We start from the raw sequence: 72089 nt of genomic DNA on the forward strand, positions 1-72089 counted from the left end.
TTGGGCTAGATGACCTTCAGACTTGCTTCCAACACTAAGATTCTATTATTTTATTTATTTATTTTTGTAGGTGTTTTATTTATTTTTATACTAACCCCTCTGGTTACAAATATCTGTTCTTAGTCAGGGCTCTGATTTACTTCTTTTTCCATGGTGCCATTTGTCAAGAAGTTTGTCATTTATATATGCATAATTTAGAACTATTTTTATTTATTGTTGTGGACTTTTAAGCTTTCTTTACAAAATTCTTCTTTACCATGATATAAATTATTTTCTAACATTTAGTTATAGCAGTTTTTCAGCTCTGCATTTTACATGTACTTTAAAATCTTTTGCAATTTACTCTTGTGTCTACGGTGACATAGAGATCTATTTTTTTAAATATTGCTAACCAATTGTCCCTTTGATTTTTCCCCACGATATTATTTAATATTCCATTATTTCCCCATTATTTCGACTGTCAGTTTTGTCATATAGTAAGCTCCCATTATATGGAGCTTCTGAGATTTCTATTCTGTTTATCTATTTCTGATATTTCATTCCATACTACAGTATTTAAAAATAGCTGCATAGAAGATCTTAGTATTATACACAATGTGCCCTCCCTACTCTCTCCTCCTTGTCCTCTTCCACCTTAGCACCATTTTTTCTCCATTTTGCCCCCATATTTGGTTACATTAGCCTTAGTCTTGAACAATTTCATATTCAGAATTATATTGTCAGTGTTCATGAAACACCTTGTAATGTTTATTGCTATTGCAATTAATTTATAGGTTTGTTTGGAAAGGGATGTCATTTTTTTATCATATAAACACTTCCTAATTAGACAGAATATGGGGGCAGTGATGGTTCAGTGGTGGATTCTCACCTTCCATGTGGGAGACTCAGATTTGATTCCCAGCCAAAGCACTTCATGAGGTAGCTACTACCTGCCTGTCAGTGGAGGCTGGCGTGTTGCTATGATGCCGAACAGGTTTCAGCAGAGCTTCCAGACTAAGACAGACCAGGAGGAAAGGCCTGGTGATCTACTTTAGAAAATCTGCCAGTGAAAACTATGGATCACAACGATCTGATCAGCAACTGATTGTGGGGATGGTGCAGGACTCAGAACTGAAACCATTCCCAAAGCCCACTTTTCAAAGATTAGACCGGCCTATAAAACCAAAAATAACACAGTGAGGAACATGCTTTCTAGTTCAATCAAATATACAAGACCGGATGGGCAGCTCCTGTCCTAAAGCAGGAAGAGAAGGCAGGCAGGGACAGGAGCTGGAAGAATGGACACAAAGAACCCGGGGTGGAAAGGGGGAGCATGCTGTCACACTGTGGGGATTGCAACCAATGGCACAAAAAATATGTGTATAAATTTTTGAATGAGAAATTAACTTGAGCTATAAACTTTCACCTAAAGCACAATAAAAAGAAAAAGAAACAATTAGAAAATACAAATTTAAATTGATAGCATTGACAAAAACAAAATTATCAGGCACCTAGGAATGAACTAGCCAAAAATGTATATGATTTTCAAGGAAAATTATTAAAGTTCATTAAAAGACATAATTAAGAAAGCCTTAATAAGTGGAGCTATGTATTTTGTTGCTGCTGTTGTTAGCTTCTGTCCAGTTGCCTGACTCATGGTGACCCCATGGTTTTTTTTTTTTTTTAATTTGTGCTTTAAGTGAAAGTTTACAAATCAAGTTAGTCTTTCACACAAAAACTTACATACACCTTGCTACATACTCCCAACTGCTCTCCCCATAATGAGACAATCCGCTCCCTCCCTCCGCTGTCTCTTTTGGCTTCTAACCCCCTCTACCCTCTCATCTCCCCTCCAGGGAGGAGATGCCAACATAGTCTCAAGTGTCCACCTGATCCAAGAAGCTCACTCCTCACCAGCATCCCTCTCCAACCCATTGTCCAGTCTAATCCCTGTCTGAAGAGTTGGCTTTGGGAATGGTTCCTGTCCTGGGCCAACAGAAGGTCTGGGGGCCATGACCACCGGGGTCCTCCTAGTCTCAGTCAGACCATTAAGTCTGGTCTTTTTATGAGAATTTGGGGTCTGCATCCCACTGCTCTCCTGCTCCCTCAGGTGTTCCCTGTTACGTTCCTTGTCAGGGCAGTCATCGGTTGTAGCCGGCACCATCTAGCTCTTCTGGTCTCAGGCTGATGTAGTCTCTGGTTTATGTGGCCCTTTCTGTCTCTTGGACTCATCATTGCCTTGTGTCCTTGGTGTTCTTCATTCTCCTTTGCTCCAGGTGGGTTGAGACCAATTGTTGCATCTTAGATGGCTACTTGCAAAGCTAGGTGTTTTTAAAGCAAAACAATATACATCAAGGCTGGTCACAGCCCACTGTGTTCAATATTAACAAATGACTTGAACAATACTGTTTTGAAAGCCCCAGATCTTGCTGTGTTTGGCATTTTAAAAGGTGTCTCCTGCCCAAGCCTCTGGCACCAAAGGCAGGAGTCAGCTTGAAGCATTTTGTTCCAGAAATCTATTGTTTTAGCTGCTTGTCTCAGGAATTAAGTAAAAATAAATGGAAAGCAGTTAAACAATAAAAACAAACATCCTGAAAATATCAGAGTTTTAACTTCTCTTCTTCTGTGTCTGCTAACCTACTCCTTCATCTTGGTGAAAGGACCTCACAAAACTTGAAGTAAGTTACCCATGTGGAAATGTGTCACCAGTCTCTATTAACAAATAGATGGCATGCTCAGAGTACATTCCCAAATGAAAAGAGCTGGCAGAATTTTACTAACAGTATTGACACCGACTGACTATACGCTGTGTATGAAAATCATTTTTATATTTTACAACCGATGGCATAGTTTATAGCAAAACTAGTGTAGAGTGTTAGTTATGAACCTTTTGTAAGGGAGTTGAAGAACGAGATTTTTAACCTTCCCGTTCTATTCCCTCCCCCCCCAAAAAATGAGTTTTCCAGGAAACAGAAACTTTTCACTTTGTTGAAATGTTTTAAAGTTAACTATTGTGGGTATTATAAAATGAATTCTCCTGACTTTTTTTTACAGATGGTATTGGTAGAATGTTTTTCTTGACAGAGTCATGGTTGGCAAGACAGTGGTACCCTCTCAGAACGTTGTTTGCCAGCACCCTCCCTGGCCACAAAGGACTGCTTGTTGTTGTTTTGTTTTTAATGCCACGTGTCCTTTACTATCAAGCTGTTCCATGACTGCTTTGCCTCTAGCAGGCCCCTCCCCTGACTCTATAACTCTTCTTCCAGCTTCTATTTCCATAGACTGGCAAGCTAGGTCACCAAGCTTATTCAAATTCTGTGTAGAGTAAGAAGAAATTGGATCTGAGTGAACATCTGCATGGTTTTTCATTCATTCAGTAGATGCTTATGAGTGACTGAACTTTCACCTCTTTTTCGGTGCCTTTATATTTTTTTTTTCTTTTTCATTATTGGATATATATTCAGTTAGGTATCAGATATGTCAATAGTGAGTGTATTTTAAAATGGACTGTAAACAAGAATAGCCAAGCACCATTTACTTAATATATAATATAAAGAGCCTAGCATCCCATCATGCACATGAATGAAGAGAACTTGACACTAAGAATGCAGTTCAGCGCTAGCATAAAGGATAATAATTTTAACACAAGAAAAGGCAACTTCCTATTGTCTTTTCCACACAAATGCACTTATTTCCAAGTGTGAAAATATAGTAGAAAGAGCCCTTATGCAGAGGTTACAAAGAGATCACCAGCTTTGACTGACAGAATTTTTTGAATATTTACTTATTAGTAATTACTCAAACTCTGCCTCCCTAGGCCCTGCAGACATGTGAATTTGAAAGTTGTGTCCCTGTCATAGCTTTATCTGTCTAGTTCTTGATTCATCTATTCAGTGAGAATTCCTTCTATTCTGTCTGTTGCACAGGGATATTATGAAGTGAAATGATCCACTATATATGAACCAATAAAAACTTTTGGTGAAAAGGTAGTACAAAAAATTAAGCCAAGAGATTGATTAAATTGAATATAAATTAATAAACTCAACTACTGGAAACAAAGAATAAGAACAGAATAAATAAAATATGGATGATTCAAAGATATATCTGAAAAATTTGGTTTTTTTTTTTTTTTCTTCTCTGAACACTGAATCAGATCCAGTAGCAAAAAGGACCCCACACTTCACCTCTCTCTATCCGCTGTCGCTTTGGTAGAGTTTTAAGAAGTAGTAAATGGCCTAGGGGAAAAATGTGGGAGCCAGTCTCCCAAATAATCTAAAGACTAGAAGAAAAGAAGCATATAACTGTGGGGAAAATCACATTAAGATCTAGTATTGGGGCAGGTCATAAGTATGAATATCTTTGTCAGTATAGCTATTGTTGATAGTTACCATGTAGTCGGCTCTGACTCATGGTGACCCCATCAGGACAGAATGGAACATAGCATGGTCCTGTGCCATCTTCACCATTGATCCATAGGGTTTTCGTTGGCTAATTTTCAGAAGTAGGTCACCAAGCCTTTCTTCCTAGTCTGCCTTAGTCTGGAAGCTCCATTGAAACCTGTTCACCATGTGTGACCCTGCTGGCATTTGAAATACCAGTGGCATAGCCTCCAGCGTCATAACATGCAAGCCACCAGCATAGGACAAACAGTGGTGGCTAATAGGCACTAAAAATAAAATCTCTTGTTTAAAATCTTTTCTACATACACTAGATGGGTAGTAAAAAGTTTGGTAAGGTGCAAAATTAGATTCTTAAAACTCAAGCCAACAATTACTTACTGATTATCTATTCTGGTTCTGACACATTAAGGGCATAACAGTAGATTATAGCATGACCCCTGCCCTCAGGGAGCTTATCATCCTTAGAAAAAAAGACTTACCCACATGAAACAATTAGAAACAGTATAAAGACTCTTGAACTGAACGCACATGTCCTACTATTAGAGTTCGGTAACTACAAAGCCCACATACTTGGAATCTATAGTGCCTTGATTTCAATAGGTTGTTCTAAGAATTCAAACTTTCTTTTTAACAGTCACAGTTAAAACAAAAATAAACTTTAGAGTCTGTCAACCCTGAATATTTCCTTCAATTATCCACCTCCATGAAAATCTGACAAAAGCATTATTTTCTGCACTCAACAATTAAGGAATGAGTCAAGCTCCTCTGAAGATCTGAATCTCTGGCAATTATTTTTCTCCTAACCTCATTTTAGTGTCTGTTATGTTAACATCTGCCATGTTAATGTCTGTTGCATATGCTATGGATTGAATTGTGTCCCCCAAAAATATGTGTTGTAAATCCTGACCTCTGTGTGATTTTTATAGCATTCGGGAATGGGTTGTCTTTGTTATGTTAATAAAGCATGATTAGTGTAGGGTGTGTCTTGAGTTAATCTCTTTTGAGATACAAAGGAGATTAAACAAGCAAGCTACAAAAGAGAGATGCCAAGCCACATGAGGATTTCCCAGGGGCAGAAGCTCAGATACAAGGACCTTCCTTTAGAGCCGAGAGAAAGCCTTCTAGCCTCCAATATTGTAAGAAAAGAAATTTCTGTTTGTTCAAGCGACCCACTTGTGGTATTTCTGTTAGAGCAGCACTAGAAACTAAGACAGTATCTAACATTAAAAGTTCATTATGTCTATTTTATGCCATGAACTATGGATACTGTATAAATAAAGTACACTTCCTACCATAAAGGAGCTCACCTGAAGAAAACACAGTTCTAATACAGTGCTGCTAAGTATGACAGGCATGTACAAGGTAGGGATACAGAAGAGGGACACATATCTTGCTGCATTGTTAGTGATGCTGTTTGATCACTCGAAAAAGGTGACATCTGAGCTTTCTATTATAGATATCTTTGTTCTTTGATAACCCTTGGAGAGGAAGGAGAGAAAACACCAGACAGTGGGGACAGGTGAGTAAAGCACCAAGTTGAGAAAAACCAACGCATGGGCCTAGAAGAACAAGCAGGTTGGAGTGTCACCATGAGTCCAGGGAGAGGGCAAGGAACAGAGTATGATGGCCTTTTGAAAGCCATCTTAAGGAGATTGTTTTATCTTCGAGGCTAGTAGTCTATCAAGTATGGGGTGCAGTAGGATGCTGGAAGAGAAATTTTAATCTACTTTTAAACTTTTCATACTTTTGTGTACATTTTGTGTCAGATGGTATTACATGTATATGACCCAAACTGAGAGCAGGCCCATAAGAGGTGAACTTGGAGGGGGTGGAGGGCTGTTGGGGATGATGAAAACCTATTTTAAACTTACTGTGTGAAGTACTAAAAGAGCATCCAGGAGGACCATCCAGCAGAGAGCTGGCTATAAAACTGAAAATCTGGTTCTACATCCTAGTTGGGTGAGTAGTGTCTGGGGTCTTAAAAGCTTACGAGTGGCCATCTAAGATAAAACTATTGGTCTGTACTTGTCTGGAGCAAAAGAAAAAGAAGGAAACCAAAGACTCAAAGAATAAACCAGTCCACAGGACTAATAGTTCACATGAACCACAGCCTCATCTATCCTGAGATCATAAGAACTAGATGATGCCTGGTTACCACTAACAACTGTTCTGACCAGGGACACAATAGGTGGTCCCAGATAGAATGGCAGAAAAATGTTGAACAAACCTCAGATTCCTAAAAGAGGCCAGGGTTACTGGACCAGTAGAGACTAGAGGACCCCCTGAGACTATCGTCCTGAGATACCCTTTAAATTTGGAACTGAATCCACTCCCGGAGGTTACCTTTCAGCCAAATAATAGATTGGCTCATAAAATAAACAGTATCACCCGTGAGTACTGTGCTCCTTTTAAATAATCATCCATGTGAGCTCAGACAATATTTACTTAAAGCAAAGATGGGCGGGGGGGAGACATGGAGGCTAGATTAATGGAAACAGAAAAAGCAGGATGAAAATAATGAGAACACTGCCACATTGTGAAAAATGTAACCAATGACACTGAACGATATGTGTAGAAAATTGTTAAATAGGGACCTAATTTCCTGTGTAAACTTTCACCAAAAAAAAAAATGGGTAAACAAAAAAAAAAAAACGAGTATCTGGGGAGGGGCCTTTGTTTGGATGTGTAGATTTGGGAGATAACTGCTGAATTTATGAGAGAAAAAAGAAGTGGCCAGTGGCAGAACCCTGGGAAACACTAACGTTTACGCTAACATGTACAGTCATTTTTTTTCAAATGGAAAACTTAGTACACAAACAGCAGTATTTGTACTTTCATTTAAAAAAAAAAACCTCCCAAATATTAATAAAAAATTAATAACTGCTGGTCTTTAATGAGGATCCCTGGTGGTACAGTGGTTAAAGCACTCGGCTGCTAATCAAAATGGTGGTAGTTCAAACCCACCAGCTGCTCCATGGGAGAAAGATGTGGCAGTCTGCTTCCATAAAGATTACGGCCTTGGAAACCCTATAGTGCAGTTCTGCTCTGCCCTGTAAAGTTGCAATGAGTTGGAATTGACTCGGGGTCAATGGGTTTGGTTTTTAGTTTTAGTCCTTACTGTTCCATTAGTGTATGAGAATGAGGCTCACTGCAGTATGAGGGAAGAAAATATTTCTGCTCATAACTCATCAGCAATTCAGAATGGGATAGTTTTATTTTCTTACCATTTTGCGGGGGCAATCAATAAAGGATTAAAAAGGCCCACCATGAATCTTGGGACCTTTGGTGAAATGGCTGATTTCAAGGCTGGCGCTGAGCCTGGAACAGCTTGTGTCAAGATGTAAAGAAGTGCTTCAAGATTGAAAAGGAGTGGGAGGAGCCCAGATGGCAGATTAGTCAGACACACCATACTGCCCCCTACAGCAAAGACCCCCAAAATCAAGTGAAACAGATGTAAATAACAATCCTGGAACCCTGCACAACAAAAAAGGATAAAGAAGGAAAAATTGAATAAATGCAGTGAACGAGGAGTAACATTGAACAGAGAGGCTCTGCCAGCCATCCTGGCTCAACGTGGCTATCTTAAGACAAAAGTAGTAGTGACCCTGAGTTAAGTACATGGGGAGGCAACTTCATCGCTTTCCCATAAGAGACAGAGAGCATGTATAGACAACCTGGAGAGAAGAAAGGTGCGTGGATCATGATGCGGATCTAAGGAATGAAAACCCAGAAAGAAGAGCAAGAATTACAATGATCTGCCATTCACAGAGCAAGGAGGAAGCCAGGATCCAGAGCCAGATATACTCATGAGCGGCAGTTCCTGACCTCTGCCGTGAGTGGCACACACAAGGAGGTGGATCCACGGAGTAGCAGCGGTGGGTCTTCTACCAAGCCAGATCCCAGGTGGCACCCCCTGTCTCAAAATAGGTTGGGGGCGGGTGCCAAATGCTGGTTGCGGTGGCAAGAAGTGCCCTGGCACCCACGTCTGCTAGCCAGAGAGGCACACATCCGCTCCCCAACCCTCCTGATCAGAATCAGCGAAAGGTCTCATACCCCAGTCACCCCACCTGATTGGAGACCATATCACGAGTCCATTCCCTTCCCCACATACCCAGCCCCATCCACTATCCCCTCCTGCCCACCCAACAAGTGGTAGTGGGCACACTCATGTGTGTGCACCCTCATGCCACCTTCACGCCCCCAGGCCCAGTGAGCAGCGGTGGCCACATGTGTGCCTACCTGCCACCCGCATGCCACCTTGCGACAGGCAGTAGCAGTGTGACCACACACACATCCGCCCACCACTCACCCCTCCAACACCCCCTGCCTGGTGAGGGGCAGCAAGCACACAAATGTGCACACACCGGCTGTCACCCACACCCCCTTCACAATGCAGGGAGAGGCAGCAGCAAAATGACCATGTGTGTAACCCCCCCACCACTAATCCCCCCATCTGGCGGGAGGTGGTGACCATGCCTCCACTAGCCAGCCACACCCACCACATCTGCTGCCCCACCTACTTGGTGAGTGCCATTCCTGTGCCACTGGACCAATGACAGTGGCCAATACTCACCCAACCTGCTCTCAGCCACCCTGCAAGACCAGCAGACAGAGACCCATGCTCACACACCCAGCCACTACTCTACCCACCCAGAGCCCAGAGACAGGTGACAAGCACTGCAGTGCAGCCAGACTAGCAACCAGAGTAGCATGCCCATCCTGCCTGCCCAGATACATCAAAACAAAACAAAAAATCAGGACTCGGCAAATAAGCGTACAATTTATAAATAGTTAAACCCCAGTGCCCTCGAGTCGATTCCAACTCATAGCGACCCTACAGGACAGAGTAGAACTGCCCCATAGAGTTTCCAAGGAGCACCTGGCAGATTTGAACTGCCGACCCTTTGGTTAGCAGCCATAGCACTTAACCACTACACCATAACACCTTAATGCCTCAGAGACAAGAGACAATATCCAATCACCTGAAGAAGCAGGACAAGGTGCCTCCAGCAAGTGAACAAAATAACCAGAAAACCTCCCTGAGGAAGTGATGGTAATGAAACTACCTGATAAGGAATTCAAAAGACTTATATAGGGTCCTCAAAGAGATCAAGGAAAACACAGACAAAAGCAAAGAAAACATGAACAAAATGCTAGAAGAATTCAGGAAAACAGTTCAAGAACTGCAAAAGAAATAATTAGAAACCATACAAAAACAACAACTAGAGATTCAGATTACAATAAAATTTCAGAAACAGACAACTTAATGGAAGGCCATAGGAGAAGAACTGAGTCAACAGAAGCAGAAACAGTGAAAAACAAATCCTTTAACACTAATTTGCTTCAAGAACAATCAGAAAAAAAAAAAAAAAAGAAAAATGAAGTTATGTAGGACACTACCAAGAGGAATAATTTATGCGTGATCAGAGCTGCAGAACAGGAGGAGACAAAAAAAAAAAAAAAAGCACAGAATTTCTGAAGATTTGCTGGCAGAAAACTTGCCTAATTTCATGAAACACAAGAAGACGTCCAGGAACCAAAACAAACCCCATACAGGATAGATCCCAAAAGAATCACCAAGACATATAATCTAACTTTCCAAAACCAAAGACAAAGAATCCTGAGAGCAGCTTGGAAAAAATAAAAGATCACCTACAAAGGGGAACCAATAAGACAAGGCTCTGATTTCTTAGCAGAAACCATGCTGGCAAGAAGGCAATGGAACATATATAAAACCTGAAAGAAAAAAATTGCCAACCAAGAATTACATATCTAGCAAAGCTGTCTCTCAAATACAATGGTGAAATAAGGACATTTCCATTTAAACAGAAATTAAGGGAATTTGTAAAAACCAGAAATATTAAAGGGAGTTTCGGACAGAGTGCTTTGACAGCATCAGTCAGATACCAGCCCAAATGTGGAGGGGGGGAGACCCAAACCCATTGCTGCTGAGTCAGTTCAACTCATAGCAACCTAAATTATCCTCAAAAATAAAATAAAGCTACACTGAAAGCAGGGAACCAGATATATCAATCTGTAAATGATGACAACTTCAAAACAAAAAAGGGGAATAAATGGTGTAATTACAGAACTTCTATATGGAAAGGAAGTCAGGACAATATCAAGAAATAAAAGACTGTTTTAAACTTAGGAAGATAAAAGTAGACTTCAGGGTAGCTATAAAGAAAATTAACAAACCTATTTATCAAAATAAAAAAAAAGAAAATCATTAAGACTCACTAAACACAAAATCAACAATGAAGGAAATAAAATGCACAAACAAAAAGAACTCAGCACAGAAAATTATGCAGAACAAAGAAACCATCAGCACCACAAAGAAAACAAAAACAAAAAATGACAGCAATGAATTCATACCTATCAATAATCACACTGAATGTAAATGGCTTAAATGCACCAGTAAAGAGAAAGAGTGGCAGAATGGATCAAAAAACACGACCCAATGATATGCTGTCTACAAGACACACCCTAGACACAAAGATATAAATAAACTAAAAATCAAAGGACGGAAAAAAATATATCACACAAAAAATAACCAAAAAAGAGCAGGAATGGCAATATTAATCTCAGATAAAACAGACTTTAAGGCAAAATCCACAATAAAAGACAAGGACATTATATAATGATTAAAGGGTTAATCCACAAGAGGGCATAAGCACTATAAATATATACACATTCAATGACAGAGCTCCAAAATACATAAAACAAACTCTAATAGCACTGAAAAGCAAAATAGATAGCTCCACAATAATAGTAGGAGACTTTAACACACCACTTTTGATGAAGGACAGATCAACTAGAAACTCAACAAAGATACACAATCAACCAACTTGACCTCTTAGACATATACAGAACACCTCACCCCACAGCAGCAAAATGCACATTCTTTCTAGCACATATGGATCATTCTCTAGAACAGACCACATCTTAGGCCACAAACCAAGCCTCCATAAATACAAAAACACTGAAATGATACAAAGCATCTTCTCTGATCACAATGCTATAAAATTAGAAATCAGTAACAGGAAGAACAAGGAAAAAAATCAAATACATGGTAATTGAATAGCACCTTGCTTAAAAACCACTGGAAAAAAAGGAAATCAAAGATGAAATTAAAAAATTTCTAGAAACAAACAAGAATGAAAATGCAATAACCAAAACCTTCAGGACACAGCAAAAGCAGTGTTCAGAGGTCAACTTAATAGCAATAAATGCACACATAAAAAAAGAAGGGCCAACATCAATACCTTAACCCTACAACTCAAATAGAAAAAGAGCAGCAAAAGAAGCCACCACCACTAAAAAAAAAAGGAAATAAAAATTACAACAGAATCAATTGAAATAAAAAGGACCGTAACACAATACTATGAAAAACTATACTCCAACAAATTTGAAAACCTAGAGGAAATGGACAAATTTCTAGAAACACACAACCTACCTAAACTAACACAAACTGAAGTAGAAAATCTGAATAAACCCATAACAGAAGAAGAAATGGAAAAAGTCATAAAAAAAAGAAAAAAACTCCCAACCGAAAAAAAAAAAAAAAAAAAGTCCTGGCCCAGATGGCTTCACTGGAGAATTCCACCAAACATTCAGAGAAGAGCTCACACCAATACTACTCAAACTATTCCAGAACATAAAAGGAAAACTCCCGAATTCATTCTATGAAGTCAGTATAACCCTGACATGGAACCACTAAAAAAGAAAACTACAGACCAGTATCTCTCATGAACATAGATGCAAAAATCCTCAAAAAAATTCTAGCCAATAGAATAAAGCAACATATCAAAAAAAATAATATGCCATGACCAAGTGGGATCCATCCCAGGTCTGCAAGGATGGCTCAACATTAGCAAATCAATCAATATAATCCACCACATAAATAAAACAAAGGAAAACAATCACATGGTCAGCTCAACTGATGCCGAAAAGACAGGTGATAAAAAGTCCAATATCCATTCCTGATAAAAACTCTCACCAAAACAGGAATAGAAGGGAATTTCCTCAACGTAATTAATGGCACATATACAAAACCAACCAAAAAAACCACACCTGTTGCTGACAAAACCAACAGCCAACATTATTATCAATGGAGAGAGATTGAAAGCATTCCCCTTAAGAACGGGAACCAGACAAGGATGCCCTTTATCTTATTCAATATTGTACTGAAGTCCTAGCCAGAGCAATAAGACAAGAAAGGGAAATAAAGGGCATCGAAATTGGTAAGGAAGAAGTAAAACTATCCCTATTTGGAGATAATATAATACTATACATTGAAAATCCCACAGATTCCACAAGAAAGCTACTAGAACTAATAGAAGGATTCAGCAAAGTAGCAGGGCACAAGATGAACATAAAAAAATCAGTTGGATTCTTCTACAGTAACAAAGTAACTTCAAAAAGGAAATAGGAAAACAATACCATTTACAATAGCTACCAAAAAGATACAACATTTAGGAACAAATCTAACTAGGGACTTAAAAGATTATACAAGAAAAACTACAAAACACTACTGCCAGAAACCAAGAGACCTACATAAAAGGAAATACATCCCGTGCTCTTGGATTAGATGACTTAACATTGTGAAAATGTCAATATTACCCAAAGCGATCCATAGACATAACGCAATCCCGATTCAAATCCCACATTCTTTAACAAAATGGAAAAACTAATCTCCAACTTTATATGGAAAAGAAAGAGGCCCCAAATAGCTAAAGCAATATCGAAGAAGAAAAAAGTAGGAGACCTCACACTTCTCGATCTCAGAACTTACTATACAGACACAGTAATCAAAACAGCCTAGTACTGGTACCACAACAGACTCATAGACCAATGGAACAGAATTGAGAACCCAGAAGTAAATCCATCCAGCTATGCACAGCTGATCTTCAACAAAGGATCAAAACCCATTAAATACAATAGCAAAAAGCTGGAAGCAACCAAGGTGTCCATCAACGGATGAATGGTTAAATAAATTGTGGTATATTCACACAATGGAATACTACGCATCGATAAAGAACAGTGACGAATCTCTGAAACATTTCATAACATGGAGGAACCTGGAAGGCATTATGCTGAGCGAAATTAGTCAGAGGCAAAAGAACAAATATTGTATAAGACCACTATTATAAGATCTTGAGAAACAGTAAACCTGAGAAGAACACATACTTTTGTGGTTACGAGGTGGGGAGGGAGGGAGGGTGGGAGAGGGTTTTTTATTGATTAATCAGTAGATAAGAACTGCTTTAGGTGAAGGGAAAGACAACACTCAATACATGGAAGGTCAGCTCAATTGGACTGGACCAAAAGCAAAGAAGTTTCCGGGATAAAATGAATGCTTCAAAGGTCAGCGGAGCAAGGGCGGGGGTCTGGGGAACATGGTTTGCGGGGACTTCTAAGTCAATTGGCAAAATAATTCTATTATGAAATCATTCTGCATCCCACTTTGAAATGTGGCGTCTGGGGTCTTAAATGCTAACAAGCGGCCATCTAAGATGCATCAATTGGTCTCAACCCACCTGGAGCAAAGGAAAATGAAAAACACCAAGGCCACACGACAACTAAGAGCCCAAGAGACAGAAAGGGCCACATGAACCAGAGACCTACATCATCCTGAGACCAGAAGAACTAGTTGGTGCCCGGCCACAATCGATGACTGCCCTGACAGGGAGCACAGCAGAGGACCCCTGAGGGAGCAGGAGATCAGTGGGATACAGACCCCAAATTCTCATCAAAAGACCAAACTTAATGGTCTGACTGAGACTAGAGGAATCCCAGCGGCCATGCTCCCCGGACCTTCTGTTGGCACAGGACAGGAACCATTCCCGAAGACAACTCATCAGACATGAAAGGGACTGGTCAGCGGGTGGGAGAGAGACGCTGATGAAGAGCGAGCTAATTATATCAGGTGGACACTTGAGATTGTGTTGGCAACTCTTGTCTGGAGGGGGGATGGGAGGATAGAGAGAGAGGGAAGCCGGCAAAATTGTCAAGAAAGGAGAGACTGAAAGGTCTGACTCAAGAGGGGGAGAGCAAGTGGGAGTAGGGAGTGAGATGTATGTAAACTTATATGTGACAGACTGATTGGATTTGCAGACGTTCACTTGAAGCTTAATAAAAGTTATAAAAAAAAAAAAAAAACCCTATGGAGGATTCTACTCTGTGACACATGGGGTCGCCATGAGTCAGAACTGACTCAGTGGTAATGGATTGGGTTTTTGGTTTTCCTACTCCTATCCAAGACCAAAACCAAACTCATTGCCATGGAGTTGATTCTGACTCATGGCGACCATGTCGCACAGAGTAGAACTGCCCCATAGGGTTTCCAAGAAGGATCTGGTGGATTCAAACTGCTGACCTTTTGTTTAGCAGCAGAACTCTTAACTACTGCGCCACCAGGGCGTTCCCAAAGACATATTAAATGACTCTTATTCTTAACTCAAAAAAAAAAAAAAAAAAAAACCATTAAATGGTGAAGAGACAGTCTCTTCAACAAATGGCGCTGACAAAACTGGATATCCATTTGCAGAAAAATGACACAGGACCCATACCTCACACCATACACAAAAACCAAATCAAAGTGGATCAAAGAACTAAATGTAAAACCTAAAACTATAAAGATCATGAAAGAAACATAGGGACAACACAAGGGGCCCAAATCTATGGTATAAATAGAATATCAAGCATAACTAGAAATGTGCAAACTCCAGAAAATACAGTATATAACTGGGACCTCCTAAAAATTAAACACTCATGCTCATCAAAAGACTTTACCAAGAGAGTAAAAGTAGAACCTATAGACTGGGGAAAAAAATCTTTGGCAGCGACATTTTGGATAAAGGTTTGATCTCTAAAATATATAGAAAACTTCAACAACTAACAACAAAAAGATAAACAACCCAGTCATAAAATGGGCAAAGGACATGAACAGATGCTTCACCAAGAGGCCATTCAGGCAGCCAACAAATACATGAAAAGATGCTGGCAATCATTAGGCATTAAAAAAACCATTGCCGTCGAGTTGATTCCGACTCATAGCGACCCTGTAGGACAGAGTAGAACTACCCCTGTGGGGTTTCCAAGGAGTGGCTCGTGGATTCGAACTGCAGACCTTTTGGTTAGCAGCCGAGCTCTTAACCACTATACCACCAGGGCTCCTAAATCTGTTGCCGTCAACCCTATATTAGCCATTAGAAAGATGTAAATCAAAAGTACGATGAGATACCGTCACCCCTGCAAGAATGGTACTGATCAAAAAACAACAAATGCTGGTGAGGTTGTGGGGAAATTAGAATGTAAAATGGTACAACTTCTATGGAAAATGATAGAAATACCATATGATCCAGCAGTCCCACTCCCAGGAATACATCCTAGAGAAATAAGAGCCACAACACGAATAGACATATGCACACCCATGTTAACTGCAGCATTATTCACAATAGCACAAAGATGGAAACAACCTAAGTACTGATCAATTGATGAATGGGTAAAGAAACTATAGTACATACACACAATGGAATACTACACAATTATAAATAATAATGATGAATCTGTGAAACATCTCAAAACATGGATGAATCTGGAGGACATTATGCTGAAATAATCAAACATAAAAGGGCAAATATTGTATGAGACCACTATTATAAAAAGTCAAGAAAAAGTTTACACACAGAAAGAAACAATCTTTGATGGTTACGAGGATGGGGACGGGGTAGAGGGGAAAAAACTAGATAGCAGACACGTGTTAACTTTGGTGAAGAGAAAGGCAATACACAATATAGGGGAAGTCAGCACAACTTGACCAAGGCAAAGGAAGACACTGAGAGGAATGCAAAAAAAAAAAAAAAAGGCAACCACAGTAAATACTGTTAACATATACAACCCTGTAACAGTAAAAACAGTCAATAATTTTATAAGCAGATACATAGGTATGTATGTATGCAGAAGAGGGTGTAGGAGGTAGTACAGGAGTACACCCACGTACATATATAGGTTTGGCTGTGGATATTTTTACACACATATTTGTATGTACAGCATGTATATTCATCTATATAACAGAGCACACAGGGGGCAGTTATAGAAACTTCCAAGATATAACCTAACACTTCACGGGACCAAGCTGCTGGGGCTGAGGGCTAGAGACCATGGTCTTAGGGGATACCTAGGTCAAATGGCACAACAGTTCATAAAATGTTCTACATCCTACTTTGGTGAGTAGCATCTGGGGTCTTAAAAGCTTGTGAGTGGCCATCTAAGATATAGTTCTTGGTCTCTTTTCATTCAGAACAAAAGAGAATGAATACCAAAGACTCAAGGAGTAATTAGTCCAGAGAACTAATGGACCACATGAACCACAGCCTCCATGAGGCTGAAACCAGAAGAACTAGATGGTGCCCGGCTACCCACCATTGACTGCTCTGACCAGGATTACAATAAAGGGTCCTGGACAGAGCAGGATAAAAACGTAGAACAAAATTCAAATTCACATAAAAGACCAGACTTACTCGTCTGACAGAGACTGGAGGAACCCCTAAGACTATGTACCCTGGACACCCTTCTGAGAACTGAAGCCACTTCCACCTTTCAGCCAAATATTAAACAGGTCTATAAAACAAACAATAATGGTCATAAGGAACGTGCTTCTTTGAACAGTCAGGTATACGAGACTAAATGGGCAACACTTGCCCAAAAGCAAAGATAAGAAGGCAGGAAGAGGCAGGAAAACAGGAGGAATGGAAACAGTGAAACCAGGATGCAAAGAGGGAGAGTGCTGATGCATCGTGGGGACTGACATCAATGTCACCAAACAGTTTGTATATAAATTCTTGAACGGAAAACTAATTTCCTCTTAAACTTTCACCTAAAACACAATAAAATGTTCAAAAAGAAAAAAAACCTGAGAGCATTAGTTAAGAAAAAGCCTTTAAAACAAGGTGATGTGGCAAATCTGGCCACAGACAATATGCCTACCTCAGAGGAGTGACCGTGTCCTCTGAGCTCAGTTCAGTCCCTACTGCAGAATGGTAGGCAGTCAATCTCCCAGTGAAGGGAGATTTTTGTTGATGAGTAACTGAAATTTCACCTTTGCTCATTAACTTTAGCTTACGGAGGTTAGCTACACCTACAATTTCCTTGTCCATGAAATCAGGATGATGGCATATTAACTCAGTTTAACAAATACTTTCAGAAAAATTACCAGTTTGTGAATTTCTGCTCAATCTCGTACTTATTCCAAATAATCCAAGTTAAAAAAAGAAAAAGTAAGTCAGCATAATAATAATAAAAGACTGAAAGGGCTATGTCAGTAGGACACCAGAGTGATTTAGAGGGGCTCCCACTGGCCAAACAATGGACAATTTGCGCATCTAAAAGAATAATGAATTTTAACACATATAATATAAAAAGAATCTGAGTTCACAGTGATATTCAAAGTGTGAAAAAATGGAAAGCTTTTCTTTACCAAAAGAAATGCTAGGTAACAAGCAGCCACTTAAGATGCATCAATTGGTCTCAACCCACCTGGATCAAAGGAGAATGAAGAACACCAAGGACACAAGGTGATTATGAGCCCAAGAGACAAAAAGGGCCACATGAACCAGCAACTACATCATTCTGAGACCAGAAGAACTAGATGGTGCCCGGCTACACTCGATGACTGCCCTGACAGGGAACACAACAGACAACCCCTGAGGGAGCAGGAGAGCAGTGGGATGCAGACCCCAAATTCTCATAAGACCAGACTTAATGGTCTGACTGAGACTGGAAGGACCCTGGTGGTCATGGCCCCCAGACCTTCTGTTGGCCCAGGACAGGAACCATTCTGGAAGCCAAGACATGGATTGGACTGGACAATGGGTTGGAGAGGGATGCTGGTGAGGAGTGAGCTTCTTGGATCAGGTGGACACTTGAGACTATGTTGGCATCTCCTGCCTGGAGGGGAGATGAGAGGGTGGACGGGGTTAGAAGCTGGCGAAAAGGACACGAAAAGAGAGAGTGGAGGGAGAAAGCGGGGTGTCTCATTAGGGGGAGAGTAATTGGGAGTGTGTAGCAACGTGTACATGGGTTTTTGTGTGAGAGACTGACTTGATTTGTAAACTTTCACTTAAAGCACAATAAAAATTATTTTTAAAAAATGCTAGGTAATAAATGCAGAATGAAGAATAGAATTAGAAAATCACCATGTTGCAACTTCTTAATAACTGACTCAGGGAAAGAATAGTCTGTGAACATAAAAACCACTGGGCTAAAGGCTGTTGAGAAGCAGGTTATTCAACAGTCTTATGGGACCTCCTTAAAGGAAAAAATTACCTTCCAATGGAAGGTAAGTAAGGTTTGACTTTAAATAAAGTCAGCGTCCCCAACGATGGGTCATACAGATATCGTGTGCCTCCTGATGTCATACAAATGGGAAATACGTAGCACCTAGACAATAACTCTTTTAAGTTAAAGGTAATCATGAAGAAATAATCAGACAAATCCAGAATGTGGGCATTCTGTAAGACAACTGGTCTGGATTCTTTAGAATGTTAGTAACAGGGAAGACCAAAAACAAAACAAATCAAAAAAGGCAGGGGAACTGCTCTAGATGAAAGGAAGGAGACTAAAGCAGCATGACAACCCAGTGCAGAACAGTGACTGAACCTCAATAAAAACAAAAACATATACAGGATACTCTGAGAGCACCTGGGGAGTATGGATTGTGTATTCGATATTGCTGAGTCAATGTTAGGTTTCTCGGAGATGTTAATGGTATGGTGGTTCTCTAAGAGAATGTCCTTATCCTTAGGAGATAGATGGTGATATATTTAAGGGAGAAGCATCATGACGACTGAAATTTATTTTGAAAGGGATCTGCAAAAGAAAAATAAAGAAGACATATGCACAGAAAGGAGATAAAGCAAATATAATTAACAAAATGTGAACACTTGGTGAATCCAGTTGAAGTGGAATGGAACTGTACTATGCTTTCAACTTTTTTGTAGTTTAAAAAATTTTCAAGATTTAAAAAAAAATTCAAAATAAAAAGTCAAAAGGGCCACATAAATCAGAGACTCATCAGCCTAAGACCAGAAGAACTAGATGGTGCCCGGCTACCATCAGTGACCACCCTGACAGGGGACATGACAGAGACTGCCTGATGAAGTGGGAGAAAAGTATGGTCTGACAGAAACTGGAGGAACCCCTCAAGTCACGGCCCCCAGATGGTCTGTTAACCCAGAACTAAAACCATGCCCGAAGCCCACTCTTCAGACAAAGATTAGACTGGACTATAAAACATAAAATAGTACTTGTGAAAAGTGGGCTTAGTTTAAGCAGATACATGAGACCAAATGCACATCTCCTGTCTGGAGGCAGCATGAGAAGGCAGGAAAGGACAGGAACTGGTTGAATGGACACAAGAAACCCTGGGTGAAAAGGGGGAGTGTACTGTCACATTATAGGGATTGCAACTAATGTCACATAACAATATGTATATGAATTTTTGTATGAGAAATTAACTTTCACCAAAAGTGTACACACACACACAAAGTGATCCAATAGGATGTGGAAATTACCGAACATATCATTAATATCACACACCCACACACACAAAAAGTCAATATAAGGCTATCTATGAGTGGCTAACATGCTAAGGTTGACTTTATTTAGATGAATATGCTAAATATGGATAAACGATTTAACACTTAAAAGAAAAAAAAAAAAGCTCACCATAAGATTCCTTTCCATCAAAGCTAACAAAGCTAAAAGGTGGAGTAACATCACCTTCTGGGCCAATGGCAGTAACATAATTCTTTTTTTTTTTTTTAAATCAGTCAAGAATCATGTTTGACTTACCTGTAAAATTAACGAACCTGTAAAACACATATAGTGCTCAGTCAACAATTTAACATTGGAAAATCTTAATCTTCTGATTTTAAAATAATTTATTTCATAGGTTTGTTTTAATTTCATGTCTCAGAGCATACATTATTTAACCAAGAGGTGCTGGACAGAGGTTGTAAAAAGGGAGGAAACATTTAGGATAGGAAACCGGCTCAATTCCATTAGAATTTGATCCTACCTTGTAAACTCTTGCTAGGATAAATTTCTATCATACTTCTTTTGTGCTTACAAAAAACATTAAATTCTGAATTTCCAATGTCGTAAATAAAATTTTTACAATTAAGTATGCATTCAATTGACACACAAGGCAACCAAATAATTCTGTCATCAACATTAGCATAATGTGTATTTCCTGTCACTGCACTAACATTAAACTAACTTCAAACCACACAAACATTGTGACTAACATTAAAAAGGCAAGCTGTAAGATACTAAAAGCTTATAAAGGACAAATTGCACATGGTTAAGATGGGACATCGTTTGACAAGGGCTGGTGCTGTGCATATGGCTGCTTTTTTTTATAAGAAGGCCACCGGCAAACAGGGCAACAGTGTCGGCCCCCAGCCAACCACATCACAATGCAATTCTGATGGAACACATGACCACAAGGCAAACCCATTAGCAAACATCCATTCTCAAAATTCTCTAGGCAAACAACACATTCAGTACAGTGCAGCATATCAGCAGGCCAAGCTAACCAATCAGGTTCCATATCTTCATTAGTGTTGTATGATCCATAAGACCTCCCGTTCCTTTCATATGGGCTGGTCTGACAATATTTGTTGGCACAGGAACAAGCCTCAGCATCACAGTGACTTGCTCTTCCTTGAGAATTGTGAACCATACTTTGTTTATCTTCAAATGCTTCCTTCTCACTGCTAAAAGTGCTTTCACTGTCTGAATCATTTTCAGTATCTTGAGAACCCTCTGACATTTCCTCTTCAGACTGGACTGCAAGACACTTAAATCGCCATATTGGTAAGTTTTTTATATAATCAGTTGGTATCAGAGGGTGAAGCCAAAGGTCAGGAAAAGCTAACCGCTCCAAGAATAAGTCAGGGTCTTCATCCCAGTCAGATTCTACAGGAAAGTTCTGAAAAGAAGCAATTGGGTGGAAGAGGTAGCTAGTGTACCAGTCCCACAGGCTTGATAACCATTCCAAGTTATTGGCATTAATTTCATCGTTGTTGTTGTTGCGCCGTCTCTTCTTCTCAAAGTAATCAATTAGTAAACCATGTCCAAGGTATGTACTGAGAAACAGGGCTGGGTGTGAAGAATAAAACATCCAGTCTGCCCTCACCCATGAAGCCAGTGTGGTGGTATTGGAATATCTCAGCAATTTTAAGCTATATTCATAAAAGCTATCTAAATAAGGGAGCTGTAAAAAGCCCAACACAGGTAGCCAGGAAATAATTAATAGAGAATTATACGTCCCTAAAGTGCTTATGAGAACCACAAATCGCTTTATGGTAGCTCCTTGTGTGATAAATAAGTCCATCCAAGCCATAAGATTAACTAGAACCAAGCTTAAAACAAACAGATCATTTACTTCAGGTTGTAATGAGCGCAAAAATGAATCCATTGCCTGAAGGGATATAAATTCACCTGTGTGGTTTCCATATCTGTAAATTCCTTCAGGAGTTCTAAGTATATATGATGGCATGTTATATACACCAATATCTGTCATATAACTCACATTGTCCCAATTTTCCACGTTAACAAAAATAAATTCAACTCTTCCAGTAAACTTTATACTTAGTGCTGAGAAGAAAGCCGGGGGTTGGTCAAGGTTGGCAAACAGGTATATTTTTACCCAATACTGATCACTTTTATTCCATTCTTCTTTCAAATGTTCAGCATTATAAATGGTTTTGATCCGAGAAGCCGCGTGAGTAGTTATCCACTTAAAAATGTGCTCTACTTCAATCTTGCGTCCACTGTATTCTTTAAGCATGACTTTCCCTTTAGAAGTACTCGTCTGTGGAACAGACATAATGAGAGTGGATCGTACCCAGCCTCTTCTTCTGCAGTACCTGTAAAAGAGTCAACTGTAAGTAAACACGTAGGCAGCTCATCCACTGTCTGCGAACAATTCATCTTCCCCTGAAAGTGTCTGAACATAACTGAAGTGCACATTTACAACCGCTCCCCAAAACTAAACAACCTCCAGATAATTAAAAGTGGTACCAATACTTGGCAGTTGCACAAGAGGAGAAAGCAAGCTGTCTCTTTGCAGTACTTTGTTTTTGTATTTCTGTTTCTTTTCCTTTCTTTTTTAAAGCAAGTGTACCTCGAAATGTCTGAGTCAAGGGACTCAGCAAATATGTACTTCAGTATCTATTATGTGTCCACTACTGCATTATGTGCCCATCAGATGCAAGCAATGAAAAGAAAATAATTTTTGCTCACAAATAATTTTAAATCCTATTACGACAACAGGAAACCCTGGTGGCGTAGTGGTTAAGAGCTATGGCTGCTAACCAAAAGATCGGCAATTTGAATCCACCACGTGCTCTTTGCAAACTCTATGGGGCACTTCTATTCTGTCCTATAGGGTCGCTATGAGTTGGAATTGACTCAAGAGCAACAGGTTTGGTTTTTTTTAAATAAGACAACAAAGCTTAGAAATATAAAAACTGTATAAATTCTATTAATAAAAATATCATTGGGAGTTTGAGCTGGTGAAGACTGCATGAAAGGTTTGGGAATTGAACTAGGTCTTGAAGGGCAGTTAGAATTCGGGTGAGTGGAGAAGAGAGAAGGAAACAGATACCCTACACAGAGTCCCTGACTTGAATGCAAGCTCCTTGAGGGCAGGAGGCAAGCACCTTCAACAGTACCTGGTACCAGAGGCACCATTACAAAGAAAGTAATCTGTGCAAAAGCTAACCCAGAAAACAGCTACTACAAGTCCCATATTTTTTGTATCCTCTCATCCTCATCTCTTCAATGAAGACCACAAAGAGGAGTATTTTACTTTGACACAGAGGAAAACAAAATAGGAAGTATTTAAATTAAGAAGAGATTCAGTCCGAGGATTATTCCCATTTTCAGACAAAGTAAGTAGAAGCCTTTAACTAAAATTAAATCATTTGTTTAGATTTATCTAGTAGGGTCACAATTCCACTTCCACTGGAAAAAAAGACTCTTGCTATGAGGTTTATGATACTCTTCTCCCCCTCAAAAAAAAAAAAAAAAAAAAAAAACCCAGGAGATGAGTAAAAGGGAAGAGTGAACAAGGAAAATAGCTATTGTGTTACAGTAAAGGGATTATACGTGAAAAATTTTCTTGATTAAAAAAAATTTTTTTCCTCCAAAAACCTACCGTGTGGAATTTTATGATATGTAAATACACTTCAATAAAGATGTAAAAAAAAAGCCCTACCATGTGAGTATATTTTGTTCATTCCTGATTTGTAAACAGACGGTAAATATTTTATTTCTTATTTTGCTATTCAGAATATTCATATAAAAATCATATTATGCTTTACTTAATAAACATGGATTATATTTTATTAAATTAAATAAGCATATTACACATTCATATGACCAGACTGAATGGAAAGTCTTCATGTGAGTATGTGGCTCACAGTTTTATAAAGATAATACAATTGATTTTTATCTCAGGAATTTTGTGATACAACTTAAGCGAACTGAGGACAACATGTTTCGACATAAAGTTTGGTAAGAACTCTGGGAAACTCTTTCTAGGTGACTCAGAAATCACAGGCCATGACTCTTAGCTTTTTTTGAGTTGATGCACTTCCCTAAGAAGATAGATTCGGTTACTATCAGTATTTTCTTCCAACTGAAATTATTTGAAAAATTACATACATATCCATACAAAATATCTTTTATTAAGAGTTATTTGTCCAATGCAAAATAATAATTCATTGACATGAATTCTATTTTTTACCTTCTCCTAACAAAGCAACAGGAGCCCTGATGGCACAGTGGTTAAAAGAGCTACAGCTGCTAACCAAAAGGTCGGCAGTTCAAATCCACCAGCTGCTCCTTGGAAACCCTATGGGGCAGTTCTACTCTGTCCTATAGGGTCGCTATGAGTCAGAATCGACTCGATAGCACCACCACCAACACCACAATAAGTCAAATGCATATAGATTATTAAGATAATTTACATCTTAAATATCTTTGTTATTATTAGGTGCTGTTGAGTAGATTCCGACTCATAGCAATCCCATGTGACAGAACAGAACTGCCCCGCAGGGTTTTCTTGGCTGTAATCTTTACGGAAGCAGATCACCAGGTCTTTCTCCTACACAGCCACCAGGTGAGTTCGAACTGCCAACCTCTCGATTAGCAGTACAGTGCTTAACCTTTTGTGCCACTAGGGTCCCTTTTAAATATCCTTAGGTCGTTTTAATTGTTTTAACCGTATAAAAAAAAATTTTTTTTTTTTTTATACGGTACTTGCAATGGCACATTTCTACTCTTAGTCATTCTTTTTATCTTTACCTCAGAGAATATCTGGCTTCTGATTTGTGTCACAATTTATATGGCAGTCTTTCTGACAGAAAACCTTACTCTGTAAAACCGGCAAGGCCTTAGTGCATACAGAAAACATGTATACTGTGTGCTTTGTTTTTAGTTGAGAGCTAAGTGATAGTTCTAAGGTTTATCAATCCAGACAGAATTAACAGCACCCACAGGAAAACAAATTCCAAATGTCAGCATATATCTTTCAAATTAAATGATGTTTTCATTTGGAAAAAAACTCCAGGCTACTAATATATATTTATCTAAACACGGGTCTAAATAAATCCAAAACATAAACATACAATGTTGTATTAATTTTAAAATTTCACTGCTAAATAGAAATAAGGGCTAATGTACGTATTGCTTTTTAAGAATAACGTATTATTACCTTGTACCAATATGAAAGTTCTCAATGCCCGTTGAAAAAAAATTTTTTTTTCCCAAGATCTGAATAAACTCAATAATACCATGAAAACATCTTATAGTTCTTAAAGTAAATCTTTTGAGATCTCATGGAGAATTTTAAAACTAAAAATGGTAGGAAACATGGCTAGTGAGTTTTGGTATTCCAGTTTTTGGTGTGGTATGCTATATTTAAAATGAACTCTTGGTATTTCTGTTTATACAATGCTGTTTCTTCAGAAGGTCGTTGTTCTCTTTGGCCTTCTTTGGCCTCTCTCCAATCCCCCTTCTCTTCCCCTTCCCTATCCATTCCATGGGCCCCCATCCCTGATAACGCTCATCTTAAGCCCTCCTAACCCTGTTTAGCACTCAGCTTCTAAAATTCCCTTGTCCTTTATCTTCTCTTGACCACCCCCACCCCCCAATCCCTCCACTACCCCCCAGACACACTCACGTCCTACTTCCTCTAAAAAAGGGGCAGAGCACAGATGTGGCAATAAAACCCTATGGAACAGATCTCGTTTGGGTAACGGGAGGAGTTAAGAGACAAGGCTACCACTGCTTAGTGTTTGGAAAAAGAAGTAAAACTGCTGTGATGGGCATAGTCAGGAGCTGTCTGGAGGTAATGGACCTGAGCACTCTGAGGAGCTCCAAATAGGACAGGAAAGCACTGCTATACTATGGGAATGTGACATCAGAGGAGGCTGCCCCCACGTCTTCCTGGAGAAGAGACCACAGTCAGAGAAAGCAGCATAGACAACAGTGTACAGAGCTTTGGTATTTCAAAAAATCTGAGACCAAGATGACAACTCAATTGTTCAACATACAATAAAAGCATTCACTGAACGGTATTCTCTGCCCAGTTACACACTGCGGTACAATTCTGAACACTTTTTCCCCATACCTCCCCATTTTGTTCTTCTATAGCTCTGTAATTCTCCAAAAAAGAAAAGAAAAAAAAAAAAAAAATGACCCTGACTAAGCTCAGCTTCTACAGCAAAAATAGATTTTACTCTGCTTGAACGGCTTTCCAAATAAGATGAAACATGAACATGACAGTAGTGAAACTGTACAAGTAACTGTGCATCAGAATTTTCACCTTGGAGATGAAACTGAAGAAGATGAAGCAGAAGTGCTTTTTTAATAACAAAAAATTATAGCTTCAATCAGTGAGAGCAAAAAGCTGGTTAAAGAGATTTCTTCTATCATAAACAAGATGTGGGATTATTTATTAAATAATTTAATAAATAAATTATTCATATTTCATGAATATGAAAGATTTAGAGGAAGACATTCTGAGGCAGCTTAGATGTATGGTCTCACCGTCCCCCAGCTAGCAGATAATCAGAAAGCTTTTCAAAGTCAAGAAACATTTAAAGTACAATCCACTGTACACAATCATGACACTACTGATAGTTTAAGATTACACTAAAAAAAAAAGATCAAATACTACTTTCAGCTTTTCATGTTTAACAGATTATCTTCATTCTATGTTGTGCTCAGTTTATTTTTGTATTTTTTATTAATGTTATCTAACAACTTACATTAGGCTGTAATAAATGTTTAACCCTTATATTTTTATAAATTTGTTTTTACTTAACATTTTCTAAAGTATTTACACATTATAGTGCTTGAAATGTTTTAGTTTCACTGTTTTTTTAAAAAAATGAATTCTGAATATTTTTCAATAAAGCAGTGATATTAATACTGACGTTTGGTATTATCTGAAAAAAAATCAAAGTATCATCACTACCATTTGTGCTGGTACTGCAATCACCAAAAAAAAAATTTTTTTTTTCACTTAGACTCTATTTGGGAAAGATGCAATCAGCCCAAAATGCTAAGGTCTTTGGTAAACACAGGACAGCAATAAGAATGGTTTCCCTTTCAGAAGAATATTAAGACAGGCTACCCTGGACATTTGGAGCTTTGTGAGTAGATGAGGAGGCTAAATCTGAGTAAGAGATAAAGGAACTTTCTGTCCTATTCACAATCCTTAGTGTGTCCTCCTATCATAGGTCTCACCCCACATTACGAGTGAGCAAAACGAGAGTAAGCAGACCAAACCCACTGCTGCTGAGTCAATTCCAACTCATTGTGACCCTATAAGACAGAGTAGAACTGCCCCAAAGGGTTTCCCAGACTGTAATCTTTAAGGAAGCAGACTGCCACATCTTTCTCCCATGGAGGAGCTGGTGGGTTTGAACTGCCAATCTCTTGGTTAGCAGCCAAGCACTTAACCACTGCACTAACCAGGGCTCCAAAACAAGGGTTTAAAAAAAAAAAAAGCCCCGTTGCTGTTGAGTCAATTCTGACTCATAGCGACCCTATAGGACAGAGTAGAACTGCCCCATAGGGTTTCCATGGAGCACGTGGTGGATTTGAACTGCTGACCTTTTGGTTAGCGGCGGTAGCTCTTAACCACTCTGCCACCACGGTTTCCAAAACCCATAGTTTTCTCCCCAAAACAAGGGTAGTGGGGAGAAAAATGTCAGGCCAAAGAACAAGGGCAGGAAAATCTGAGTTGTAGCAGTGGTATGGAAGGGTTTTTGATAGCCAAGAGGTTTGCCTGTTGTGGTCAACAGATATAAGGGACATAGATAAGTCAGGTGTATCTACCTACATTAGAAACTACCTAATATTGTGGATTTTTCTAGATACATATCATATATCCCCTCCTGAACAAGAAACAGAGTATGCTGTGCATATGAATCTTTCATTAAACATTTATTGAATGAATAAATGAGTAAAAGTTATAACTGGGTAGCATTAGGAATGAAAATAAGCATTTCGAAGAAGGAATAATGTGAGAAAGTGAATACTGAAGATGAAAATAAAAACATCTCCAAGCATGCTTGTCTGCGAAAATGGGAAAAAAAAAAAAAAAACAGTAAAGGACAGAAAAAGTAAAGGTAGAAAGGACACAGTTTATTAAAGAAAAAGATGGTGAATCTGACTTTGAACACTCAACTACACTAGATGTTAGGAAAAACGACTTATCTAGGGATAGCTATAGGACAGACAGCAAAGAGCATCAAAATGCAAATCAGAAGTCAGAACTACAGAAGGTTCGATCTTCACAAAAGCATTTACCTAAAACCATGAATATGCTGAGGTCTCTCTGGGAAAGAAAACTGAAACAAAAAGGACTAAAGACATACTTTTCATGTCTTTACCCCCCACTAGAAAGAACACTGACGAACAGAGAGAAGGAGGAAGAAGAAGGAAAAGGAGGAGGAAGAGAGAGAGACCTGTGAGAGAAAAAAAAAAAAAAAAGCCAGTTTATCAAAAATATTAATCAAAGACCTGTATAATCATCAGTGTGCTAAACATCATGATTAGTGATCAGTGCAAACTGACTTCTAATATCATCATCTCTGTTAAACAAGAAAGATCGTAGTCTGGATTCAGATTCTATGGATTGCCTAATCACCTTACCTGGGGTCACTGGAACAGTTAAAAATGCCTGTACGTATTCCAAATCTTGACACCTTTTTTACCATTTTCTCCCAGTGGATTTTGCCCACCAAGGGACTTCTGTCGTTTGCTATCACCTATTACCACAAAAAGAAAACAAGAAACTTCAGTTACATAAAATGGAGTCAAGCCAATCATTTATATTTACAATATAACTACTTTTTTGAAAAAGATATGCTGTTCCCGGTTCTTATTTACTGTATCATTATATCTTCAATGAATCCTTGTGGAGGGAACAACGGTCAAACTGGAAAAGGTTTAAAACACTGAACACAGAACATTAAACTCCCACATTCAGTGGTAGTTACAGAGACGGGGTGTTAATACCAAATTAAAAAGCTAACCCCATTCTCCACCGTGTGGCCTATTCCTTAGAACTACATAGGGAGAAAATAGCCCTCGCTCGCAGTCATTTTCTTTGCTCTGAAAAGAAAGTTTAAAACAATAATCCAAGAAAAACATCTTAAAAGTTATCATGCGTGGGTTCAAGGAGTTCAAATTTCACTTTTTTTCAAAGTATAACTATGGAGCCAAGAGTCAAACACACGTTTTCTATTAAACTATGCTTTGACTAAATCAGTACTGCTACTTTGATGGCTTTTTTTCCTTAACAATCATGAAAGATTCTAACATATAAGAAGAATTACTATAATGAATTCTACATTCTTGAACGTCTCCAAATTTGCAAATAGCTTTCAAATGTGATTAGGAGATTAGGATTGGGGGAAAAAAAAGGCTGATAAAAAAAAAAAAAAAGGAAGGAAGGAAGGAAGAAGAAAAAAATTATAAATTAAACTTCGAACTATGTAATGACTCCTCTCATTTATAAATGTCAGCCTTTCAAAATTGTCAATAAATTTTCCCCTTATCCCCTAATCTCCTGCCTTGAATGAAGGCAGAATTTCAATAAAGACACCAGTAAAAAAAAAAAAAAAAGATAAAATAACTAAATAGGAACTTAAAGCAAAGCCAAAAATGTCTAATGTCTTCATGAAATCAGCTGTTTGATTTATTTTAAGCCCAGGGTATATGGGCCAAGTTTATTTTCATAAATGCTTTTTAATATTTTTAATATTCTGGAGGCCACTAACCTTTCTGGGAGGAAGGGCCATTTTCTTGTTCACGAAGCCTCCAGGAAGTGAAATCCCGGGTGGGAAATCACTGTCAATAATAAACTCCCTGGGAGTCAAGAGGTGGTGCACCCACCTCATCTGAGGCTCTATAGTCATATTTATGCATCTAGAAAGGCCTTTGTCCAATGTCCTATACAGTTATGGTATTCAATTGAGGTTTTTGCATAAATTAAATTTGGTGCATGTTTGATTAAATGACCACAATAAATATGTTAACATTTTCACAAAATAACTCACCCAGCTAAGTTACATAGCACAACAAAATATTCTCAGCCTATTAGTACTGTGTTACAGCAGTAAGTGTCCCCAACAGCTCATATCCTAAAAGAATGCATGATGACTGAGTGGCAGTCACACTGCTGGCCTTACTGAAAAGGGAGGCATACTCCTCTGCAGTTCAAGAAGGAAGCTGCATTCTATGTGGGGAGTATTTTCAGAGACCAGAAAACACTGGAAGAAAGTAAAGCCTGAGTTCCAAGTCTGCACCAGACTCGGAAACACAGGCTAGGAGTGAAGCAATCTTTCCATTCTGCTTTCCAGGGTATCTGCCCCTCTAACTGGAGTCCTTCCACTTGCTCACCCCTGTATCTCCTGCAGCTAGTAAAGCGCCTAGCTCATCTGGGTGTTCATTAAATACGTCAACTCAACTAAACTATTTTCAGCTTTTTATAGCTTAGCAACTCGTTCTATTTCTGATTACACAGGTTCTGTAAAGGTGCCAGGTTTTTGATTTCTATTATAATGAAAAGTCCCTTCTGCAGCAACCTGGCTGGGATGTTTCCTGGACAAACATTGGCATAAATAGTACCCTGCAACACAACTGCACTTCAGTGTTCCTGACACCAGCCAGACATAAAGCGTATCAATTCAAAGCGTTTTAAAATACAGTTTTGCATATTTATTTAAAAGTGGGATTTAATACTGATGAGAACACTTGGCATATCTCTTTTAATACTGTTAGTCCCCATTCAACACCACTTAGGTTTAATCAGATAACTCCATGGAACAAAAGGAGTGCTGTGCTATGATATTTTCTGCATTTCTCAGTATTTCATTATAACAGGTTATCTCTACTTTCAAAACCACAGAGCAACCTAAGCGTATACATGCAAACTGTATAAAATCATTACAGATGAGGAGGGCCAACTGACAAAAACAAAACTCAATGGCTTTTTTTTTTTAGTATTCTTACGAACTTACTTTATATGAATAAACACACAAAAAGGTTTCGCACCAATACAAAATAAAGTGGTTTGCCACATATTCTGCCTCTAGAGTGGCATCAAGAAAGGAATAAATAAGGTAGCATATCTCTAAACAAAGCATATTCATCTAAGAGCAAAGATAAACAAGCATAAAACTGCCATTCTTTTCAGCCAAACAGGAAATATATTAACATAATACTTCAGTAAATATTGACCCAAAGCTTTAAGTCATTTGATGCTTCTTACTGCTACCTCAATTTCGGTGACTTTAAATTCCTTACATTTTTTACACAGCCAGTAGAGAATAAATATCACAGTCCTTCTTTGTACTCTGACAAAAATTAAGAGAGAAATAGAAATGTTAAGATAAGGATAAACCCAAAAATTATGCTGAAGTTTCCTTTCCAGAAGCCTATCCACTGTGTTATCTGCGTCTTAGACCAAGAGTTTTTTTTTTTTAAAAAGTAAATGTCTCCTATTTATAATACCAAGAAGAAAACAGTGGCAACAGAATCACAGAATCCACAAAACTGGATAATACCCAACCCCCACTGCCGTCGAGTCGATTCTGAGTCATAGCGACCCTCTAGGACAGAGCAGAACTGCCCCATAGTTTCCAAGGAGCGCCTGGCAGATTTGAAGTGCCGACCTCTTGGTTAGCAGCTGTAGCTCTTAACCACTACACCACCAGGATTTCCAAAATTGAATAATAGTTAATGAAAAACAAGATGTTAGGTCAGGAATGAAGCAGGACGACTTAGAATGTTAGAAAAACTTAGAACGTTAGAAAGAATTGTTAGAAAAAAGAGGTCTTGGATCTTCCATGGATTACAAAGTGCATTGTTGGTAAAGATGTCACATATGTATCACTACCTTGAAAACTAAAATCGCTCTGTTCACCTCACATGAGGGAACATAAAGTAGACACGAAGAAGCTTGTCATGAAAAGTAATATCTTAATACTTTGCTTTAATGTAAGGATATTCATAAGCACTAATACATCTTAAAACAAGGAGAGAAAGATGGGAACACCATTAACATGTATTATTCAGAAAATAAACTCACTATGAATTGCAGAGAAAATAGAAATCACAAGGAATATAAGATGAATTAAACAAATTATAGAAAGATATTTTTCAACTCGACGGCAGTGGGAGTCATTATATGCAGTGTCCCAAAAAAGATCATCAACGTACATTACTGATCTATTCCAGAAAAATAATGAACCACCCAAGCTGACTGGACAGCTAAGTTACGTACCCGTTTACTAATGTCACATTTTCCCTAAAATATGTAAATCCAGATATCTTTTCAATGACATGATGTATGAAGTCTAGAGTGCTTATTATCAGTTCTATGTCACCTAACTACATTTTTTTCTCAATAAATACAAAAAGAAACTATAATTCATCCAAGTAAGGAAATAATAGTAGAAAATTGAGGGAAAAAAGAAAGAACTTTGATGTGCTTAAATATCTCCGGCACAAAACCAAACCAAACCCCTTGCTGTCGAGTCGACTCCGCCCCATAGGGTTCCAACGGAGTGGCTGGTGGCTGGCGGCCAAGCTACTGAGCCACTGCACCACCAGGGCTCCGTTTCCTACACGGGATACTTAAAATAACGGCAACTTGAAAAGGACTGACTTGGCCAGGATCTATGCATCCTTATCCATAAAAATGTAACTCACAGATTTAAAAAAATGATAAACTGAAATTAGCCAGCTTCTTTTAAAATAAAAAGAATGAGCCTTCAAATTGTTAAAAAAATGAATTCTTGAAAGTTATCCTTCACAGGAGTTGAGATAACTATGATCTGAACTGACAGAATGGCGAGCCATTGACAGAATGTTTCTCTTCTATTCCTAGCAGATATTTTGAATTTTAAATACAGTTTTAAAAACCCAATGCTTACAAAAGTTTAAACCAGGGTGTGTGTGGAATAGCTCAGCTGGTTAGCTCACAGAGCCAAGGACAAGGTTCCAGCCTCAACCTTCTGTAGCCCTTGTCCAAGACTGTTCTAGCCCAAGCCAGCCATTTGACAAACACAAGCCACAGGTGCCAAGATCACTGGAAGAATTATCTATGTATATTACTGCATCATTTTCATACACAGAAAACCATATGAATACATTGCATTTTTCTGAGGAGTAGTGTTTCAACTATTAATACTATTAAAAAGTATTTTCAGAGAAAAATAGTAATTAGAATTTATAATGCTAACACTCACTTTCATTATTTGTTCACTTCATTCAAGGGTCACCTTATTAGAGTCCCTTGTCACTGTCTCCTTACCCTTATTTTTCTTCTCAGCACTTCCCACTAACTGATGTTATCCTAAAGATTTATTCAGTGCCTACCTTGCTCAACTGGAATGTGAGCTCCCTGACAGAGCAAGGACTCAACCTATGTGTGTTCCCCGGTATATCCCCAGGCCGGGCACACGCACATCTGCTGAATAAACTGTTCGATGGACTTTGTCACATATTAAGGGAGTTTAATCCGTGGATATTTTTATTAGGTCCAGTACAGTGAATTACTTAATATGGTCCTGCTGGCTGTGGTCTTGTGACCAAATGATTGGGTGGAACTATGCAAATAAGGTGCTTATGGCCCATCAAGGGGATTAGACAACTCGCTAATAATGCAAATAAGGTGCATGGAACCCTAGAGGGGATGGGACTATGAAAATAAGGTGTATGGAATCCTAACAAGGGGATTGGTCAGTTTTGCCATACCACTAGGCTTAAAGAGAGCCAATCCCAGAGGCAGGAAGGGGGACCTCGCTACCATCAAGAAGAAGAGCTGGGAGCAAAAGCACATCCTTTGGGCCCAGGATCCCAACACTGAGAACCTGCAGGAGACAGAGCTGTAACACTGGAGACAGTGCAAGATGGCTGGAAGTGGCAGCAAGCACGGCAGAGTCCAGGATACCAGCAAGAAGCAAGAGACCAGCAGGAGCCGGCATGGTGAGCTTCCCAGCCCACAAGGCAAGAGAGCTGAGCACCTTTGGGCAGGAGGCTTCCTGGCAGAGTAGGGTGCCTCTGGGCACTTATCAGCAGAGCTAAAGAGCTTTGTAACACTTGCTAGAGAAGGGCAGAGGCCAGGACTGAGCAGAGGATGGGGAGAGAGAGCCCAGGAACTTGAGGTTCGAGAGAGGAGGTCTGCACCACGAAAGTAGCTGAGAGAGCTGTCTTGCACTGAAGAAGGGAGGGATGTGCTCCCCTTTTCAGGGAGGAGCCTTCCAGACTTTGTCTGCGTGTTTTCTGATCTGATCCTAAATTGTAACCGGTTACTTTCCTAAGAAAACTCTAACTGCTGAGTAAGGTCTGTGTGTTCTGTGTGGCCAATGCAACAAATTATCAAACCCAGCAGAGAAGTAGAGAGTGGCAGTGGGAGGGACAGCTGGTGTCAGAATTGGTAAAAAGACTGGAGGGAGGAGGGATGTCTGACCTCCACCTCACAGGAATCGGCTTTGAGCTAATGCTGATGTTGACTCTCCATTCACGCTCTGAAGTTAGAGGAGGCCTGACATCACCACACCATTTTTTTAAATTGGTGGTGTTATTAGGTGCCATCGAGTCAGTTCCAACTCACAGCAACCCTATGTACAAGAGAACGAAACACTGCGTAGTCCTGGGCCATCCTCACAATTGTTATGCTTGAGCCCACTGTTGTAGCTACTGTGTCAATCCATCTCATTGAGGGTCTTCCTCTTTTCTGCTGACCCTCTACAAAGTATAATGTCCTTCTCCAAGGACTGGTCCTTCCTAATAACACGTCCAAAGTACATGAGATGAAGCCTCACCATTCTTGCTTCTAAGGAGCATTCTGGCTGTACATCTCCCAAGACAGACTTGTTCCTTTTTTGGGCAGTGCATGGTATATTCAATATTCTTTGCCAACACCATAATTCAAAGGCATCAATTCTTCTTCGGTCTTCCTCATTCAGTGTCCAGCTCTCGCATGCATATGAGGCAACTGAAAATACTGTGGCTTAGGTCAGGGACACCTTAATCTTCAAAGTGACATCTTTGATTTTTTAACACTTAGTCTTTTGCAGCAGATTTGCCCAATACCTGACTGCTGTTTCCATGGGTGTTGAATCCTTCACAACTTCAAACTTTTCTCTGTTTATCATGATGCTGCTTATTGGGTCACTTGTGAGAATTCTTGTTTTCTTTACGTTGAGGTACAATCTATACTGTAGGCTGTAGTCTCTAATCTTAATCAGTAAGCACTTCAAGTCCTCTTCACTTTCAGCAAGCAAGGTTGTGTCACTTGCATATCGCAGGTTGTCTTCTTCCAATCCTAATGCCTTGTTCTTCTTGATATAGTCAAGCTTCTCGGATTATTTTCTCAGCATTCAGATTGAATAAGCATGGTGAGAGGATATAACCCTGATGCACACCTTTCCTGACTTTAACCATGCAGTATCCCCTTGTTCTGTTTGAATGACTGCCTCTTGGCCTATGTATAGCTTCCTCATGAGCACAAGTAAGTATTCTGGAATTCCCATTCTTCACAATGTTATCCATAATTTGTTAGGATCCACACAGTCGAATGCCTTTGCATAGCCAATAAAACACAGGTAAACATCTTTCTGGTATTCTCTGTTTTCAGCCAAGATCCATTTCACATCAGCAATTATAACCCTAATTTCATGTTTTCTTCTGAATCTGCCTTGAACTTCCAGCAGCTCCCTGTTGACATATTGCTGCAACTGGTTTTGAATAATGTTCAGCAAAATTTTACTTGTGCGTGATATTAATGATACTGCTTATGAATTTCTGCATTCTGCTGGATCACCTTTCTTTGGAACGGGCACAAATATGGATCTGTTCCAGTTGGTTGGCCAGGAAGTTGTCTTCCAAATTTCTTGAAGTAGACCAGTGAGCACCTCCAGCATTGCATCCATTTGTTGAAACATCTCAATTGGTATTCCATCAATTCCTGGAGACTCGTTTTCTGTCATTCTCTTTAGTGCAGCTTGGTCTTCTTCCTTCCATACCATCAGTTCTTGGCCATAAGCTACCTCCAGAAATGGCTGAACGTTGACCAATTCTTTTTGGTACAGTGACTGTTGGTTCCTTCCATTTGCTTTTGATGCTTCCTGTGCCATTCAATATTTTGCCCTTAGAATCCTTCAACTCAATGCTCGAATTTTTTCATCAGTTCTTTCAGCTTGAAAAATGTTGAGCATATTCTTCTCTTTTGGTTTTCTAACTCCAGGACATTGCACATTTCATTATAAATACTTTACTTTGTCTTCTTGAGCTGCCCATGAAATCTCTGTTCTGCTCTTTTACTTCATCCTTTCTCCCATTTGCTTTAGCTACTCTATGTTAACCAGCAAATTTCAGAGTTTCTTCTCACATCCATTTGGTCTTTTCTTTCTTTCCTATCTTTTTACTAACCTTTTGCTTTCTTCATGTATGATGTCCTTGCAAACTTATCTGGTCTTTGGTCATTAGCATTCAGTGCATCAAATCTATTCTTGAGATGATCTCTAAATTCAGGGGTATATACTCAAGATCAAATTTTGGCTCTTGTGTACTTGGCTCTAATTTTCTTCAGCTTCAACTTGAACTTGCAATATGAGCAACTGATGGTCTGTTCCACAGTAGGCCCCTGGTCTTGTTCTGACTAATGATATTGTGCTTCTCCATCTTCTCTTTCCACAGGTATAGTCGATTTGATTCCTGTGTATTCCATCTCATGAGGTCCATGTGTATAGCTGCCCTTTGTGTTGCTGCAAAAAAGTATTCGCAAGGAAGAAGTCATTGGTCTTACAAAATTCTATCATGTGATCTTGCATAGTTTCTATCACCAAGGCCATATTTTCCAACTAGCAATCCTTTGTTTCGAACTTTCACATTCTAATCACCAGTAATTATCAATGCATCTTGAATGTATGTTTGATCAATTTCAGACTGCAGAAGCTGATAAAAAAAATCTTCGATTTCTTCATCTTTGGCATTAGTGGTTGGTGTGTAAATTTGAATAATAGGCACATTAACTGGTCTTCCTTGTAGGGATATGGACATTATCCTATCACTAACAGGATTATACTTCAGGATAGATCTTGAAATGTTCTGACAACGAATGTGATGTCATTCCTTTTCAATTTGTCATCCCTGGCATAGTAGACCATGATTGCCCAATTCAAAATGGCCAATACACAGTCCATTTTAGCTCACTAATTGCCTAGGATATCAATCTTTTGGTGATCTATTTCTTTTTTGATGACTTCCAATTTTCCTAGATTCATACTTCATATATTCCAGGTTCTGATTGTTACTGGATGTTTGTGGCTGTGTATTTTCATTTTGAGTTGTACCATGTCGGCAAATGCAGGTCCTGAAAGCTTGACTCCATCCACGTTATTAAGTTTGGCTCACTTTGAGGAGACAGCTCTTCCCTAGTCGTATTCTGAGTGCCTTCTGACCTGAGGGGCTCATCTTCTGCTGCTCTTCATAAGGTTTTCACTGGCCAATTTTTTCAGGTGTAGACCCCCAGGTCCTTTTCCCTCGTCTGTCTTAGTCTGGAAGCTCCACTGAAACCTGTCCACCACAGGTGACCCTGCTGCTATTTGAAATACTGTTAACATAGCTTCCGGAATCACAGTAACACACAAGCCTCCATGGTATGACAAACTGACAGATGCATGGGGATCTTTTTTTTTTTAAACAGGACATCAAAAATAAGCCAAGAACATACTGCCAGTTAGTGAAACAGAATGTGTTTGTTTTCTACAAAAAAAAAATTTTTTTTTCTTTTTTGTTTTCTATAGGCAGTATAATATACACCAAAAGAATGTCCAGACTTTTGACATGGCTCTTCCAAGTTTGGAAAGTACTCAGCATCTTTACCATTCATCTCTATGGGTCATTCCATGTGGGTGACAAATATTTAGACACAGAACACACAGCAGTGGGACTGGCTACTCAGCTCAATCTATGTAATAAATCTAAAACTATTAAAATCAATAAGTCTTCCTCAGACTACTAGAAATACATATCAGTGGGAAAAAATGGAGTAACAATTTACTTATAAATCACAGCTTTAGAAATGTTAGTTTACTTTTAACTAACCCAGAAATAAACTAGAAGAGCCTGAATGGATAATGTGTAGATGGCAACCATATCCTCCCAAGTTCAACAAACTTAAAAAGTATCAAATTAGATTATCTGAAGGGTGAAAAGTCAAACACAATAAGGTAATCAATAATGGAAAGGCTATAGATATCCAATGCAGTCACCTGAAGAATTCCCAAATCTCAATTATTTAGCACAGTGGACTATAGTTTTATCATTCCATTCTCTTTAGATGCATATGTATTTATCTGAAGCCACATGTAACAAAAAAAAATCCATCCATGATCATACTGCAAATCAGTGACAGGATCAAACCTGCAACTAAGGTCTCCAAACTCAGTTTTTTCTACTATATTTTGCAGTTTTTGTTCTCAGAAAAAAATCTGAAGAAGCTATTTTAATTTTCAGACTCTGAGCCAAACTTTGCCAACCCCCTTGTGAAATGGTAACAGCACCGAACAAGAAATCTCGTCAACGTCACAAGCAAAGTAATAAACACCTGGTGGCTCAATGGTTAAGCACTCACTTGCTAACCAAAAGGTTGGCAGCTTGAACCTATCCAGCAGCTCTGAGCGAGGAAGTCCTGCGATCTGCTCCCATAAAGATTACAGCCTAGAAAATGCTAAGGGGCAGTTCTACTCTGTCATATGGGATTGCTATGAGTTGGGATCGACCTCGTGACACCTAATATCAGCAGTTTCCCATAGCAGCTCTTCCTCTATAATCACAAAGTTGGCTGTTTTCCTAAGAGAAGGATCCCTTTACTTTTATCTCATGGTTCTTCCTTTAGATACAAAAATTTTTTGGACAGTGAATTCAAAACTGGAGTTAACATCAGTTGAGAGTAACAGGACAAATCACTGAACCAAAAGAAATGTGTGTGTTTCACTTTAATGAAGATCCAAAAAAAACTAAAATAGATTTGCTTCTGCGATTCTAACCAAAAAGAAGCCAACTCCTTTCCTCAAGAGTTCTTCTTTCCCACTCTTCAATTTTCCTTTTTCTTGGTCTGCAAAACCTCTTTTAAGAGGGCACTGGGGCCTCCCTATGGGAACTGAGTTGTGCCCAAGAAACATGACAAGTACACAGAAGTATTAAGGACTGGTGAATACTATTTTAGTAAAAACAATTTTTCTCTTACTGCTCTCAGATTATCAAGATTATCACTGTTTCTGGTACCTGAACCAGCCAGATGCCATCTTTTGTGTCTTCTACAAGCTCATAGAAATGCATTTCACCACTGAAATTGGTACTAGAAACGGATTCAGATGCTTCTTCTTCCTTGAGAGCGGAATAGAGCTCACCCTCCATCAAGTCACCTGAACAAAGAAAAGTAACACTAGTTAAGATTTTGAAAGGCCAAAATATAAAAAAACTCCACTCTCCCCACTTCAATGATCTATCCCATTTCATACTGTTAAGAATCATCTCATTGAACTCTCATGTATTCTATAGACAAGAACAGCAGAACCTGAATATATCCATTTAAGATTCATAATTCAATAAACCTGTAATAATAACCTAATCTGTGTCAGATGGAGTCCCTGGGTGTCCCAAATAGTTAAGTGTGTGGCTGCTAACTGAAAGGTTAACAGTTTGAGTCCACCCAGAGGTGCCCTGGAATTAAGTCCTGGGGATCTACTTCTGAAAAATTTGCCATTGAAAACCCTGTGGAGCACAGTTCAACTCTCAGTCACATGAGGTCGCTATGAGTTGAAATCAACAACTGGTTTGTTAGCTATGTGTCAGGCAAAAATAAAACAAAGATCCATCTCTTCACAGAGCTTAAATTCTAGTGGGACTGTCCCATAATTTATTGGGAAATTACTGAATTTGTACCAGTCTAAAAAATCATCACAATATTAACTATTTTGTTTTGCATATGACATGTCTGGAAACCCTGGTGGCGTAGTGGTTAAGTGCTACGGCTGCTAACCAAGGGTCGGCAGTTCGAATCCACCAGGCGCTCCTTGGAAACTCTGTGGGGCAGTTCTACTCTGTCCTATAGGGTTGCTATGAGTCGGAATTGACTCGACGGCACTGGGTTTTTGTTTTTGGATGACATGTCCAGTCTTCATATACTTTTTAAACAGAATGGTTTATGTAACTCTGACTTAAAAGATTTAGAAATAGGTTTACAGAATTTGTCATCAGCCCTGCGTAAAATACTGCAGTCACAGGGTTTACATGACTTGGAGGTTAGAACTTCACTTATTAAAACAAACTCCATACAGATACACAAATTTACAGTGCAAATTCAGAGCTTATATCAAGTAAAAAGAAAGGAAAACATTCATGTCAAATTCTCTTTCGCTTTAAACATTAAGTAGGAAAAATCAAGCACTATACATGGTAACAGCAAAACCATTCACAATGAATACCTAAGTTTTTAAAGATAAATTGCTACACCAAGACTTCTACCATAAAATGTGTGATGTGAGTCATATTTTTGTTAGCTGTGTGTACTCTTCAGATTATATATGGATTTTTTAAAAATAATACTTTATTGTGTTTTTGGTGAAAATTTACACAGCAAGTTAGGTTCCCATTTGACAATTTCCACACAAATTGTTCCATGACATTAGTTACATTTTTTACAATGTGTCAAAATTCTCTTTAATTGTTTTGGTTGTTCCATTTCCAGTACTATTCTCCCTGCTCCCTTATCTTCATGTTCCTTTTTTTTTTTAATTGTGTTACAGGTGAAAGTTTACACAGCAAATTAGGTTCTCATTTAGCAATTTTTATACAAATTGTTCAATGGCATTGGTTACATTTTTTACAATGTGTCAGCCTTCTCCTTATTTCCATTCTGTTTCTTCTGTTTCCATTAATCTAGCTTCCCTGCCCCTTCCTACCCTCTCTCTTTGCTTTAGGCTTAAGGCTGACCGTTTTGTCTTATATAGTACTCATGGGTGATACTGTTTATTTTTTAAGACAATCCATTATTTGGATGAAAGGTCATCTCTGGAAGTTATATGCAGATATCTTGAATACTCCAACTAACAAGTACTTTTACGCTCAAAGGAAGGCAACAATAGTCAAAAGGAAAAAAAATGTGTGATCAAATTATTTTACCACGAAAAAGGATTTGGCTTTGGCAGTTGGAGTTATTTTCATTTCTGAACTTTATTTATTTTAGATCTTTTACTGTAGTTAATCCACCCACTCCCCCATGGTAGAAATAAAAGTCACCATAAACCAGTCAGTAAAGAAGGGGCAGGAATTCTATATTTTCTCTGAAGAAAAATTTATCAGTTTTGCAGAAAGGGTTCCCTCTTTCACGCCAGTAATGAGATATGAGTTTCATAACCCTATGCAAGTGTTAAAAGTCCTCCAGAGTTAGTATTCTTGTCTAACACACTACATGGTTAGAAGGTACTCAATAAGGAAAAAAACATGTAAAAGACATAACTGACAGATATACCTGAAACAACAAAAAAGATAACCACCAGTTTCAAGGGCTTCCTACAGCAACCCAGAATGCCTTTCTCAAATTATGGTACATTCTCCTTCCAGGAAGTATATCTAAACAAAGATATACTTTGTCCAGGGGTGAAAAAAAAAAAAAAATAACCATATTTCTCATCCAATCCTACCCAAAATGAACAGTTATGGAAAATACATTCTTTAAGATGTTAAATATTCTCTTTGCAGTATTTCAATTCTATGTCCCAACCCATTTAAATTGAGGCAGCAGCGCCTGTAACCCAGAAGACCAAGAGAGGAAAAAAAAAAATTACATCCACGAGCCAAAAAAAATTTTTTTAATCCTGACAGGATTAAACTCTTTCCAAACAAAACAAAAAAACCGAGGCAGGCATTCATGCAGAATGTTCACCTTATTTTCACCAAACTTAATGTATGAAAAGCAGATACTGTACAGTGATCACTTTATATGTACACTCATTGTATAAAATCTGAATCTTAGGCCCAGATGCCTCTTGGATGTTAAGTCTTCCAATGCTACTCCCCGGCCTCCCCCCACCCGCCCCGCCCCGGGAACACTGCTGTCCAAAAGACAACGTTTTGGAATTTTTCTTTTCTTACATCCTGATGAATTTCAACAGACTTGTAATGCTTTCCAATTTGTCTGCAACTGGATGACACTCCCGATTTTGGAGAAAAAGCACCAAACGTGGTCAATAAAGCTAAGAACCTGCACTTAAAACTGTTATTTAGAAATGTTTTTAAAAGACATACCAACACCCCGACAAATAATCCCTGCACATGCTGAAGTCTGGGGGTCACACATTTTATTGCAGAACACCTGGCAAAGCCTGGGCAGCTCTCCCCAGGTGCCACCTCATTCCAGGGACTCCGCAGGAACAAGAATACAGCCCCCTTCCCCGCCCCCGAGCGGGGTGCAGGGGCCCCGACACTCGCCTGACTTTTCCACCAGCTCCCGGACATCCTTCTTCTCCGGCAGCCCCGAGTAGCCCAGCCCCCGGCACTCCAGGATGGTCTTCAGCTTCTTGAAGCTCAGCGCCACCGGATCCACCAGCTGGGTGGCCAAGATGCCGGTTTCGTACCACACAATGGCCTCAAAAAACCTGGCCAGGACGAAGAGGACGAGAAAATAGAGCAGCAAGAAGAAAAGCTTCAGCCACATCTTCGGCCGCGGCTTCGCTCCCCAGAGCTGGAGTGCGAGGCAGAGGAGGGTGAGGCCGGGCGGCGTGCGGACCGCAGCCTGCAGGGGGCGCCTCCAGTGTGGGTCCGGCCGCCGTCACTCAGGGCCGCCTGCCGCCGACGCCGAGGACCCGGGCTCCGGCCCTGAGCAGACGCCGGCGGGCAGCGGCGCGGGGCCTCGCGCGGCCTTCCGCTCAGGAGGCAAGAAGAACAAGGGCGAGAAGCTCCGAATCCCCCACCAACTACACAGCAGGAGGACAGAGGCTCGGAGGGGCCCCGGGGAGGGCCGAGCAGGGACGCTTCCCGGGCAGCCGGCTGCGGGCTCACCGCCCCTGGCGGCGGGGTCGGCCCTCCAGGACCGAGCTCTGAAACGGGGAGGGGAACCGAAGGGCACTTCACAGAGGCGACCGCCGCCGGGGTCCGGGCTCCAGGCGGGCGCGGAGGGCAGCAGGCCCAGGAGGCGGTTGGGGCCCCCCGGGCTACCGAGGCGGCGGGTCAGGAGGCGCCGGGCCAGGCCCGGGGCCCAGCGCCCGGCGCGGGGACGAGCGGCCGCCGCAGTGCCGCGCCCGGCCCCAGGCCCCAGGCCCCAGGCCCCGCCGGCCGCCCTGGTTCCGCGAGAAGCGCAGCGAGCACGGCGGAGGCTCCAGGTTCGCTCCAGCCGACGGGCGGGAGAGCGCCGCGCAGGGCGACGGTCCGTCAGGAAAAGAGCAAAAAGAAGCCCCGACACGGTTCCCCGGACGGCTGTCGGGCTGCCCCCGGGCCACGCAGCGCCCGCCGTCCCTGACGCCCCCACAGCTCCCCAGGCCGCGGCCGTCGCCTCCGCAGCAGTGGATCCGCGGCCGCCGCGGCCCGCGCCGAGACATAACAACTGACGTCGGCAGCGGGGCGGGGCTTCGGCGACGGGGCGGGGCCTCGAGGGGCGCGCCGTCCGGGCGGGGGCAGGGAAATCCGGGGTTCGCAGGCGAGGGGGACGGGCCAGAAGTGCAGAGCGCCCGCCTTGACTTGGTTAAGCAAATCCAAAAGCTGCGCCTGGGTTGTCTTCTCCGCTCTCTTCTCTTGCCCTAAAGATGTTTAGCAGTTGATTTTGTCTGAGGATACAACTTGGGACTGTGTCGCTTTTTGTATTTTTGACAACAATCAGGCAGTTAATTACCCTCTTAAAATAACAATGCAAATGTACATTTATGCTGAATACTGGTGAATTGGGGAAATTTTGACACAGTAGTTTGCGATGCTAGAAGGTGAAATCCAGAAGACGACATAGTTTTCCCACCTCTAGGTGAGACTATGGCATGTGAGGATGTGTTTCGGATACATGGCCAAAAAGGGGGTTATGACTAGCCCAGTTGTCCCTACCTGTTATAATCTTATTTCTCCTCTTCCAGTCTCAAAAAAAAAAAGGTGCTGTGAAGTGGATTTCGATTCATGGTAACCTTCTTGGCTGTAAACTCATGGAAGGAGATCTCCAGGCCTTTCTTTTGTGGCACCCTTAAATGAATTTCAACTGCCCATCTTCAGATGAGCAGTCCAGCACAAACCCTAGGGGCCTCCTTCAGTCCCAGAGGTGTGAAAAACCAGGTATTGAAGCTCTGAGTTGCCAGGTCAAAGGTTGTTGAGAGTAATTTGTATGTTCAGTGCAAAGTTCAGTGTGTTTTCTTTTATTATCCGCCCTGAGTGTGTACTCTGCCAGTAAGAGGAGCCTATATAAAATGAGTAATATGGGCAAGCATATAGTACCGGGTTCTGTATTTATTTAACTCCAGTCTCTGTGCCAGGCTTGACAGAGGAGGGTGTTGGATACATAAGCTGAACAAGGGTGGCTTTTACTAGGCCCCTTTTGATCAGGAAGGAAAAACCAGGAATTACAAGAGAAACATTAGCCATTGTGCAAAGCTATCAATTGTCTTAAATGAGGGGGAAAGTTTTATAGAGGAAGAGGATGTGATTCTCAATTTGGAGCAGATGAAGAATGAAAAACAAAGAATGGGCCATGGGAATGTAGCCTCAGAATGGTATCCCTTTAAAACAAGGCAGACAAAGGCATTTCAGTGCCCAGCTAGTGGAGGAGGATGGGGGGATGGGGGGGTGGAGGGGGGCAGGGAGAAAGGATCAGAGGAGGAGGCGGAGGAATGTACAACCAGAATGGCCTCTGCTCCTCTGTCTTAACTAGCTTCAATGTGGCTTTGTTTCCATGGCTGGGAAATCGATGGTCGGAGACCGTATTAAAAAAAAGTTCATTCTAACCAGCTTGGTTCTAAATTTTCGGAATCCTTGGGCATATTCTGGTGACCCTGTTACTGTGTGATATTGCTGTCCAAACCTTGACACACAAGGTGACGTCCTTTACCTCAAGGGAATGTACACACTAGTGGGGACAGACTGATCCAAACTCAAATAATGTAGAACAGCTGGGGATTTGGGGAAGCTGGAGTGTGAGCTGAGAATGGAACCACCCAGGCCCAGAATTCCAAACTGGAAAAATATTAACAGTGTGGGAGGGACCAGAAAGAAGAGATTAAAGAACTCTTTTTGTACTTGTTTGTTTCCTCAGCCTCCTTGCCTTGTTCTACTGTGATTTAACCCTCAGGAAAGGTAAAAGCACCGAAAACACACAGGTTTGGCTGGCTATGGGGATATGGGCACTCACATCATCTGCAGGAGGGAGGGCACAACCTTTCAGGGGGGCAGTTTATGATGTGAGTCAGAATGCCCCCTAAATGCATGCTCTTTGGCACAGCAATTCTACTTCAGGGAATTTATCCCCAGGAAATAATTGGACATGTGCCCAAGGGAGAATGTAAAGAATCTGGTTACTAATGAAAAGTCTATAACGACAAAAGAAGAATCCAAATATCTAGCAAGGGAGGATTGGTGAAAACACTAATTCAAATGATGGGCCATTATGCAGCCACCAAAAAAAAAAAGATATAGGCATAAGGCTATGGTCATGGGACCATGTCTAAAATATAGTGTTTGGTGAAAAAAGCAGCTTACTGAGAACTTTGCATGATATGATCCTATTTTTATAGTTGATTTAGAAAAAGTCAGAGATGTATACCCTAAAATGTTAACCGTATTCATCTCTAGGTTGGGATTTAGATGACTCAAATTTTTTTCCTTTGTGCTTTATCTCTATTTTATTATATTCCTGAGATAATCATGCATTACTTGTGTAATTTTAAAATGTGTTTTTAAAAAATGAAACAACCACTAGGACTGCGTCCCTGGTCTTGAGGTTTAGCAACAGAATCATCATCTGGGATTCCAAGGCTGGCCGGGGTTGGAAGTATGAGCTGTCCTTCCATGAGGATAATTTCAGTTTCCACTATGCCCAGGCTGGGCAGACTAGTTAGAATTTCTGTTCGAAGACCAGACTGACAAGTGAGTGTTTGAATTATTCATTGTTTTTCATAATTTGTTTTTCTAACAGCTTGGCTATTAACCTGGGTTCTTGGTTTTGCATCTCAGATCCTGTTGGTGTGGCTTAAATGCCGTATCAATTGATATTGTGGTAAGACCATGGAACTATAATTAAAGGGCCTGGTCAGTATGGACTAGTATCTGCTAACTGTGTGACCTTATTAGGGAATCACAATACCTCTCTGAAACTCAATTTTTATCATCTTTAAAATAGGATAGAATGTTTAACCTATGTCTTACGCAGGGTTCTCTAGAGAAACAAAACCAGTGAAGTGCGTATGTGAGTGTGTGTGTATGTGTATACACAATAATATATATTAAAGAGAGAGAGAAATTTATCTCGAGGAAATGGCTCACACAGTTGTAGAGGCTAGGAAGTCCCAAGTCCATGGTCAGACTGGAGGCTTCTCCTGACTCACACAGCTGTAGGGGCTGAGGAACCCAAAAGTGGCAAGTCAGACGGCAGGCTGCTAGCTCACAGGCTGTGGGCTAACAGATCCCAAGATTGGCAGGCAATACTGCAGGCAGCTGGCTCAAATCCCAAGAACCAGGTCAAATGATAACAAGACAGATACAGGATCCAGAGCAAGTAAGCGAGCTTTGCCAGAACGTCCATCTATATGTTGGATGCAGGCCACACCCCTGAGGAAACTCCCCTTACAACTGATTGACTGATCACATAAGATCATATCGTGGGGGATAACTGCATCATTACATAACTGCCAAATTACATCATTATGTAAACGCCAAACTACCCGATTACATAACTGCTATCTTAGGTTGGGTTCTCTAGAGAAGCAAAACCAGTGCAGCATATAAATATACATAGAGATTTATACCAAGGAAATGGCTCATGCGGTTGTACAGGCTGGAAGTCCCAAGTCCATGGATCACGCTGGAGGCTTCTGACTCATGTAGCCACAGGGGCTGGTGAACCTGAGATCGGAGGGTCAGACCGCAGGCCTCTGGCTTGTAGGCTGTGGAGGCCAATGAATCCCAAGATCAGCAGGTAAAACGGCAGGTAAGCTGCTAGCTCAAGTCCCAAGAACCAGAAGTCAGATGAACAGGAGCCAGCTGCAGGATCCAAAGTGAGCAAAAGCCAGTGAGCTTTGCCAGAGTCTACCTGTATTCGATGCAGGCCACGTGCCCAAGAAAACTGCCTTTCAACTGATTAGCTGCTCATAACAGATCTCATCATGTAGGTGATTAATCATATCAGATCTCATTATGGAGGTAATTACATCATTACATAACTACCAAATTTACATCATAACTGCCAAACCACTGAGAATCATGGCCCAGCCAAGTTGACACACAACCTTAATGATCACACCCCATAAAGCTGCTGTAAGGATTAAACAAAGTGGGGAATGTAAAAAGTGCTCCAAAACAGATATATTTGAATTGAAATGAAGAATCAATTTTTAGGGAAAAAGAAAATCAGTCTTTGGCTGAGCTTAATGAAAGAGGATTATTTTATTTAGGGTCCAAAGAGTCCTCTCTTTTAATTTTATTTTTATTGGAGTATTACACATACTTAATTTAAAAAGTTCAAGGCTTCATCTAAACTGGGACTTTTTTTTTTTTTTAATTTTTATTGTGGTTTACGTGAAAGTTTACAAATCAAGTCAGTCTCTCAAACAAAAACTTCTATACACCTTGCTACATCCTCCCAATTGCTCTCCCCCTAATGAGACAGCCCGCTCCCTCCCTCCACTCTCTCTTTTTGTGTCCATTTCACCAGCTTCTAACCCCCACTACCCTCTCATCTCCCCTCCAGGGAGGAGATGCCAACATAGTCTCAAGTGTCCACCTGATCCAAGAAGCTCACTCCTCACCAGCATCCCTCTCCAAACCACTATCCTAAACTGGGACCATTTTGAGTGAAAGGGGCAATGGTAGTAAAATTATGCCGAACTAACAAGGCTAAACTGGGACTGTCCCAGACAAACCCTATAAAACCAAACCCATTGCCGTAGAGTCGATTCCAACTCATAGTGACCCTGTAGGACGGAGTAGAACTGCCCTTTATGGTTTCCAAGGCTGTAATCTTTAAGGAAGCAGACTGTCACTTCTTTCAGCCATGGAGAAATGGGTTCGAACCACCAAACTTCCAGTTAGCAGCCAAGTGTTTTATCACTGTGCCAGCCAGGGCTTCTTATCAGGATGAACTTCACTGATCATGAAAAACACCTCCCCTACTTATTCCTACCTACTCCTGGTTCCCATTCTTCAGAAGCAACTAACTTCAGTTCCTGTAAGTATTTTTCTCATGTTTATTTCTATGTTTCCAAATAATAGGTTTCTACTGCTTTTCTAGATTTTTCCATTTCATACATTATCTATTGACTTCTTACTATGGAAGATGAGGAATTATTTCTTTTACACCCTTCATCCAATGCACACTCCCTTCCACTCATTCCCAAGAGGTCTTCCTCTTTTCCACTGACCCTGTACTTTACCAAGCATGATGTTCTTCTCCAGAGACTGATCCCTTCTGAAAACACGTCCAAAGTATGTAAGATGCAGTCTCGCCATCTTTGCTTCTAAGGAGCGTTCTGGTTGTACTTCTTCCAAGACAGGTTTTCTTATTCTTTTGGCAGTCCATGGTATATTCAATATTCTTCCCCAACACCATAATTGAAATGCGTCAATTCTTCGGTCTTCCTTATTCATTTTCCAGCTTTCACATGCATATAATGTGATTGAAAATACCATAGCTTAGGTCAGGTGCACCTTAGTCTTCAAGGTAACATCTTTGATTTTCAACACTTTAAAGAGGTTCTTTGCAGCAGATTTGCCCAATGCAATGCATGTTTTGATTTCTTGACTGCCGCTTCCATGGGTGTTGATTGATTACACTATATATTCATTTTAATATTAATATGACCACAGGAATCTTGTTCATCCATCAAGTGTCTGTCAGTTTATCATACTGTGGAGGCTTCTGTGTTGCTGTGATAATGGAAACTTTGCCACCGGTATTTCAAATACCAGCAGTGTCACCCTTAGTGGACAGGTTTAAGCAGAGCTTCCAGACTAAGACAGACTGGAAAGAAAGACCTAGCTGTCTGCTTCTGAAAAAATTGGCCAGTGAAAACCTTATGAATAGCAGCGGAACATTGTCTGATATGGTGGCAGAAGATGAACCCCTCAGGTTGGAAGGCACTCAAAATAAGACTGGGGGAGAGCTGCCTCCTCAAAGTAGAGTGAACCTTAATGATGCAGATGGAGTCAACCTTTCAAGACCTTCATTTGCTAATGTGGCACAACTCAAAATAAGAAAAACTGCAAACATCCTTTAATAATCAGAACATGGAATGTACAAAGTATGTATCTAGAAAAATTGGAAGTCATCAAAAGTGAAATGGAATTCATACATGTCAATGTCCTAGGCATTAACGAGCTGAAATGGACTGGTATTTGCCATTTTGAATAAGATAATCATGTAGCCTACTATGCTGAAAATGACAAATTGAAGAGGAATAGCATTATATTCATAGTCAAAAAGAATAATTAAATATCTATCCTGAAGTACAACACTGTCAGTGATAGGATAATATCCATATGGCTACAAGGAAGACCAGTTAATATGACTATTATTCAAATTTACACACCAACCACTAATGCCAAAGACAAAGAAACTGAAGATTTTTACCAACTTCTGCAGTCTGAAATTGATCAAACCTGCAATCAAGATGCATTGATAATTACTAGTGATTGGAATGCAAAAATTAGAAAGGAAGAAGAAGGATTGGTAGTTGGAAAATATGGCCTTGGTGATAGAAACGGAGATCGCATGACAGAATTTTGTAAGATCAACGTCTTTTCACTTGCAGATACCTTTTTTCAACAACATAAACAACGATTATACACCTGGACCCCACTGGATAGAAAATACAGGAATCAAAATGACTACATCTGTGGAAAGAGAAGATGGAAAATCTCAATATCATCAGTCAGAACAAGGCCAGGGGCCAACTGTGAAACAGACCATCAGTTGCCCATATGCAAGTTCAAGTTGAAGCTGAAGAGAAGTAAAACAAGGTCATGAGAGCCAAAATATGCCCTTGAGTGTATCCCACCTGAATTTGGAGGCCATCTCAAGAGGAGATTTGACACATTGAACACTAATGACAAAAGACCAGATGAGTTGTGGGAAGACATCAAGGACATCATACATGAAGAAAACAAAAGGTCATTAAAAAGAAAGAAAAGACCAAAATGTGTCAGAAGAGACTCTGAAACTTGTTCTTGAATGTCAAGTAGCTAAAGCAAATGGGAGAAATGATGAAATGAAAGAGCTGAACAGTAGATTTCAAAGGGCAGCTCGAGAAGACACAGTAAAGTATTATAAAGCCAAGTGCAAAGACCTGAAGTTAGAAAACCAAAAGGTAAGAACACATTCAGCATTTCTCAAGCTGAAAATCTGAAGAAAAAATTCAAGCCTCAAGTTGCAATACTGAAGGATGCTATGGGCGAAATACTGAATGATGCAGGAAGCATCAAAGGAAGATGGAAGGAATACAGAGATTCACTGTACCAAATAGAATTGGTTGACCTTCAACCATTTCAAGAGGTGGTATATGATCAAGAACCAATAGTATGGAAGGAAGAAGTCCAAGCTGCTCTGACGGCATTGGCAAAAAACAAGGCTCCAGGAATTGACAGAATATGAGTTGAGATGTTTCAACAAACAGTTGCTTACTCATCTATGCCAAGAAATTTGAAAGACCGCTACCTGACCAACTGACTGGAAGGGATCCACATATGTGCCCATGCCAAAGAAAGGAGACCCACCAAAAAGCAGAAATTACCAGAAAATGTCATTAATATCACACCCACATGAAGTTGTGCTGAAGATCATTCAAAAGCAGTTGCAGCAGTCCATCAACAGGGAATTGCCAGAAATTCAAGTTGGACTCAGAAGAGGATGTGGATATCATTGCTGATGTTAGCTGGATCTTGGCTGAAGGCAAACAATATCAGAAAGATGTTTGCATGTGTTTTATTGACTATGCAAAGGCATTGAACTGTGTGGATCATAAAAAATTATGGATAACATTCTGAAGAATGGGAATTCCAGAACACTTCATTGTGCTTATGCAGAACCTGTACATAGACCAAGAGGCAGTGGTTCAAACAGAGAAAGGGGATACTGCATGGCTTAAAATCAAGAAAGGTGTGCGTCAGGGTTGCATCCTTTCCCCATACTTATTCCATACGTATGCTGAGCAAATAATCTGAGATGCTGGACTGTAGGAAAAAGAATGTAGCATCAGAATTGGTGAAAGACTCATTAATAACCAGGGATATGCACATGATACAACCTACCTTGCTGAAAGTGAAGACTTGAGGCAGTTATTCATGAAAATCAAAGACTACGGCCTTCAGTATGGATTACACCTAAATATAAAGAAAACAAAAATCCTCACAACTGGACCAATAAGCAACATCATGATAAATGGAGAAAAGATTGAAGTTGTTAAGGATTTCATTTTACTTGGATCCACAATCAACACCCATGGAAGCAGCAGTCAAGAAATCAAAAGATGCATTGCACTGGGCAAGTCTACTGCAAAAGACGTCTTTAGAGTGTTGAAAAGTAAAGATGTCACCCTGAAGACTAAGGTGTGCCTGACCCAAGCCATGATATTTTGAATCGCCTCATATGCACGCCAAAGCTGGACAATGAATAAGGAAGACCAACGAAGAATTGACGGCTTTGAATTGTGGTGTTGGCGAAGAATATTGAATATACCGTGGACTGCCAGAAGAACGAACAAGTCTGTCTTGGAAGAAATACAGCCAGAGTGCACCTTGGAAGTGAGGATGGCAAGACTTTGTCTCAAGTACTCTGGACATGTTATCAAGAGGGACCAGCACCTGGAGAAGGATATCATGCTTGGTGAGGTAGAGCATCATTGTGTAAGAGGAAGACCCTCAATGAGATGGATTGACACAGTGGCTGCAACGATGGGCTCAAACACATCAACGACTGTGAGGATGGTACAGGACCGGGCTGTGTTTCTTTCATTTTGTTGTACATGTGGTAGCTATGAGTCAGAAGAGACTCGATGGCATCTAACAACAACAATAATAAATCTTTTTTAAAAAAATAATTTTTATTGTGCTTTAAGTGAAAGTTTACAAATCAAGTCAGTCTGTCACATATAAGCTTATATACACCTTACTCCATACTCCCACTTACTCTCCCCCTAATGAGTCAGCCCGCTCCCTCCTTCCAGTCTCTCCTTTCGTGACAATTTTGCCAGTTTCTAACCCTCTCTACCCTCCTATCTCCCCTCCAGACAGGACATGCCGACACAGTCTCAAGCGTCCACCTGGTACAAGTAGCTCACTCTTCATCAGCATCTCTCTCCAACCCATTGTCCAGTCCCTTCCATATCTGATGAGTTGTCTTCAGGAATGGTTCCTGTCCTGGGCCAACAGAAGGTTTGGGGACCATGACCGCCAGGATTCTTCCAGTCTCAGTCAGACCATTAAGTCTGGTCTTTTTATGAGAATTTGGGGTCTGCATCCCACTGTTCTCCTGCTCCCTCAGGGGTTCTCTGTTGTGCTCCCTGTCAGGGCAGTCATCGGTTGTGGCCGGGCACCATCTAGTTCTTCTGGTCTCAGAATGATGTAAGTCTCTGGTTCCTGTGGCCCTTTCTGTCTCTTGGGCTCATAGTTATCGTGTGACCTTGGTGTTTTTCATTCTCCTTTGCTCCAGGTGGGTTGAGACCAATTGATGCATCTTAGATGGCCGCTTGTTAGCATTTAAGACCCCAGATGCCACATTTCAAAGTGGGATGCAGAATGTCTTCATAATAGAATTATTTTGCCAATTGACTTAGAAGTCCCCTTAAACCATGGTTCCCAAACCCCCGCCCTTGCTCCGCTGACCTTTGAAGCACTCGTTTTATCCTGGAAACTTCTTTGCTTTTGGTCCAGTCCAGTTGAGGTGACCTTCCATGTATTGAGTATTGTCCTTGCCTTCACCGAAAGTAGTTCTTATCTACTAACTAATCAGAAAATAACCCTCTCTTACCCTCCTCCCTGCCCCTCTCGTAACCACAAAAGTATGTGTTCTTCTCAGCGACGAATCTGTGAAGCATTTCATAACATGGAGGAACCTAGAAGGCATTATGCTGAGCGAAATTAGTCAGAGGCAAAAGGACAAATATTGCATAAGACTACTATTATAAGATCCTGAGAAATAGTATAAACGGAGAAGAACACATACTTTTGTGGTTACGAGGGGGCGAGGGAGGGAGGGTGGGAGAGGGTTTTTTACTGATTAATTAGTAGATAAGAACTGCTTTAGGTGAAGGGAAGGACAATACTCAATACATGGAAGGTCAGCTCAACTGGACTGGACCAAAAGCAAAGAAGTTTCCGGGATAAACTGAATGCTTCAAAGGTCAGTGGAGCAAGGGTGGGGGTTGGGGGACCATGGTTTGCAGGGACTTCTAAGTCAATTGGCAAAATAATTCTATTATGAAATCATTCTGCATCCCACTTTGAAATGTGGCGTCTGGGGTCTTAAATGCTAACAAGCGGCCATCTAAGATGCATCAATTGGTCTCAACCCACCTGGAGCAAAGGAGAATGAAGAACACCAAGGTCACACGATAACTATGAGCCCAAGAGACGGAAAGGGCTACATGACCCAGAGACCCACATCATCCTGAGACCAGAAGAGCTAGTTAGTGCCCGGCCGCAATTGATGACTGCCCTGACAGGGAGCACAACAGAGAACCCCTGAGGGAGCAGGAGATCAGTGGGATGCAGACCCCAAATTCTCATAAAAAGACCATACTTAGTGGTCTAACTGAGACTAGAGGAATCCTGGCAGTCATGGTCCCCAAACCTTCTGTTGGCACAGGAAAGGAACCATCCCCGAAGACAACTCATCAGACATGAAAGGGACTGGACAGTGGGTAGGAGACAGATGCTGTTGAAGAGAGAGCTAATTATATCAGGTGGACACTTGAGACTGTGTTGGCATCTCCTGTCTGGAGGGGGATGGGAAGATAGAGAGAGTTGGAAGCTGGCAAAATTGTCACGAAAGGAGAGACTGGAAGGGCTGACTCATTAGGGGGAGAGCAAGTGGGAGTATGGAATAAGGTGTGTATAAACTTATATGTGACAGTCTGACTTGATTTGTAAACGTTCACTTGAACCTCAATAAAAGTTAATAAAAAAAATGAAAAAAGAAGTATGTGTTCTCAGTTTATACTATTTCTCAAGATCTTATAATACTGGTCTTATACAATATTTGTCCTTTTGCCTCTGACTAATTTCACTCAGCATAATGCCTTCCAGGTTCCTCCATGCTATGAGATGTTTCACAGATTCGTCACTGTTCTTTATCGATGTGTAGTATTCCATTGTGTAATATACCATAGTTTATTTAACCGTTCATCCGTCGATGGACACCTTGGTTGCTTCCAGCTTTTTGCTATTGTAAACAGTGCTGCAATAAACATGGGTGTGCATATATCTGTTCCTGTAAAGGCTCTTATTTCTCTAGGGTACATTCCGAGGAGTGGGATTTCTGGGTTGCATGGTAGTTCTATTTCTAACTTTTAAAGAAAACGCCAGATAGATTTCCAAAGTGGTTGTACCATTTTACACTCCCACCAGCAGTGTATAAGAGTTCCAATCTCTCCGCAGCCTCTCCAACATTTATTATTATGTGTTTTTTGCATTAATGCCAGCCTTGTTGGAGTGAGATGGAATCTTATTGTAATTTTAATTTGCATTTCTCTAATGGCTAATGATCGAGAGCATTTTCTCGTGTATCTATTAGCCGCCTGAATATCTTCTTTAGTGAAGTGTGTGTTCATATCCTTTGCCCACTTTTTGATTGGGTTGTTTGTCTTTTTGTGGTTGAGTTTTGACAGAATCATATAGATTTTAGAGATCAGGCACTAGTCGGAGATGTCATAGCTGAAAATTTTTTCCCAATCTGTAGGTGGTCTTTTTACTCTTTTGGTGAAGTCTTTAGATGAGCATAGGTGTTTGATTTTTAGGAGCTCCCAGTTATCTGGTTTCTCTTCATCATTTTTGGTAATGTTTTATATTCTGTTTATGCCTTGTGTTAGGGCTCCTAACATTGTCCCTATTTTTTCTTCCATGATTTTTATCGTTTTAGTCTTTATGTTTAGGTCTTTGATCCACTTGGAGTTAGTTTTTGTGCATGGTGTGAGGTATGGGTCCTGTTTCATTTTTTTGCAAATGGATATCCAGTTATGCCAGCACCATTTGTTAAAAAGACTATCTTTTCCCCAATTAACTGACACTGGGCCTTTGTCAAATATCAGCTGCTCATATGTGGATGGATTTATATCAGGGTTCTCAATTCTGTTCCATTGGTCTATGTGCCTGTTGTTGTACCAGTACCAGGCTGTTTTGACTACTGTAGCTGTATAATAGGTTCTAAAATCAGGTAGAGTGAGGCCTCCCCCTTTCTTCTTCTTTTTCACTAATGCTTAACTTATCCGGGGCTTCTTTCCCTTCCATATGAAGTTGGTGATTTGTTTCTCCATCACATTAAAAAATGTCATTGGAATTTGGATCGGAAGTGCACTGTTTGTATAGATGGCTTTTGGTAGAATAGACATTTTTAGAATGTTAAGTCTTCCTATCCATGAGCAAGGTATGTTTTTCCACTTAAGTAGGTCCTTTTTAGTTTCTTGCACTAGTACTTTGTAGTTTTCTTTGTATAGGTCTTTTACTTCTTTGGTAAGATTTATTCCTAAGTATTTTATCTTCTTGGGGGCTACTGTGAATGGTATTGATTTGGTGATTTCCTCTTCGATGTTCTTTTTGTTGATGTAGAGGAATCCAAGTGATTTTTTTTTTTTAATAACTTTTATTAAGCTTCAAGTGAACGTTTACAAATCCAATCAGTCTGTCACATATAAGTTTACATACATCTCACTCCCTACTCCCACTTGCTCTCCCCCTCTTGAGTCAGACCTTTCAGTCTCTCCTTTCTTGACAATTTTGCCTGCTTCCCTCTCTCTCTATCCTCCCATCCCCCCTCCAGACAAGAGTTGCCAACACAATCTCAAGTGTCCACCTGATATAATTAGCTCACTCTTCATCAGCGTCTCTCTCCCACCCGCTGACCAGTCCGTTTCATTTCTGATGAGTTGTCTTCGGGGATGGTTCCTGTCCTGGGTCAACAGAAGGTCTGGGGAGCATGGCTGCCGGGATTCCTCCAGTCTCAGTCAGACCATTAAGTTTGGTCTTTTTATGAGAATTTGGGGTCTGCATCCCACTGATCTCCTGCTCCCTCAGGGGTCCTCTGCTGTGCTCCCTGTCAGGGCAGTCATCGATTGTGGCCGGGCACCAACTAGTTCTTCTGGTCTCAGGATGATGTAGGTCTCTGGTTCATGTGGCCCTTTCTGTCTCTTGGGCTCTTAGTTGTCGTGTGGCCTTGGTGTTCTTCATTTTCCTTTGCTCCAGGTGGTTTGAGACCAATTGCTGCATCTTAGATGGCCGCTTGTTAGCATTTAAGACCCCAGACGCCACATTTCAAAGTGGGATGCAGAATGATTTCATAATAGAATTATTTTGCCAATTGACTTAGAAGTCCCCGCAAACCATGTTCCCCAGACCCCCGCGCTCGCTCCGCTGACCTTTGAAGCATTCATTTTATCCCGGAAACTTCTTTGCTTTTGGTCCAGTCCAATTGAGCTGACCTTCCATGTATTGAGTGTTGTCTTTCCCTTCACCTAAAGCAGTTCTTATCTACTGATTAATCAATAAAAAACCCTCTCCCACCCTCCCTCCCTCCCCACCTCGTAACCACAAAAGTATATGTTCTTCTCAGGTTTACTATTTCTCAAGATCTTATAATAGTGGTCTTATACAATATTTGTCCTTTTGCCTCTGACTAATTTCGCTCAGCATAATGCCTTCCAGGTTCCTCCATGTTATGAAATGTTTCAGAGATTCGTCACTGTTCTTTATCGATGCGTAGTATTCCATTGTGTGAATATACCACAATTTATTTACCCATTCATCCGTTGATGGACACCTTGGTTGCTTCCAACTTTTTGCTATTGTAAACAGAGCTGCAATAAACATGGGTGTGCATATATCTGTTTGTATGAAGGCTCTTGTATCTCTAGGGTATATTCCTAGGAGTGGGATTTCTGGGTTGTATGGTAGTTCTATTTCTAACTGTTTAAGATAACGCCAGATAGATTTCCAAAGTGGTTGTACCATTTTACATTCCCACCAGCAGTGTATGAGAGTTCCAATCTCTCCGCAGCCTCTCCAACATTTATTATTTTGTGTTTTTTGGATTAATGCCAGCCTTGCTGGTGTGAGATGGAATCTCATCGTAGTTTTAATTTGCATTTCTCTAATGGCTAATGATCGAGAGCATTTTCTCATGTATCTGTTGGCTGCCTGAATATCTTCTTTAGTGAAATGTGTGTTCATATCCTTTACCCACTTCTTGATTGGGTTGTTTGTCTTTTTGTGGTTGAGTTTTGACAGAATCATGTAGATTTTAGAGATCAGGCGCTGGTCGGAGATGTCATAGCTGAAAATTCTTTCCCAATCTGTATGTGGTCTTTTTACTCTTTTGGTGAAGTCTTTAGAAGAGCATAGGTGTTTGATTTTTAGGAGCTCCCAGTTATCGGGTTTCTCGTCATCATTTTTGGTAATGTTTTGTATTCTGTTTATACCTTGTACTAGGGCTCCTAGGGTTGTCCCAATTTTTTCTTCCATGATCTTTATCGTTTTAGTCTTTATGTTTAGGTCTTTAATCCACTTGGAGTTAGTTTTTGTGCATGGTGTGAGGTATGGGTCCTGTTTCATTTTTTTGCAACTGGATATCCAGTTATGCCAGCACCATTTGTTAAAAAGGCTATCTTTTCCCCAGTTAATTGACACTGGTCCTTTGTCAAATATCAGCTGCTCATACGTGGATGGATCTATGTCTGGGTTCTCAATTCTGTTCCATTGGTCTATGTGTCTGTTGTTGTACCAATACCAAGCTGTTTTGACTACTGTGGCTGTATAATAGGTTCTGAAGTCAGGTAAGGTGAGGCCTCCCACTTTCTTCTTCTTTTTCAGTAGTGCTTTGCTTATCCGGGGCTTCTTTCCCTTCCATATGAAATTGGTGATTTGTTTCTCTATCCCCTTAAAATATGACATTGGAATTTGGATCGGAAGTGCGTTAAATGTATAGATGGCTTTTGGTAGAATAGACATTTTTACTATGTTAAGTCTTCCTATCCATGAGCAAGGTATGTTTTTCCACTTAAGTATGTCCTTTTGAATTTCTTGTAGTAGAGCTTTGTAGTTTTCTTTGTGTAGGTCTTTTACATCCTTGGTAAGATTTATTCCTAAGTATCTTATCTTCTTGGGGGCTACTGTGAATGGTATTGATTTGGTTATTTCCTCTTCGGTGTTCTTTTTGTTGATGTAGAGGAATCCAAGTGATTTTTGTATGTTTATTTTATAACCAGAGACTCTGCCAAACTCTTCTATTCGTTTCAGTAGTTTTCTGGAGGATTCCTTAGGGTTTTCTGTGTAGAAAATCATGTCATCTGCAAATAGAGATAATTTTGCATCCTCCTTGCCAATCCAGATGCCCTTTATTTCTTTGTCTAGCCTAATTGCTCTGGCTAGGACCTCTAGCCCAATGTTGAATAAGAGCGGTGATAAAGGGCATCCTTGTCTGGTTCCCGTTCTCAAGGGAAATGCTTTCAGGTTCTCTCCATTTAGAATGTTGTTGGCTGTTGGCTTTGTATATAGATGCCCTTTATTATGTTGAGGAATTTTCCTTCAATTCCTATTTTGGTGAGAGTTTTTATCATGAATGGGTGTTGGACTTTGTCAAATGCCTTTTCTGCATCTATTGATAAGATCGTGTGGTTTTTGTCTTTTGTTTTATTTATGTGGTGGATTACATTAATGGTTTTTCTAATATTAAACCAGCCTTGCATACTTGGTATAAATCCCACTTGGTTGTGGTGGATTATTTTTTTGATATATTGTTGAATTCTATTGGCTAGAATTTTGTTGAGGATTTTTGCATCTATGTTCATGAGGGATATAGGTCTGTAATTTTCTTTTTTTGTGGTGTCGTTACCTGGTTTTGGTATCAGGGATACGGTGGCTTCATGGAATGAGTTAGGTAGTAGTCCATCATTTTCTATGCTTTGAAATACCTTTAGTAGTAGTGGTGTTAACTCTTCTCTGAAAAGTTTGGTAGAACTCTGCAGTGAAGCCGTCTGGGCCAGGGCTTTTTTTTGTTGGGAGTTGTTTGATTACCTTTTCAATCTCTTTTTTTTGTTATGGGTCTATTTAGTTGTTCTACTTCTGATTGTGTCAGTTTAGGTAGGTAGTGTTTTTCCAGGAATTCATCCATTTCTTCTAGGTTTGCGAATTTGTTAGAGTACAATTTTTCATAATAATCTGATATGATTCTTTTAATTTCAGTTGGGTCTGTTGTGATGTGGCCCATCTCATTTCTTATTCAGGTTATTTGTTTCCTTTCCTGTATTTCTTTAGTCAGTCTGGCCAATGGTTTATCAATTTTGTCAATTTTTTCAAAGAACCAGCTTTTGGCTTTGTTAATTCTTTGAATTGTTTTTCTGTTCTCTAATTCATTTAGTTCAGCTCTAATTTTTATTATTTGTTTTCTTCTGGTGCCTGATGGATTCTTTTGTTGCTCAGTTTCTATTTGTTCAAGTTGTAGGGACAGTTCTCTGGTTTTGGCTCTTTCTTCTTTATGTATGTGTGCATTTATGGATATAAATTGACCTCTGAGCACTGCTTTTGCTGTGTCCCAGAGGTTTTGATAGGAAGTGTTTTCATTCTCGTTGCATTCTATGAATTTCTTTATTCCCTCCTTAATGTCTTCTATAACCCAGTCTTTTTTGAGCAGGGTATTGTTCAGTTTCCAAGTATTTGATTTCTTTTCCCTAATTTTTCTGTTATTGATTTCCACTTTTATGGCCTTGTGGTCTGAGAAGATACTTTGTAATATTTCGATGTTTTGGATTCTGCAAAGGTTTGTTTTATGACCTAATATGTGGTCTATTCTAGAGAATGTTCCATGTGCGCTAGAAAAAAAAGTATACTTTGCAGCAGTTGGGTGGAGTGTTCTGTATAAGTCTATGAGGTCAAGTTGATTGATTGTAGCAAGTAGGTCTTCCGTGTCTCTGTTGAGCTTCTTACTGGAAGTCCTATCCTTCTCTGAAAGTGGTGTGTTGAAGTCTCCTACTATAGTTGTGGAAGTGTCTATCTCACTTTTCAGTTCTGTTAAAGTTTGTTTTATGTATCTTGCAGCCCTGTCATTGGGTGCATAAATATTTTATTTTTTATATGTTTATATCTTCCTGGTCTATTTTCCCTTTAATCATTATGTAGTGTCCTTCTTTACCCTTTGTGGTGGATTTAACTTTAAAGTCTATTTTGTCAGAAATTAATATTGCTACTCCTGCTCTTTTTTGCTTGTTGTTTGCTTGATATATTTTTTTCCATCCTTTGAGTTTTAGTTTGTTTGTGTCTCTAAGTCTAAGGTGTGTCTCTTGTAGGCAGCATATAGACGGATTGTGTTTCTTTATCCAGTCTGAGACTCTCTGTCTCTTTATTGGTGCATTTAGTCCATTAACATTCAGCATAATTATAGATAAGTATGTGTTTAGTGCTGTCATTTTGATGCCTTTTTGTGTGTGTTGTTGACAGTTTCATTTTTCCACTTACTTTTTTGTGCTGAGACGTTTTTCATTGTAAATTGCGTGTTCCTCATTCTCATAGTAGTTGAATTTATGTTTGCTGAGTCGTTATGTTTTTCTTGGTTTTTATTTTGAGTTATGGAGTTGTTATACCTCTTTGTGGCTACCTTAATATTTACCCCTATTTTTCTAAGTAAAAACCTAACTTGTATTGTTCTATATTGCCTTGTTTCCCTCTCCATATGGTAGTTCTATGCCTTCTGTATTTAGTCCCTCTTTTTGATTATTGTGATCTCTTACATATTAACTTCAAGATTCCCTGTTTTGAGCATTTTTTTTCTTTTTAAAATTAATCTTAATTTGTTTTTGTGATTTCCCTATATGAGTTGATATCAGGATGTTCTGTTCTGTGACCTTGTGTTGTACTGGTATCTGATATTATTGATTTTCTGACCAAACAATTTCCTTTAGTATTTCTTGTAGCTTTGGTTTGGTTTTTGCAAATTCTCTAAGGTTGTGTTTATCTGTAAATGTCTTAATTTCACCTTCATATTTGAGAGAGAGTTTTGCTGGATATATGATCCTTGGCTGGCAGTTTTTCTCCTTCAGTGCTCTATATATGTCATCCCATTGCCTTCTTGCCTGCATGGTTTCTGCTGAGTAGTCTGCACTTATTCTTATTGATTCGCCTTTGTAGGAGACCTTTCTTTTATCCCTGGCTGCTTTTAAAATTTTCTCTTTACCTTTGGTTTTGGCAAGTTGATGATAATATGTCTTGGTGATTTTCTTTTTGGATCAATCTTATATGGGGTTCTATGAGCATCTTGGATAGCTATCCTTTCGTCTTTCATGATGTCAGGGAAGTTTTCTGCCAACAGATCTTCAACTATTTTCTCTGTGTTTTCTGTCCTCCCTCCCTGTTCTGGGACTCCAATCACACGCAAGTTATTCTTCTTGATAGAGTCCCACATGATTCTTAGGGTTTCTTCATTTTTTTTAATTCTTTTATCTGATTTTTTTTTCAGCTATATTGGTGTCAACTCCCTTGTCCTCCAGGTCCCCACTCTGCATTCCAATTGCTCTACGCTGCTCCTCTGACTTCCTATTGAGTTGTCTAATTCTGTAATTTTACTGTTAATCTTTTGGATTTCCAAATGCTGTCATGGATTCTTGCAGCTTATTAATTTTTCCACTATGTTCTTGAATAATCTTTTTCATTTCTTCAACTGCTTTATCAGTGTGTTCCTTGGCTTTTTCTGTAGATTGCCTTATTTCATTTATGAGGTCATCCTGATGTCTTGAAGCATTCTGTAAATTAGTTTTTTATATTCTGCATCTGGCAATTCCAAGACTGTATCTTCATTTGGGAAAGATTTTGATTCTTTAGTTTGGGGAGTTGTAGAAGCAATCATGGTCTGCTTCTTTACATGGTTTGATATCGACTGCTGTCTCCGAGCCATCTATAAGCTATTGTAGTGATTTATTTTATATTTGCTCACTGATTCTTATCTTGTTTTGTTTTCTTTCAATATACATAGATGGGCTACTAGATTGTGCTGTCTTGATTGTTGTAGCCCTTGAATTACTTATGTCCTATTACCTGCTGGTTTGGGCTGTTACCAGATATATAAGCCTAAGAGTCCGTTCACTACTCTTGAGTAGAATTTGATTTTGGGTCACCAAGTGTGTGGTGTTAATGGTGATAGTTGTGTGCACCAGATTCTAGTAGCAGCAGGGGGTCACACACTCCGGGGGGGGGTGCAGGATACCGTCAGGCTTCCCCCAAGTGCCAGTGAGGTAGATGTGTCTCTATTCCTAAAGCTCTTTGGTGAGTGGGCTCTGTAGGTGTACCTTAGGCCCCCAATGCAAGTACCTCTACAGATTGGTAGGTGTCACCATCCTTAGACCCCTAAGGCAAGAGGCTAGGTGGTCTGGGGGGAGCTTCAGCCCTCAGTTCCCCATTGGGGTCAGTGAGGGCTCTGTTGAATACGCAGAGATATCAGATCTGGGAAACTTGTCTTTCCAGTAATCCGCTAAAACAATTACAATTAGATCCCTATCAGAATTGCCTTTGCATTATAATAGTCACCTTGTTCCCTGTAGGGATGAAAGCCCAAGAGTGTGGATCTCATGTGCTTGGCTGGAGCTGGTTCTGTATTTTTCGCCCAATTAGGCAAGGATTTTTGGTCCCTGGGTTTTTTGTAGCCGCTTTTTTCAGGCCGGGAAAAAGGGTTAGGGAAAGACCAAAAAAGAAAGAAAAACCGCAGAGCACTTCACTCTCTGGCTCAGGAAATTACAATGTTAATGAAGCTGCCTGGGAAGGGGAGGGGAGGGATCAGATAAATAGGAGAGAGTAGCACCCCAGAATATAGACAAAGTTACTTATCTTGTTTGGTGATGACTGTTTCATTTGAGATTCCCGAGGGGTGTGTAGCCTGTGTGCGTTGGCTGGGTTGAGATTGCCCCCGAGGGTCAGGCCTGTGTCCTGTGCTTGTGCTGTCTCAGAAGCCGTGGTCAGTTCCTCTGCTCCCAGTCCAAAGCCCAGCGCCAAGGTTCCCCGGCTGGGATGCCACACTCCAGGCTCCAAAACCAGTCGCTGCCTCCCAGTGACTTCTCCTCCCGTCAGCCGCGTTGCTGCGCTGCCTGCTTGCACTGGCTGGGCTTCCCCTGAGGTCACTTCTGGGAGCTAGGGCTGCATCCTGTGTTTGCCCTGTCTCAGGATGCCGTGCTCAGTTCCCCTGCGCCCAGTCCAAAGCCCGGTGCCAAGATTTTCTGACTGCGACGCTGGCTCCAGGCTCCGAAAGCAGTCTTTGCTTCCCCGTGGTTGTTTGTTCTCAGTCTCTGTCACTTAGGTCAACTCTTTAGATCTGTGTTTGATGGTCAGGGTTTGTAGATTGTCATGTATGTGATCGATTCACTTGTTTTTCCGAGTCTTTGTTGCGAGAGGGATCTGAGGTAGCTTCTACCTAGTCAGCCATCTTGGCCCCCTCCAACAATAATAAATCTTGTTCATAGCTGAGTCACATCATTTATATTTCCTTGTGAAATTGTTCATTTTTCCTGGAGTTAATATTTAACTCACATTTTGGATTATTCTATTTTCTATGACCCTGTCCATTTATTCATCCCCAAATTCTCTGTCTGACCTACAAAAGTACTCAAATGGCTGATTTATCAGCTCCATGTTTTCTTGGAAATAATGATTCTGTCCTTGGTCCTTGTTACGGATTAAATTGTGTTCCCCAAACACGTGTGTCAACTTGGCTAGGCCATGATTCCGTGCATTGTGTGGCTGTCCTTCATTTTGTTGTAAATTCTACCCTCTATCATGCTAATGAGGTGGGCTTAGAGGTAGGTATGTTAATGAGGTAGGACTCAATCTACAGGGTTAAGTTGTATCATGAGTCAGTAGTCTCTTTTGATACATAAAAAGAGAGCAGTGAGCAGAGACAAAAGAAGAGCCTGAAGCGGAATGTGTCCTTTGGACCCGAGGCCTCTGTGCTGAGAAGCTACTAGACTCAGGATCTTCACCCAGAGCCAGTAGAGAAAAACCTTCCCCTGGAGCTGCATCCCGAATTCAGACTTCTAGCCTCCTAAACTCAGAGAGAATAAATTTCTCTTTGTTAAAGCCACCCACTTATGATATTTCTGTTATAGCAACACTAGATAACTAAGGCAGTCCTTTTGCTCCAGGCTGGACTGATTACTTTCCAGACCACAGCTATCATCCCAGGACTTCCCTTCACTTCTCTGTTGGATTCTTTGTCTTCTGGATTCCATGGCTGCCACTTGTTCTTTTACTTCCTTGTTTGTGTGGAACACATTTCATCCTACGGTGACTTACTAATAAAGTCGGCGTGCGCGTGAGATAAACTTTGAAGACCTTATGTTGTTGTTGTTAGGTGCCATTGAATCGGTTCCAACTCATAGCGACCCTATGCACAACAGAATGAAACACTGCCCAGTCCTGCGCCATCCTTACAATCATTGTAATGCTTGAACCCGTTGTTGCAGCCACTGTGCCAATCCACCCTGTTGAGGATCTTCCTCTTTTCTGCTGACCCTGTACTTTACCAAGCATGGTGTCCTTCTCCAGGGACTGATCCCTCCAGACAACATGTCCAAAGTATGTAAGATGCAGTCTCACCATCCTTGCTTCTGAGGAGCATTCTGGTTGTACTTCCTCCAAGACAGATTTGTTCGTTTTTTTGGCAGTCCATGGTATATTCAATATTCTTCCCCAACACCACAATTCAAAGGTGTCAATTCTTCTTCAGCCATGCTTGGGTCAGGCGCATCTTAGTCTTCAGGGTGACATCTTTGCTTTTCAACACTTTAAAGAGGTTCTTTGCAGCAGATTTGCCCAATGCAATGCGTTTTTTTGATTTCTTGACTTCTGCTTCCATGGGTGTGGATTGTGGATCCAAGAAAAATTAAATCCTCGACAACTTCAGTCTTTACTCCGTTTATCATGATGTTGCTTATTGGTCCAGTTGTGAGGATTTTTGTTTCCTTTATATTGAGCTGTAATCCATATTGAAGGCTGTGGTCTTTGATCTTCATTAGTAAGTGCTTCAAGTCCTCTTCACTTTCAGCAAACAAAGTTGTGTCATATGCATGTTGTTATTGAGTCTTCTGCCAATCTGGATGCCCCACTCTTCTTCACATACTCCAGCTTCTCAGATTGTTTGCTCAGCATACAGATTGAATGAATATGGCGAAAGGATGCAACCCTGATGCACACCATTCCTGACTTTAAACCACTTGGTATCACCTTGTTCTGTCTGAACAGCTGCCTCTTGATCTCTGTACAGGTTCTTCATGAGCACAATTCAGTGTTCTGGAACTCCCTTCTTTGCAATGTGATCCATAATTTGTTACGATCCACACAGTCGAATGCCTTTGCGTAGTCAATAAAACACAGGTAAACATCCTTCTGGTATTCTCTGCTTTCAGCCGGAATCCATCTGACATCAGTAATGATATCCCTGGTTCCACATCCTCTTCTGAATCGGCCTGAATTTCTGGCAGTTCCCTGTCAATGTACTGCTGAACCCTGGTGGCACAGAGGTTAAGAGTTTGGCTGTTAACCAAAAGGTTAGCAGTTCAAATCCGCCAGCTGCTCCTTGGAAACCCTATGGGGCAGTTCTACTTTGTCCTATAGGGTTGCTGTGAGTCTGAATGACTTGTTAGCATCGAGAGTTTGAAGACCTTACATGTCTAAAAATTTCTTTATTCTACCCTTATCCTTTTTTCTTTTTCAAACTTTGGGAAGACTTGCAAGAATACTTATATATTTACCCTCTCTGTATGGGGGCAGTAATGGTTCTGTGATAGAATTCTCGCCTTCCGTGTGGGATACCTGGTTCCATTCCTGGCCGACGTACCTCAAGCACACTCATCACTGTCTGTTAGTGGAGGCCTGCATGTTGCTATGATGCTGGACAGAGTTCAACGGACCTTCCAGGCCAAGATGAGTTCAGAGGAAAGGCCTGGCTATCCACTTCCAGCTAATGAAAATCAGCCAGTTAAAACTCTATGGATCATAATGGCCCAGTCCAAAACTGATCACGGGGGTGGTGCAGGATGGGCAGCTCTTAGTTGTGTTGCGCGTGGGCCACCCTGAGTTGGGGGCTGACTCGACAGAAGCTGACAACAACAACATCCTCTTTAATTCTGTCTTAGTTATCTGGTGCTGCTATAACAGAAATACCACAAGTGGGTGACTTTAACAGACACTTATTTTCTCACAGTTTAGGTAGCTAGAAGCCTAATTCAGGGCACCAGCTCTAGGGGAAAGCTTTCTCTCTGTTGGCTCTTGGGGTAGGTCCCTGTCTCTTTTCAGCTTCTGTTCCTCAGTTCCTTGGCAATCTTCGTGTGGCCTGGTAGTTATCTTCCCCCATCTCTGCTTGCTTGCTCTGTGCCTAGTCTGCTCTCTTTATATCTCAAAAGTGGTTGATCTAAAATGCACTCTACACTGACACAGGCTCATTAACATAACAAAACCGGGCACCTGGACAGGATTACATCCACCTGTACAGGGGTTAAGATTTCCAATGCATGTTTTGGAGGGACACAAGTCAATCCATACATGACCTGCATACTCTTCACCGATTCACCAGTTGTTAACATTTTGCTGTATTTGCTTTTTTTCTCTGCATTATATACTCAGATTTTTTTTCTTGAGCCGTTCAAGAGTTAGTTGTAGTTATCTGCATTTTTGAATGATAAAACCACACAAAACCAAACCCACTGCCATCGAGTTGATTCTGACTCTTTTGAATGACAGTTTGGCCAAATTTAGAATTCTAAATTGGAAATCATTTCCCCTCAACACTTTGAAGGCATTGATTCATTACTTTCTGGCTTTTGTTGTTGCTGTTGGAAGGCTGGCATCATTCTGATTCCTGCCCTTTAAAAGTGACCTGCTTGTTCTCTCTGTTAGCTCTTAGAGTCTTCCTTTCATTCCTGGTGTTTTGAATTTTTCTAACATCGTGCCTTTGTGCAAGTATCCTTTCCTCCTAAGTATCCAGTGGGCCCTTTCAGTATGGAAACTCATGACCTTCAGTTTCTGGAAATTCTTAGATAATTTCCTCCCTCCATTGACTTTATACACCGGAACTCCTGTTAGTGAGAAGCTAGAACTCCTAAATCGGTCCCGTAATTTTATTCTCTTTTTTCTTCCAGCCTTCCTCGCTTTCCCTTTCCTTTCACTTTCTGGCGGAGTTCTTCAATTTTATCTTCTACTCTTACTGAAGTCTTAATTTTGTCTATTCTATTTTTAATTTCCCAAAATCTTTTTCCTGTAACTGAAGTTCCTTTTTTCTATAGCATTCTGCTCTTTTTGTTTTATGTATGCAACATATTCTTATATCTCCCTGCAGATATTAACCATAAGGGTTTTCCCCCTAAAGTTTCTTTTTCTCCTCATGTTGCCTCTTAGCTCTGGGCTCATTTCCTACTTGTTTATTTTGGTCTCTGTCTTTTGAGTTAGAGGCTCCCTTTAATTTTGTGGTAATTCTCGGCTCTCCCTTTGTTCTTAGGTAAATGTGAAGCACTGAAAAGCTCACTGGAAGTTCTCTGACAATGAATGCGGCTTATCAAATGGTGGACTGGGTGCATGGGCAGGTCCAGCTATTTCACTGGGAGAAACTATAAGTCCTTTTTCCTAGGCTATTTGCTTTCTCCAGAAAGGAATCTTGCCTAGAAAGTTTAAGTATTGCTGCCGGTATTCTGGGACTGTGTGAGAGAAGGGGTCTGGGGATACCGTGTCTCAGCCACTAGGCTTCTAGTTAACACCATGGTTTTTAGTAGAATGCCACATCTCCCTCACTTAGCTATGCCTGGTATTTCCAAGTCCGGAACCTCTCTGTTCACTTCAGAGGATAAACCTCCCATCTTCCTCTGGGATGGGGGTAGGTGGGCAAGTGCCTGGCTGCACAGGGCCCACCTGTACCTTATAAGGCTTAGCATATCCTTCAGTTTTCAGACCCGCCCTGGCTCCCAACATGTTGTTTTTCTGATTTTTTGACTTTTCCTGGGTTCTGTGGCACCAACTGGTTAGTCCCTGTTATGGACTGAATTGTGTCCCCCCAAAATATGTGTATCAATTTGGCCAGGTCATGATTCCCAGTATTGTGTGATTGTTCACCATTGTGTCATCTGATATAATTTTCCTATGTGTTGTAAATCCTATCTCTGTGATATTGATAAGATGGGATTAGTGGCAGTTATGTTAATGACTCAGGACTCAATCTACAAGATTGAATTGTGTATTGAGCCAATCTCTTTTGAGATATAAAAGAAAGAATCGAGCAGAGAGACAGGGGACTTCATACCATCATGAAAGAAGCACAGGGAGCATAGCACGCCCTTTCAGCTTGGGGTCCCTGGACTGAGAAGCTCCTCGACCGTGGGAAGATTGATGACAAGGACCTTCCTCCAGAGCCAACAGAGAAAGAAAGCCTTCCCCTGGAGCCAGCACCCTGAATTCAGACTTCTAGCTTCCTAAACTATAAGGGAATAAACTTTTGTTTGTTAAAGCCATCCACTTGTGGTATTTCTGTTATAGCAGCTCTAGGTAACTAGGATAGTGCCTCTTCTCGGGAGTCAAGACAGATCATAACTTTTGGCCTTTCTTGTAGTTTAGGTTGGGTAAGCGACTAAATTATGCCAGTGGGAGATGGGTGGAAGTTGACGTGCACCTCTTCCAGGCCTGGTCCTTATATGAAGCTCTCTGGATTCGGTGGCCAGTTAGGATCTCCTTGAAGAGGCAACATTTGACCTAAACCTGAATGAAGAGAAGGAGGCAGCTACACCAAGCTCTGGAGGTAAAATCATCCAGACAGAGAAAACAGCCAGTGCAAAGACCTTGAGCAGGAATGAGGTTGATGTGTTGCTAAACCAAAAAACAGATGCTAAAGTCACTGAGGATGATGACAATGAATCGGATGAAAGAAAAATGGTGTGTCAAACTAAAGTATTCAAGGAACAAACAGATATGGTGGTGAGGATGGGGTGATGTAAGCAAGTGTTAAAGAATTATTTTTTGAATAGGTAGTACATTCACATGGTTCAAAATTCAGAAGGTACAGAAAGATTTACAGTAAAACATCTCTCCTGTTCCCAAGCCACCTCGTTTCCCTCCTGTTCTAGTTATCTGTTGCTGTAAAACAAATTATCCCAAAACGTAGTGCTTAAAACAACCACTGTTTTACTATACTTTTTGGTCTTGTGGATTAAAAATTTGAGCAGAGCTTGGCTGAGTGATACTTCTCTCCCACAAGGTATTGAGAGAAGTGACTTGGTGGTATTCAGCTGGTGGATGGGCTGATCTGAAAAGTTCAAAATGGCTTCAACCCATGTCTGGTGCTCTGGCAGAGATCCTTGGAAGGCTGAACTCAGCTAGGACTGTCGACTGTTACAAGTGGCATTTGAAGAATGGCAGCTGGGCACGAATTGCAGTTGAACTTCTCCTGGCAGTTGAAGGATCCAAGAGTAATTGTTCCCACAAGATGGAAGCTGCAGTACCTTTTATGACTACACCCCAGAAGTCATATATCATCACCTCTACCATGCTCTCTTGATCAAAACAGTCACAAAACCCCACCCAGTTGCAAGGGGAGGGGACCTAAGCACCATTTCTCATACAAAGAATGTCAAAAAAAAAAATTGGAGTTGTGTTTTAAAACCACCACATCTCCTCAGAGATAGTCAGTTACCAGTTCTCAAATATCCTTCTGAATATGTTACACAAAGACGTTATGTCTACATACAAGTGAATGACAGCATATTATCCATACTGTTTTGTATTTTTTCCCAATTATATATTTTTACGGATCAGCACATACAGAACTCAGAGGAAGGTTTTCAGCAGGTGATGATGGAACAGTGGTCTGGAAGTAACCAGGGGCATGAAGGGAATGCTGAGCTTCTTCCTGGACCATGAGATAGGTCAGTGCAGAGAGCCATGGAGAGAGAGTGAGAGGGGAGTCAGAGGGAAATCAGGCTTTCGATGAAGAAAAAGAAGTGGAAGGAGTGTCTGAGGGAGAAGCCGAGGATATAAGGGGGTTTTCTTTGCAATAAAACAAGGGTACCAGAAGGTTGATGCCTTACTTGAGGCAGATTTCATCTCTGACTCATTTTCATACCATCAACCCTATGCCTAGCACATAGTAAATGTGTAATAAATGCATTTAAGATTAAACCTGAAAAGCCCTTGTAGAGACATCCAGCAGAGATACCATAGGTATTGGGGGGGAGAGGGAGGGAGGTGAGGCGATGGAGAACCAAAGCTGGACAGGGAGGGGGTGGATCCAAAGAACAGCCCTGAGATCTTTGCACTATAGCAGATCCTGCAGACTAGGAAAACCCTGTGGAGTGCAGGTTTACTTTGACACACAGGGTTCTCCATGAGACAGAGTTCACTCAATGGCAATTGGTTTATAAACTAGGGAATGAAAGAATTGGACTTTGTGTCCCCTAGGATTTGTTCTCATCTTCTACTGCTTTTATTTATTTACTTATTTTTTACTCCAGAAGTCTCTGCATCTAAGACACCCTTAATTCTACACAGCCCACAGAGCAAGGGTGGGCTTACACCTACCTGGGGGGCAGGGAGCATACGGAGAGGAATCCCAACATTTGCTACTCTGCCTTCTGGTGGGGGGAGAGGGGTGGAAGCTAAGGGCAGGGAAAGAACTCCATTATCTTTACTTTGGTCTCTAACTCCATTATCAAGAACAGGTTTTTTCTTTTTATGTTCTTTAAGTGAAAGTTTACAGCTCGAGTTAGTTTCTCATACAAAAATTTATATACACATTGTTATGTGACCAAGGTTGCTCTTCCTAAAAAGCGACAGCACACTCCTCCTTTCCGCTCTGTATTTCCCATGTCCATTCAACCAGCTCCTGTCCCCCTCTGCTTTCTCATCTCAACTTCAGACAGGAGCTGCCCATTTAGTCTCATATATCTACTTAAACTAAGAAGCACACTCTTCACAAGTATCATTTTATGCCTTATAATCCAGTCTAAACTTTGTCTAAAGAGTTGGCTTTGAGAATGGTTTTTGTTTTGGGTTATCAGAGAGTCCGGGGGCCATGTCCTCTGGGGTTCCTTCAGTCTCAGTCAGACCATTAAGTCTGGTCTTTCTACTAGAATTTGAGTTCTGCACCCGACTTTTCTCCTGCTCCTTCAGGGACTCTCTCTTGCGAAGAACACATTTTAGTAAAAACCAAAAAAGTGGTCAGAAAATGGCTAGAAATGATTTTTTTAAAAAAGCTAGAAATTTGAGTCCTACTTAGGTAGTTTGGGTGTTTATCACCTTATGTCTGGCTGATATATCCAGCTAAACACAGGTTTGATGGTGGTGCAACGGTTAAGCACTCAGCTGCTGACCGAAAGGTTAGCAGTTTGAATCTACCTAGCAGCTCTATGGGAGAAAGACCTGGCAATCTGCTCCCATAAAGATTACAGCCAACTGCTCTGACAGGGATCACAATGTAGGGTCCTGGACAGAGCTGGAGAAAAATGTAGAACAAAATTCTAACTCGCAAAAAAAGACCAGACTTACTGGCCTGACAGAGACTGGAGAAACCCTGAAAGCCTGGCCCCTGGACACCCTTTTAACTCAGTCCTGAAGTCACTCCTGTGGTTCACCCTTCAGCCAAAGATTAGACAGGCCCATAAAACAAAACTAGACTAAATGTGCACACCAACCCAGGGGCAAGGATGAGAA

The 72089-nt window shown here is 40.5% G+C and overlaps 1 protein-coding gene across 1 annotated transcript; it reads right to left on the reverse strand.

Annotated features, from left to right (window-relative positions):
• Window positions 1-20305: 20305 nt before the first annotated feature.
• On the reverse strand, window positions 20306-42702 carry RNF103 (ring finger protein 103). Its single transcript, XM_010599938.3, has 4 exons — window positions 42477-42702; window positions 39270-39409; window positions 28620-28735; window positions 20306-22315 (listed from the first exon to the last, which is right to left on the reverse strand). Exons 1-4 carry the CDS (start codon window positions 42700-42702, stop codon window positions 20746-20748), a joined length of 2052 nt encoding a protein of 683 aa, XP_010598240.1. The 3' UTR covers window positions 20306-20745.
• Between the last annotated feature and the right edge of the window lie 29387 nt (window positions 42703-72089).

Source organism: Loxodonta africana, chromosome 15 (genome assembly GCF_030014295.1).
Source record: "Loxodonta africana isolate mLoxAfr1 chromosome 15, mLoxAfr1.hap2, whole genome shotgun sequence".
NCBI classification, from domain to species: domain Eukaryota; kingdom Metazoa; phylum Chordata; class Mammalia; order Proboscidea; family Elephantidae; genus Loxodonta; species Loxodonta africana.

Coding starts and splice junctions, on each gene's coding strand:
- RNF103 (XM_010599938.3), bottom strand. CDS start 42,702: ATGTGGCTGAAGCTTTTCTTCTTGCTGCTCTATTTTCTCGTCCTCTTC. Junction 28,736..39,269: donor ATGGCATCTGGCTGGTTCAG/GTACCAGAAACA, acceptor TTGTGGTAATAG/GTGATAGCAAACGACAGAAG. Junction 22,316..28,619: donor AACTGTTCCAGTGACCCCAG/GTAAGGTGATTA, acceptor ACTCTTTTACAG/GTACTGCAGAAGAAGAGGCT.